The sequence below is a fragment of the Hevea brasiliensis genome, chromosome 15 (genome assembly GCF_030052815.1).
Source record: "Hevea brasiliensis isolate MT/VB/25A 57/8 chromosome 15, ASM3005281v1, whole genome shotgun sequence".
Taxonomy (NCBI): domain Eukaryota; kingdom Viridiplantae; phylum Streptophyta; class Magnoliopsida; order Malpighiales; family Euphorbiaceae; genus Hevea; species Hevea brasiliensis.
This window is the reverse complement of record NC_079507.1, coordinates 72,200,075-72,272,163: the sequence shown is the minus strand read 5'-3', so window position 1 is coordinate 72,272,163 and position 72,089 is coordinate 72,200,075. Positions and strand designations below refer to the sequence as shown.

The following is a 72,089-nucleotide window of genomic DNA, read 5'->3' as shown; positions in this document are numbered from 1 at the left end:
TTATATTGCAGGTCCATACCACAAGAAATTTTCGTGGACTACAACAATATATAAGCAATTTTTTATCAATTTTTCGCGAGACTATAATGAATGACATAATTAAATATTGTGCATTTTATCCAAAGATAAAGTTTAATAAATTAAAATTTTAATATAATTATATTTTATTAAAAGTATATTTATTTATTTACTAATAGTCAATATTTTATATATAAAAGAAAAAATATATATTTTTTAAATAGTTTATAAATATAATAAAGATAAAATTTTTGCCCCCACTTGCTAGAAATTCTAGCTCCGCCATTGCTTATTAATGTGTCATTATAATTTAAATAGGCTATACTATATACTCATAAGTACTATAGAAACATTATTTATCTTATCAATGTATTATTTTTTTTTAAATCATATAAATTATAAATGTTGAAATACTATTTAAGACTTAATTACATATTCATAAGTACTATTTAAGCCTTAATTATTTATCAATGTGCCATTAAGTTTCATACTTAATATATTATATACTTATAAAATATTATATATATAAACCTTATCTAGAATATACTATATACTCATAAGTGTCAGTGTATCTATATATATATATATATATATATAGAGAGAGAGAGAGAGAGAGAGAGAGAGAGAGAGAGAGAGAGAGAGAGAGAGAGAGAGCCTTAATTTTAAGTTTAAGAGCCTTAATTTTAAGTTTAATGTTAAAATTAAGTATAATTATATTATTTTAATGTATAAATTAGTCAATATTATACTTAAAATTTCATATATAACCGAACTATGAAAATTTGTTATTCCCTCGGCTACTTTAGCAGATTCAAGCTTCCATTGATGAAGGAGGGAGAAAATAGTCTTTAATGGAGGGAAAGTATAAAAGAAGGGAAGATAGTGCAATGGAGAGAAAAATCTCTCACTTTGCCTCCAAAACTAATTATGGGTATTTCATGTTGTTAGGAATCTTTTGATGCACATTATTATAGATTAACTTGATCTAAGATCCATTTCTATTTATTAATTATTATTACAGTATCCACTAAGTGATATCAATGCTCTGTTCCCAAAAAATAGCCATTAGATAATCATATATTACAATTAATTTACTTACTAATTGAATTAATTCTAAAAATTAATAATGAGAATTTTTATATAAATTAAAAAGAATACCCAACCGATATAAATTTCACCTCCTATATTTTAGAGTTCAAAATATATATATATAATTTTTTAATTTTTACATAATTTCAATTTGAGTTTTACAGTGTGAAATCCACTTGTACGAGAATAAAGCTTTCTTCAACCCATCTAATAAATAATTTTTCGAGTAAAAATAAAAATTAAATATGAATAACCAGCATAGCAATGAAGACGGAACCGCTTAAAATTTAATGCACATGGTTAGAAATTATTATTCATCATGTTCTTCGAAAACTATAATGAAGTACTGACAGAGTCTGTAGACTCATGCGAATCGGCTTACGATAAAATTGAAAATTCTCGTAATTAATATTGAAAAACTACGTAACATGCACATTGCCACAACTACAGTGATATTTCAGATTTCTTCCTTTTTTATAATCTTTATATATAACAATTAATTAATGTTACCAAAATTTTAATTAGAATCACCCATTGTCGCTCACATACAATATTCCCCAATATACTGATAGGATCAAATGTAGAGTATTTCTGTCAATCTGGTCAAAACTCAAAATTTACCAATGCTATCCAGTTGGTTGGTATTTAATTTCATGTATATGTATATTTATATGTTTAATTAATACATTTATATCTTGAATTTATAGTAAATTGAGTTTGAACAAAAAATTTTTAAATGAGTATTTTTTTTTATTTATATTTGATTTATTATAAACTCAAAATTATAAATTTAAAATACAAAATGAATGGTATATAAGACCTATATAATGAATCGAGTCTAAGTAAATTTTTCTAATAATGAAGTTATTTGTTTAAAAAAAAGAGAGAGATCATTATTATTAATATTGTTACTATTACGACACGCAATACAGCAATTTCTAAAATTAAAAGAAAAGAAAAGAAAAAAAAAAAAAAAGGGTAGTCTTTGATTATTTAGGCCTCATTAAACACAGGAAACACATAAAAGAAAAGACGAGTCTAACAGATTATGGGGTGACTTTAGGTACGTGAGCCGGAAAATCATTAATTTCATCGATCCAAGGATTCTTCTCTTTGGCCGGATTGATAGTCCTTAAAGCATGCCACACAGCACTGTTGCACTTAAATCCTGAACCAAACCCTATTTGCCACACCCTATCACCCTTCTTGATCCTTCCCTTAGCCTCTGAATAAGCCAATTCGTACCACAATGAACTGCTAGATGTGTTGCCAAACCTATAGAGAGTCATTCTTGAAGGCTCCATGTGCCATTCAGTGAGACCAAGATTTTTTTCTAGCTCATCTAAAACAGCTCTTCCTCCTGCATGGATGCAGAAGTGTTCAAATGCCAACTTGAAATCTGGAACATATGGTTTTATTTTTATTTTGAGAATCCTTTTCATTACTAAAGTTGCAAGAAATAGCAGTTGTTCGGAGTATGGAAGAACTAGTGGCCCGAGTGTGGTGATATTTGCCTTAAGGGCTTCTCCAGCAACCACTATGAGTTCTTTCGCCAGTGAGACACCAACCACTTGGTTCTCATCTTCTTGTTGCATTACACAGTTGTAGCACTTATTATCAGCACCCTTGTGGGTCCGTACGATATGGATGAGCTGATACTTAGAACGCCGGCGATCAGATGATCGGTTGGATAGGAGAATGGCTGCTGCTCCTATACGGAATAGGCAGTTTGTGACAAGCATTGGCCGTTCGTTGCCCCTATACCAATTGCGAGTGATATTTTCTGTGCTTACCACCAGGGCATAAGAGTTTGGGTGTCCCTACACAATCAATAATATGGGTCATCTCTGCACTCAACTCAGTAATAATTACGTAATATATAATTAATGATACTATCAATTAATATTATAATTAATTTACAAAAAATCTGATTTATTATAAATTTAAAATATATAAAAATAAATTTATATATTTATATTCATAATGAATCGGTTTAGATAAAAAAATTTAATTTTATGAATAAATATTTATATCCGGTTAATAAAGAATTACACTTTTATAAAAATAAGAGAATAAAATTACTGCTGGGCTTTTGCACCGTGAAAAGTGCTTAATATAGTAAAATAATCTTTAATTTGAATTTTAGTAAGAGAACAATTACGAAAAAAAACGTAAATATAACAAACCTGTAAAAGGTCTTTGGCGAGGTTTATCGAAATAAGTCCAGCACTGCAACCCATACCACCAAGACTATAGCTCAAAATATTCCCTCTTAACTTGTAACGATTGACAATCATGGCTGAGAGAGAAGGCTGGGGATTGAACAAACTGCTATTCACTATTAGTATTCCTATATCTGTTGGGTTCACACCAGTTTTGGCCAAGAGATCATCAACGGCTCCAAACATTACCATTTCTGTCTCCCTTCTTGACTCAGCCAAGGACTGGTCCTGAGGGATTTGCAACAAGCCGTTGGGTGCATATGCCCTCTCACCAATCCCAGATCTCTCCTGGATTTTCCTTAGAAACGCTAAACTTTCCTCTGTGAACACTCCTAGCCTTGCAGATATCTGCATGTAATGCTCTCTGGTGCACTTATGCGATGGTTCTGGCTTGTAGCAAGCATAATCAACCAGGTAAACTTTTCTTGGCTTGCTCATGAAATATAGAGTTATGATAAAAAGTATAGAAGCTGAGCATACAACAACTGTTGCAAAATTGAACCACAGTTGGTTCCATAGCTCAGTGAGATCTTCAACGGCAAGCGTTGAAAGATGAGCCAAAATCATGCAGAGAAATGGTAAGACCAAGAGGTACATGGCATTGGAAACCAAGTAGTGGTAACCAAGTTTCACATATTTGAGTTTGACTGACAAGAGGAAGTTGGGCTGCTTGTTCTTTTTCTCAGATAAAGCTTCAACTGATATTGGTTTGTTTTCTATGTTTTCTTTCTTACTTTCATCCATATTTGTGGATAAAGGTTAAGAGAACCTTACTTCACAACAATATTCAGTGTTTTAGCTATGAAAAGTCGAAAGATGTTGGTGCCTTATATATTTGTTGATGCATGTCCTTTTTTTTCCCCTTAAATATAATGACTCTAAAAATTTAAAATTTCTTGTTTGTGCTTTTTTTTTTTATGTCAAAAAACAATATTTGTGTTAATTTCAAGGTTTGATATTAATTATAGCAAACTAATTAAGTTTTTATGATACAAGATATTATTAAATACTCTCAATATATTTCTTTTACAATCATATGGGGTCTATTTTTTATATTAAAAAATTTTTCTATTTGCATTGATTAATGTAACACCCTCCCTGTAGCAACTCCGTACATTCTACTATTCCGGTGACCAGTGTCAGTTCAGATAGCTAGAACGTCCGGAAAAATATTTAAACTAAAGTAAGTAACTATAATTAACTCAAATATTAATAAAAAAAATTTAGAAAAAATTTTAGAAATAAAATACAACCAAGTTAAATGAGCCGGTGCCCAAGCGATAGGTAACCTAGTAGGAAGTTGCGGTTCTCGCAACTAGGAGCCCTAGACTTGGAGGAAAATTCATAAAATAATTTTTGGAACTCCAGAGAAGGGTCATTGAGATTTCTATGACATTAGAATTCCAAGAAAATATTTAGAAAAATTTTTCAATCGGTACAGACAATTTTAGTCTGTTAAGCCAAACGGAGGGCATTTTGGTCATTTCGTCTTCAGAGATGATTTTTGGCCGACTTGTCCAGTTAAGTAAATAATTATTATAACATAAAATATGAATAAATATTGCTAAAAATTGAATTGAAAATGAGTAGAAAAAAAAAAGAAAAGAAAATGGAATAAATGAGAATTTTTGACATCATTATGATGTCATTAAAACCCCAATGACCAATCATATTGTGACACATGTCCTTAACCCATTTAAAATCAATAAAATGAGCAGAAAATGAAAGAAAAATCCAGCTTTGTTCTTCTTCCCATTTCCAGCCGTGAACCTTTTCTTCTTCCATTAAAATTCCTTTCATTTTCTCTCTTCCAAACCTTGAATTCTCACCACTAAACCTTAAGTTCTCTTCATTAAAAATTATCCTTACCTCTTGGGAAGGTGTTTGGTAGCCAAGAAAACTAAAGAAAGTGAGGGAAAAATCTAAGTTAGGTCAAGAGAAAATTCTGCCACTAAGGTTAGTGCTATATCTCTCCATTTTTTTCCTTTAAATTTGAAGTTAGGTATATGGATTTAGTTAGAAATTCATGAAATTAAAAGAACATATCCATGTATGGACCACTTAAAATTTGTTGGCAGCCTTAGTGATGGAAGTGTTGATGAGTTTTGAATGAATTTAAGTTGTATATGGGTGGTCTTGACCATGAGTATGAGACATAAATATCATTAAATATGTTGAATTGATGTATGTGCATTAATGGATATTTGAAAATTAGGGTTTTGGGCTATATTAGGGTTTGGCCATATTGATGGTAAATGGAAGTTTTAATGGTCAATTAGTGACCATTTAGTTATGGGTAAACAAGAAATAAAGTGTGTTTAGTGATGAGATTTGGGTTTAGTGTGGCTGCCCTAGGTGACCTGCAGAATTGGACATGAGTCCAGCAGGTTTGGGCAACCATAACTTGAATTGTAGAGGTTCAATTGGTGTTTGGCCAATTGGACATGAAACTAGACACATAATGGCACAACTTTGGTAAAGAAACCATGCCCATAAGACCAAACCAAGTGGACTAAAAGTTTGCCCCAATCCAGGTGACCTGCAGTCTGTTTCTGCAGAATGACCAAATGAGCAGTATTTGGTCATTTAGCCATAACTCAGTGTAGAATGGTCCAATTGACCTGAAATTTTACCCACAACAAGCTGAGATATAGAACAACAACTTTCATGAAGAAACCTAACCCAAATTATGACCAGAACCTATCCAACAAGTGAGTTGAAGTCACTGTTTACTGCACTGTAGATATGGTCAGTCCAGAAAAATTTCAATCCGGCCAGTTGTGGTTTTTGGACCATAACTTGAGCTACAAAACTCCAAATGGAGTGATTTAAAAAAGGAAATTCAACTAGACAAAATAAGGAACAACTTTCATTTTGATCATTTTGCCAAATTCCCACTGCAAAATTGACCAATGGAATAGTAAATACAAGGAGTAAAAACTAAAAATTCTGCCCAATTAACATTAAGCTTAAAAATGGTATTGGCAACTAATACCAACAAATTTTGAATGCAAAATGTGGTATGTTGATGATATTAAAACCAATGTACCTATTGCCTATGCAAAAGTCAACATTTTTGTTGATCAATGAATGGAATAGTAACACTAAAACTTAAATTCCAAAAATTGTGAAATTTAAAAGTGTGAAATGCCCTAATATACCTAACAAGATTGGTTTGGATAGCTTGGCATGCCAATAGGGTTCAGTTAGCAGTACTGCACATGGCATTATGCCATTCTGTGATTTCATGGCTTTTAGCCATTCTGACATTGTGTTGAGACTTGGCTTTGTGCCTAATGTTATTACAGCTTATTAGCTGTTCTGTTGCACACAGGGAGATACATATGTGACCGATGGTGTGACGGCCCGAGGTACTTGATACTCAGTGCCAGTTTACCCGTTTATCCAGGCCAGTCGTCCAGTATAGGTTACTTGGGCAACCAAAAATGAAAGTTGATAAAGTTAATGAAATAATGAATATAACCAGTACAAAATAAGTACGACTACAAATACTCATCGAAAATTTATTTGTAATGAGACATCAATACATTCACTGCATGTTTATTTTCTGTTATTTCTTTTTATTTTATTATTGGCACTACTAAGCATTATTGCTTAGCGCGTTGCTTTTGCCACGCGTAGGTTCTGGAGATACTGACCGAGAGCCCAGTAGACCACAGACTGGGTGAGACCTCCTGCAGCTCTGCATAGTGTCCGTGTCACCTCACCATCTTCAGTGCATTGATAGGACACTAGGTTTCATTTTGGTATTTTGTAACTAATTTTTATTTTCTCTTGTGTAATTGAGACTTATGTAATGTATTTTGATGTTAATGTAAATAGTGGAAATTGTGTTTATGAATGGAAAATTGAATATTTATTTATTGCTTATATATGAATACCATGAGAAATGAATGATTGAAAAATGGAAATGTTGCTGAAAAATATTGAGATTTTGATGATTATTGGAGTTTGAGAATGATTGGAAATGATTATTGGAAGTGTTTTTCACAGGTTCCGAAGAACTATTTTCTCTATTTTTAGCCGGTACTCTGCCGGATTTTCTATAAAATTTTCGGAACCTCAAATAAATTATAATTTCAATAAATGACTTAAATGAATTATATTTCACAAATTATATTCAAAACTATGATAAAAATAAATTAAGGAAGAATAAAAATGATTGTGATAAAATAGAATATTCCGGTACACTGTGTGATATATCTTACTCGGATATACTGTAGACGGGTAAGGGGTGTCACAATTAAAGTGTACAAACACTCGATCAATAAAAAACTACATACATATTTTCTTATATCAGATCCACTATGATTTTAATTAAAATTATAATTAATTATTAGCTAGTTATATACACCCATATATAGGAAAAAATTACTCTTATATTAAAAGGAGGGCCTGCATTTTTATAAGAGAAGATGCATTATTTTCATGTGCAATAGGAATATACTATAATTTTCCGAATGATACTTCCATCCTTTAGTATTCTTTTGTGTATATAATTTTTTTTCTTTACATCACTTTCATACAAATTATTACATAAAAAATAGCAGAGAGAACCATTTTATTTTTACAAGTAACATAAAATGTGATAGATATATGTATCACTTTTGGTTTTTTTTTTTTTAAACAGTGAAATTTTATTTATTATTTAAAAACTAGAAAAAAAAAATTTAACATGTTCTGCCTAACTAATTTCTGCCAACAAATCAACTCAAATGCACTCAACCTAAGCTAAGTGACGTAACGTACCTTAGCATGATAAGGAGAATTAGCCAATTATTAACATTTATATTGTGGTGATTATCGTGCATGGCCCAGGAAAAGGCTCGAGTTCATGGTAGGTTTGAGAATGAGAACTCGCGTTGCAGTAGCCAAAGTAATTAAAAATGGCTTTATTTAGTTATTTATACTTAATTTGGATGAGCAAGAAGTAATAAGGTTTTGTTTATTCTGTAAAAAATAATTTATATATGAAATATATTTTTATATGAAAATTATTTTTAAAAAAATATAAAAATATTTTTTTTATTGCAACTTTAAATTAATTGTAAGTTTCATATAATTTTAAAGTAATTTTGGTTTTGCAAATTAAGTAGTTATAGTTGGTATGAGAGTAGTTTCAATATAAACAAAACTATTTAATGTTTTCTCAATTCTAATAGAATAAGTTACGTGATATAAAAGAAGAACCCCTCACTCTACATATAAATCACACCGAATGAATCCGCCAATGAACTAAACATGGAGAAGTGATAGCAAATGTACTGGCGATATTATGAAATAAATGTAGTTGGTTTGGAGATAAAGAAAGCAAATAGCAAAATATTCAAAGGCAAAAAAAAAATATGATGATCAGATTGAGCGTAAAGGGACATGCAACCACCCCACCCAATTTTTATAGTGTTAAAAGTCCCCCACCATCAATCTCTTGTCTTCAAAATAATTGCCAGAAAGCTATGAAACGATAACTCTTAATCTTGGCCTAGTTGAATCTCAAATTAATTAAAATTCATTATATATTAATATTTAAAATTTATAGATTCTTTAAATAATTACGGTCTTATTTTCCTTCCTTGCGAATGCTAAATGCCAATGGCTATGTTTATGATTCTTCCATTTCTCATACGCATCAACTACATTTATGTACAACTTTAGCAAGTTAAACGGTGGCCCTGGTCTTGTGTCCGTTCTGGTTTATTAGGGTATGAAATTGAATTGGCCTTTTTCAAAGTCCTCCCACGATTTTGATTCTAATTTTAATTTAACTAACTGTATTACTGTACTGGCTTATTTTTTGCACGATTTCTTGACCATAGAAGTGAACTAGTGATTTGATACTAAATTAAAATATCAAGTACTTATATATTATAATTAATATAAAAAAATTAAAGGGTTCCAATTTGTACAGTCTTTTAATTATTTAAAATTTCTATGTGTTGTATTGAAATTTTGAATCAGTATAAAGTTAGCAGGTGGATTTGCACATCGATCGTCTTTTTTGTAGCAATATGTTCAATTAATAATATTTCTTTTTTGTTTTTTGATGGGATTAATGGTAAGCTTTCAGATATTATTATTAAGTAATATTTAATCCCATTTACAAGACTATGGCATCGTCGTTTCGGACCAACTGAGGAAGGTCCTTTGACAAGACTGCATAACTAAACGAATTCAGCTGTTTGGTGGATGATTAGCTTAAGTCCATCTTATGAGAAATAAAATTAAATAGAAACGAAGTGATCTAAAATTAAAGAATGCCAATGAGATTAGTTTTAATTTAATAATATATTTTTAATTTAAAAAAAAATCGAATTTTAATGCAGATGCAGGACCAAAGCTATCAAGGCCCATCCCAAGCTATAAAAGAAGAGAGAGGCCATCGGGCCATATATCCTCTTTCGGCCACAACCTACAAAAAGTGCCCCTCTTCTTGACGCTTTCAATTTCAGGTAGGTGTTAAGTAGCACGACTCAAGGACAGTGTTTATGAGGAATGGCCAGTCCAGGATCTGATGGACGAAAGGAATGGGCTGGGGCTCTCCTAGCTAGCTCAGGCAATAGGGCATGAAAGAAAAATTATTTTCAATTGAATTTTTGAAAAAAAAAAAGAAAGTACAGCTGCAAAAAGCTCAAATTCATATAATAAATTAACTAATCATTAAATTAAATATTTATACATAAATTTATATATTATATATATATTTTTTAATTAATTTTATATATATTTTGATACAAATATTTAATTTAATAATTATTAAACTCCTATTCATAAGAGTTTAATATATATATATATATAATTAGTGAGCCTCTCTTCTTGGTTCAGTTTCCAAAGATAGTCACAAAGTCTGGTCCGGTGCATGTTCAATGTAATTCATCAATCTAAAAGCAAACCTGAAAACTCGGTTACTACCTTAGCTATTTTAGTTGCTCCCTTGATAGATTGGAGGGAAGCTGTGGAAGCTTAGATAGATAGTAGTGGGAAGCAGAGGCCGAGCCAGGGAATTTTTTTTTTGGGGCCGAACATAATACATTGATTATATGTGTATAGTTTATGTTATCTCAAAAAAGGTAAATATAAATCACATATAACTAACTATATGATATAATAGTATAAGATTAAAAAAATATAATAATCAATAAAATTAAAGAGAGATAGAAAATTAGATATTAATAAAACAATAAAATAAACATATTTCTTATAAAAAATAAAATAAATATATTAGTTAAAAATAAATGTACATTTTAATTTAATCCATCTAAAATATTCATAAAATATTCATAAATAAATGATAGAAAGTTAAATGAGAGAGAAGATATGGAAAAAAAAAATTTGTACGCATAGAATGAGAGAGAAAAATAATAAAAAAAATGAAAAATTCAATTTGATTTTAGATTATGTGTAGGAAATTATTAAATTAGCTTAAATTTATTTTTTTTAATTTGTAAATATAAAATTTTGAATAATTATTGAATTTTATATTTATTTAATGACAATCAAATAATTTTAATATTTTAATTTAAATCATAATAGAAAATCTAAGGGGGCAATTGATGAAAAATAAAATTTATTATACATATTTAATTTTTTTTTTAATAAATATATAGAGAGACTAATAGAAAATTTGAGAAATCAATTAATTAAAAAAATTAAAATTTAATATATCTATTAAGAATTTTTTAAAATAATTGAAGGGTCAAAACTATCCCTAATATCCCTCATCTACCTCCTTAATTAAATATTACATATATATACGAAAAAAAAATCAGGAAGTTTGGAGGCCAAGGCCACCCTTAGCTCTCCCTCCCTTTGCCACTCGTGATATAATGTCTCGAATTATTAAATAATTATTTTATGTATAAATTTTGATATTTTAATATGTTAAATATTGTGATATTTTAATTTGAATTTTCTTAGTTTTTAAAATTGAGTTTTTATTTTTCAAGCTAATTAATTTCAATGATTTTTAAAAATTAATTTAAAGACCATGTGGCAAGTTTGAAAATATTTTTGGACTTCATAAAATTTTATGAGTTTTTTGTAAAATTTTTGAAATTTTTGGACTTCTTTTTGGGTCTCAGGACAGAGCAAAAATTAAATTTTGGGTATTTTGAATTGAACCAGTCCGAATTATACCTATCGAATCGGACCAATCCTCTTTTTCCTTTCTTTCCCTTCTCTTCACGCGCCCCAACTCCCTCTCTTCTCTCCCTCTTTTCTCTCTCCTCCCTCCCACCACCGCCGGACACCACCTCCCCTGCCTTCCTCCCTTGCCGGCGCAACCCTGGCACCCTTCCCCCACCGCCGGTAGTCCCTTTTCTAGCGAGAAAATGCACTCCAAAAGCTCCCCTGCACGCACGCGGCTCTTCACCTTCTCTCGTCATTTTCGGCAATTTCGGCCACCAATTGAACTGGGTCTTATTCCCTTTTTGTTCTACACCTCACTAGCTTTCCATAGGCACCAATTTCATGAATTTTCATCAAGCGGTTTGTGTGTATCGAGCTCTAGAAATTTTAGCCCTTTTTTATTTTTGGGCTAGATTTCTCCTAAACCATAAATCCTACCAAAAATCTGAGACCACCAACATAACCTATATGTCGAGAGCTTTGCAACGATACCAATTTAGAATTTTTTTGACACTGAAAATTTACGGCCTGTTTGGCATTGCTGTTGAAACTGCCATTGAGAAAATCACTTTTTTAAATATACTAGTTAGATAGTATTAAAAAATAATTAAAAATTAAATTTAATTAGTTTTAGTCATAAGAATACTAAAATAATAAAATAACTTTTTCTAAATAGCTTTTTTTAATAGCATCTAAAATGGTATTTTTATTCAGAAAAGCAATTTTAAACTTCCAAACTCAATGCCAAATAGGCTGTTAGTGGGTCCTAGGAGCCTACCAGTGATTTTTCAAATCTTTAATGAGTCTTTTTAATTAAATAAAAATTATATTCTAACTCTTGATATTGTGAGCTTCGCGCAGGTATTTTTGTTTTAAAGAAATTTCACTGGTGATCGGGACTGTAATTTCGGGTTGGAAGCGTGGGTTGCCAGACCCACTTTGGAAGTGGGTCAATATTACAATGCTTTCCACTATTTCAGATGCCCCGAACGCATTTCATGTGTCAGAATTGGTGTAGGTAAACCGAAATTTAGAATTCTCCTTTTTACCAAATATTGAGTTTAGAATAAAAATCCATAAAATATTCAAGCATAGCTAGAAAATTATAATTCCAATTGCAATAGAAGAATGGCATTGTTAAGGACTGCAGTGAATAATTATAGAATTTTTGGGGTTAAATTGGATAGTTTTTGTAAAATATTAGTTTTAAAATACATAGCTCAATTGTGTATTTTTGTGAGAATTGACTGGTTTGGTAGGCCTACGAGAGGCACTATGTTGTTGTTGTGTTGTAGGCCTGAGGCCTTTTGGATTAAAAAGTGTTAGTTGAGTTATTTTGCAGGTTGGGTAGGTCCTAGGTATAGGAGAAATTCTGCCAAATTTTCAACATAAACTTAAGGTGTCTTTAACTCTTTAGGTCTTTGTTTTGATTTATTATTAAAAAATTTCTTGAATATAATTATTTAGGTGACACAAGTCAACCTACCTCTTCTTCTCAACTGCCCCAAAACACTTGGATAATCTGTAAGTTCGATATTGATTTTATCTGTAATTTCAATATTATAAATTTATATTCAAGGCATGCTTATGCATTCACTTATATATATGTATATAATTAGTTAAATGCTAGGTACACTCCTTTGCTGCATATGTTATTGAATTTATTTATGGATATCGCCTTAAGATAACTTGGAGCTATGTGTGTGCGTGTTGGCGTGAATATGATATAGATATGGAAATGGGTAGGACGGGTAGTCATAGTTGGAGCTTAACTCGCTAGGATCCGATCCTTATTTATGGATAAGTTGAGGTGAACACGGCTTTGAGTTGATCTCGCTGGCCCTCGCTCTTGGATTATTAAGCGAAAGTCTGACTTGAGTTGACTTCGCTGGCAAGTATTGGATTAAGAGATTGTATGGGGGATTAGCTCCCATATGTATATTAATGTGATACATTAGTGCGTGCATGCTCCAAATTATCTTTTATGTGAATATTAGTTGAATTATTTGAACTATGTGAATGTGTTGCATATCATACATAAGAACGCATAAGATTTAGATAGTTATAGAAATTATATTTAAAATTAATATCTTACTCTCTGAGTCGAACACTCACACCTGTTCAACTATTTTTCCTTAGGTGACAGATGGCTTTATTTGTTATTAATCTACTTTCTTTTCCTGCAGGTTTAAATAGAAAATATTTTGATTTGCGTTTATTGTCTTATATTTAAATCCAGAGCTCTGCATGGACTAATAGTTGTATTTTTATTTGAGTTGTAATAACTTAGTTCTAGAGTTATAAAATTAATTATGTGAGATTGCATAGATGTATGAGATGTTTATTATTGATGATGGAGGTAGAGGAGCTCCCAATGTTGAAATATATGATTTAAGGATTGTGAGGGTAAGCTGAGCACCCCATATTATTGATTTTATTTGTTTACAGGTTGGGCTAGTTAATGCTTCCCTTTAGATAGTCCAATCTATGGCCAAACTCTGTCTGTTTGTTTCTTAAAATTGGGCTACCTTATTGGGCTTTATGAATGAATTAGAAATAGTTAGGCTTACTACGGTCTTTGGGGACCTTATACTGACTCAAGTCCTAATGCTGGCCTGGTCCAAAAATTGGATTGTGACAAAGTTGGTATCAGAGCATAAGATCCTAAAATCTTAAAAAGAGTCTTCTTAGGAGGTCACATGCAGAGTACAAGGTCCATATTTGTCCTTGTTTTGTCATCCTTGCATCTAGCTTTTGCCTTGCGTGCTTGTATGTGTTTATGTTTGTATAGTTATGCATAACATATTATTTTGGTATTCGTGGGCTAATATAGATGAATTTTAGGAAGTATGAGTAGAGGAAAGAGAACTACGTGGCACAGGAGCCAGAAGTGTTAAATGAAGTATTGACACAAAATGAGGTGCCGGGTCCTAAAAGGAATGGCAGGAGACCTAGAGCTGCTCAAGTGGAAAAGCAGCCACAACCAGAGTAGCAGCCATACATGGCCTAAGGTCCTGTAGAACCTATGGCAACTAACCTTGCAGGACTATAGAGGACCATTGAAATGATGGCATAAAACATGACAAACCCTCCACAGCAGCCTTTAGTACAGAAGGTAGAGCCTTACAAGCAGATAATTAATTTTAAAAAGCTGGTGCTCAATGAATATGATAGTACAGGTGATGTATATAGATTTATGGATTATTGCAGACAAGATAAGGTAGAGTTGCAATTGACAGATAGAAGATTAATTAAATGTGTGCAACATGTATTGGGGCCTGTACCTAGGCAGTGGATGACAGATTATGTGCTTCCTCAGATTGAGAGGTTAACTTAGGCACAGTTTTTGGAGTTGTTCATAAATAGATTTGTGCCATAAAATTTTAGGGATCAGAAATAGTGGGCCTTCGAAGCTTTAAAGCAGAATGGAAGAATAGTTAATGAGTATGCATCTGAGTTCTTAGAGCTGAACAGATATGCCCCGACTACTATTGTAACAACCTACTTTTAAAAAATATATATATAAACTTGTAGTGTTATTTTATTATATTAATGTTACTATTAATTTGGGAATATATATATATATATATATATATATATATATATATATATATATATAATTTTAATATCATTTTATTTTCCAGATATATATTAGTAGATTTAATTTTTTTTTTTAAATTTAAATCTTCCTTGATTATTGAATTTGAATGCATTTATTTTTGGAATATTATTGGTAGTATTATTATATCTTGATATTTATTAATATAGATTTTTTTTTAAATTATTATAATATCATAATGTTATTATTAGTTTATTTTGACTTAAAAATTTAAAACAATGTAAATTAAAGTATTATATTAATTATGTTTTATTAGTATTTTTGTAGATAAAAAATGAAATAAAATAATAATTGTTGCTGCATTACAATAAGCAAATTAAAGTGAATTTGGACTAATTTGAAAAAGTTTTGAGCCTATATGAAAGGTTCCTAAAAGTTTAGAATTAAAACAAAATTTTACATATATATGCATGTGTAGAATGAATCTAGATACCCCTATGTTCAGATTCATCCCTTCCAAACACAACTCTTTTTTTTTCTTTTTCCTTCCCTCCCAACACCTCTCTCTTCCTCCTCCCTTTCTTCATCCTTCTTCTCCATTCAAAGGCCATGTCGCCGGTGAACCTTCACTCCCCCTCCGTTAAGCAATAATGGAAGGTGCTCCAAACAGCAAGGATGTCGTTAGTAGGTGAAGCAGCCATGTTTTCCAGCAATGGCAGTAGCTCCAATGGGGAGCAAAAGAGAGTGAAAATGTTGAAACTTCTCTAGCCCATTCCGATCGATTCTGACATCAGTTTGATGCGAGACTGGTGGTTATGGACTCCTAGTGAAACAGGCTTCCTTTCTTGACCAATGGTGTCACAAACCATCACTGGAATTAAGAGAACTGAGGAGAGAGAAATTAGACTTTTTAAACTTTTTAGCGTAGATCTCGGATGATCAGTGAACTATTTGGACAATTGGACCAGAGGATCATGATCTACATTCTTCAAGCTTCGATTTGACACTAATTATGCCTTGATCGGAGATCGAATGGAGTAGATGCTCATCGGACAACCTAAATTAAATCAGTTGATACTGGATGATCAGAGCAGAGTTTTGATGAACCATCAGTGGCTCTGTCACCAGCAGCTCATGGGCATTCCATATATGCACTTAGATCAATGATAGCTCATCAACGCTCGGGATCGAGTTTCTGGCCTGATCTGGCTGCCTGATGGCCCATCCCGGAATATAGTCAGTATTACAGTCAATCCCAGAATTTTCAGATGTTTTGAATGTATTCCAAGTAGTGGAATTTGCAAATGTAGTCCCTAACTCAAGTTGCATAGTTTGTGCCTTGATTTAGTTAGCTGGTTACATCTGTAAAATATTTCTAACTTAATAAAATTAAGTAAAATGATTTTAATTAATACAAGAACGATGTGGAGGACCTCCAAGAATATTTTTATAATTTTTGAAGTGCTAAAAATAATTATTTGAACTGTAAATGAGTTAGAGACCCGAGCTAGAGCTTGAAAGATTGGACCTAGATTAGGTTTCATATAGGCCCTAGATGGGCATTATAATTATTATCGTGAGCTTGAGGCCCTATGTCTTATTATTGTTGCATTTTTTTGTAGGGGCTAAGTCTAATTATAGGGGAGATTCTACTGAAATTTCAGCAAGATCTTAGGAATTATTCTTGCTTTTTAATTAAATTAATTAGTTAATTTTATTAGTAAATTGACAGAGGTCATTGTGTCTGTATAGGTGATCGGTGCTGGCTAACCTTTATTCTCTCCATATAGACCAACTACAATCGGGTCCACCAGTCTATGAGCTTGATATTGATTTTATTTGTAATTTTAATATTATTAATTTATATTCAAGGCATGCTCGTGCACTCACTTATATGTATGTATATAATTAGTTAAATGCTAGGCATGCTCCTTTGCTGCATATGTTATGGAATTTATTGTGGATGTCGCCTAAAGATAACTTGGAGCTGTGTGTGTGTTAGCGTGATTATAGTGTAGATATGGATATGGGTAGGACGGGTAGTCATAGTTAGAGCTTGACTCGCTGGAACTCGATCCTTATATATGGATAAGTCGGTGTGAGCATAGCTTTGAGTTGATCTCGCTAGCTCCCACACTTGAATTATTAAGCGAAAGTCTGGCTTGAGTTGACCTCGCTTGCAGGTATTGGATTAAGAGAGTTGTATTGGGGATCTGCTCCCATATAGGTATTGATGTGACATATTGGTGTGTGTGTGCTCTAAATTATCTTTTGTGTGAATATTGGTTGAATTGTTTAAACTGTGTGAACGTATTGCATTTCATATATAGGAATACATTAGAATTTGATAGTTATAGAAATTATATTTAAAACCAATATTTTTACTCTTTGAGTCTAATGTTCATTCATGTTCAAATATTTTTTTCAGGTTGTAGGAGAAATGAGTTTATTTTCGAGTTTAACTTGCATTTTCCACCGCAGGTTGTAGTGCTTCTAGTTTAATAGTTTTTATTGTACCATTTATTTATTTATTTATTTGTCTGATTACTAAAACTCTGCTATGACACTAGTTTATGAATATGTTATATTAATTAATCATATTAAATAGTTTGTACATACTGTGTATCAGGGTTAAGGTAAACTCCCCTAGTAGTAGATTTCTGATAGTTATCGAGTTGGGTTGGCCCAAGTAAATTTACAATAGTTTATTTTATTTTGTTTGTATGTTGAGCCTTAATTTTGGTCCTAGTTATGGATTTGGGAATAGTGAGGCTTATTATGGGCCTTAGAGGCTTTATGTCAGCCTAGGTCCAAGTGCTGGTCTAGCCTGTGAAATCGAGTCATGACAAAATTGGTATCAGAGCTTAAGCTTTAGATTCATGCAAAAGTTGTACCCAAAATTGTCACAAGCGGAGTATAGGATCATGTTTCTTCTTCTTCTGTAATTTCTTATTTTTAGATTCTGCGTTTTTCCTCGGGTAGTGTAAGAGTACTCCAGTTTAGTATTTCAATTTTCATGGAATACATAATGATGTAAATTTAAGGTCGCAAACGTGTTGAGGTCTATCATGGGGATACTTACTCCAAGAAATGATATGTTTCTATCAGAATGGTGCTAAGTGGCATGTCACAAGTACATAAAGGTGAGTTATGGTAGTATAGTTGCCCTAGATGGGAGTGAGGGTACCACTGCTGGCAGTCATCAGTAGATAGCCCAGTCAGAGTAAAATTATATTATTAATGATTCAATAGGTTAAACAGAGATGAGAATTTGGGAAACTTGGTCTGTTGGGACGTACTGTAGTGACTTGTGTTGTAACACCCCCGTTTGTATAGCCTGGTAGATTTCACTGTTCCGGTGATCGGTGTCGGTCTGGACAATTAAGGGGATTAGAACCACACTTAAGACAACTAGAGAAGCTATAAACACAAATAATTAGTAATGTCCAATTAGTTAAGTATAAACAAGAAAAATAAAACATAAGAAGTTAAACGAGCCGAGAGTCACAGCGATGGGTGACCTTCTCGGAAATGACTGCGAAGTCGTTTTAAACTCAAATTTCAAACCGTAAAAAGTGACGCTACGGTCCTTAGGACCCTTATGGACACAGTGGAAAAGAGAAAATCATGAAAAAGAACTGTTAAGTCAGTCAAATAATTAGGTCAGGGAGCCGGAAGAAATATGGAATTAATTGCAAACCGGGATGAACCTGCGAGGGGCAATTTGGTCAATTGACCCCGAGAGCTGACTCCTCACCTAACTGTCAAATAAAATTGGAGAAAAGAAAATTTCGGAATCGAGAATTAAATTAAAGAACTAATAGAAAAATAGGAAAAAAAAAGGAAAAATCAAAAAGTAAAAAGGTGATGACATCATGCATGACCTCATGCATGATGCCATAACTAAACTAATTTATTTAATTAATTAATTGGAAATTTTGTGGTCTTCCATAACTAAAATAAATAAAGAAAATAAAAGGAAAAAAAAGTAAAAATCACCTCTTCTTCCTTCCATCTTGCCACCCCATCTTCCCCATATTCCCTCCATGAAAATTTTCCATTAAAGCTTGCACTCAAGCTTTAATTTCTCCACTTGATCCTAATAACCCCCTTAAAATACTCCCTAGAGCTTGTTATTATAATTTGAGAAGAAGACTACAAGAGGAAAGAAGGGCTAAGAGAGAGATTTGAAGCTTTAAGTTGAGGTTAGTATATTAAACTCCTTATTTTTCCATTTAAATGCAAAATTAATGGTTGAAATGAGCTTTAGAATTTATGAAATGAAATAAAAATATGGGGGAAGGACCATTGCTAAAATTCGGCTAGCTTGAAGAGGGGATATCAATTGTATGGCTTAAGGGTTTTGAATGAGTTAAGAAACCTTACTTAGTTGAATGATTAGCATTAAAACCAGTAAATGTAGTTAAATGCATAAGATGAAATAGTTAGGGTTTGAATGTTAGGGTTTGTGAAACAAATTTTGGAGAAATGCTTAAATGATGACTTTGGTCTATTGTGAGATGAAAAATGGTCAATAATGACCAAAAGAGATGTGTGGAAATTGTGAGAATGAAAGTTAAATTCGTAGGGCAAATGGTCATGCTGCTGGCAGCATGACCAAGCCAACTTTGAAGGATCAGAACGGAAATTTTACAAGTCCAATTGATATGGTACCAATTGAAGATGAAAATAGACATAAAATAGCACAATTTTCATTAAGGAACCATGGCCAAAAACTAACCAAAACTTAGTGAACCAATTGACCAAAGTGAAATGAGAAGCGGTACATCGTACAAACTGACCAAATGAACAGTAATTGTTCATTTTGTCATAACTCGAGCTAGGAAGGTCAAAATGACTTGAAATTTTACCAGTAATTAGATAAGATATAGATCTAAAACTTTCATGAAAAACACCAACCCAAATTATGCCATTAACCTAATCAAATGATTGAGCAAAGTTGAGTTACTGAACCTGTAAAACTGCAGATTTCCATTTGAACAGTAAAGTTCCAATGGCTATAACTCTCTCTAGAAAACTCCGATTTAGGCGATTCTTGAACCGATGGAAACCTAAGACATAGTAGAACATTTCGTATGAAGGAAATTAGACCAAATTATGGACTTAACTTGATCAAATTATTGAATGAAGTTGGATCAAAAATCTGCCAGAACCTAAATTGCAGCATGAATAGTGCACGTGAACAGTAATTGTATTTTGGCTATAACTTGAGCTACAAAACTCCAATTGGGGTGATCCAAAAATGAGAATACACTTAAGATAATAAGGAACATTTTCTATAAAGGAAGTTTTGTCAAATTCCAACAGTAAAAGAGCCAATGGAACAGTGCAACTTGGAGCACTAAAACTAAAAATTTGACAATTTGGCCAAAAGGATTTAAGCTTTGAGAAAATGACCAAAACTAACAAATTTAATGACCAAAATGTGGTATGTGGGTGAAGTTGGAGTTCCCATACCTATTAAGCCTTAGAAAGTCAACTATTTGACTTGAATAGTGCAGTGAATAGTAACCCAAAACACAAAAATTTCGAGAACGTCGAATTTAACACGTTAGAACTAGGTAAATGTGAAGCTAAATTTATTTGGACTTGTGTTAAGTTCTAGTACTGAAACATTGTAAAATTGTGTGTTTCAGTTAAAAAGAATATCGGAAAGGAACCCGAGGAACCGAGTCGAGGCTAAGGGACGACTCGCTTGAGGTTTGTGCACAACATCTCCTTGCTTTAAAATTCATTGATAAAGTGAACGAAATATGTATTTTACTTGTGCTTTGGAACTGTTGAAAGTTTATTTGTGACGTTATTTATGATGTTTTGATTTAAACTGTGAAAGTTATTGTGTATATTTTAAATAGCAATGTTTAGCAAATTGTTAAGATAAGTTTTGAAACCACAGTGTCATGACCATATATTTGAACACCTCACTAGCACGACTAGTGGGGGTAATTAGTTTCGAATTTTGATTCCTTCTCTGGAGAAGTGTTGAGGTGTGCCAGTAGAAGAGAATGTGAATGGATATCCATATATTTGAGCTAGCTAGCCTTGTGATGTGATTTCTCTTTAGCCTCTGGCTATTGAGATTCTATTTGTTTCGAATGGCATGATTTAACTGTGGGTTTTATGAAATGTGTTTTGATATTTCGAAATGAACGTGGTTTGCATTAAAATCTCATAATTCATGTTTTGTGTTTAATGCTCATGTTTAGTCAAATTTTTGAATAAATGTGATTTTATTTTTGCATAAAGATTATTTTAGTATGTTGTGCACCACTGAGTCCTAGTACTCAATGATAGCTTTTATTCTTTATCGCAGATCTGAGAGACTAGAGGAGCAACAGACTGAGCTGCTAAAGATTGAGGATCATTCAGCCTAAAGTCTTCGGGTATAATTTATACCCTAATTGTAAATATTTCTTTTGATGTATATATTGCACATAAATATATGGACATGTAAAAATGGGTCTTGAGCAGTTGTATAAAATTTGTATAAAGTTGTAATATATATTGTAGTTTGAAATTCTCTTAATGTAAATTTTGTAATGATCTATTTAAATTGTTTTGTTTCTAATGAAATATGAATGGAACTATTTTATTTAATTTGAATGAAATGGATTGTTAGGATTTTGATGATTATTGGATACTGGATTTGAAATTGAAAGTTGATAAATGTGTTGAGAAATTGTTTGAGATTGAGTTTGAAATTGAAGCAGTTGTTGAGAAAATTTTTAGAAGTGCTTTTTACAGGTATTTGAAGAACTGTTTTCTCAAAATACAGAGGGAACTCTGTCAAAATTTTTATAAAATTTGCTGAAAAATAAAATGGGCTAAAATTTCCAACTAGCTTTCAACTTAATTACATATTTAAAATACTTATTAGAAATGCTCACCACTTATCAAAAATAAGAAAATTTTTTTAAAATCCCTTGTAGGGTACTTAATGAGTTATCGGTAAGTGAAGTTCGGTAGTTCATTAGGTATTCTACGGGATCATGTTATGCCTTACAGAGGGGTAAGGTGTGACATGTGTAATATTCTCAATGTCTGTTCTATAAGCTACAAATTACAGTACTTATATGGGTTTATTATGTAGAGTTGCATGCATTCCTGTGGTGTTCCATGACGAAGGTGTTTGCAGACAACCTCTGGTTTGGTATAAATAAATCAGAATAGAGTTTTATATTTGCAAAGGAGTTGGGAACTCCTAGTTAGGTGTTTAAAACCCTTGAGTTAGAATATCGAAGGTCACAGTTGGGCGGTAACTAGAGTCAGAGACTCGGTCACTCTCACATGAGCTAGAGTTATATCAAGAGTTACCATAAGATTAGAGGTTTCAATAGAGTCTCAGTGTAAAGACAGCACCTATAGAGTGGGATCATTTGGTCTCCGATATGGGGGTCTTAAGTAGTTTTGGCATTACAATGGATGTTATGCCTAAAGTATGATAAAAATAGTTTCTTTTTCTTGTGGTAGCAAGGCACAGAGTATAATTTTGCTCCCCTTAAAGGAGGTTGAATGCTATGAATGATGTACATAGCTTGTGAAATGATGCTTTAAGGAGTTTGCAGTATAATAAGAGAGCAGATAGTCTTCAATGTTATGGCAATATGACAAATGCAGTACCTCTCTTATAGTCAGTTGTATTGCAGAGTATGGTTTTATCCTTTCAAGAGAGACAGAAGGTTACTACTAGTGTTGGTGACCTATGGAATGACATCTCATATAGGACTATAAGCTGTGATAAAGAGGGCACAAGTCCTACTATGGGAATCATAAGTGACAAGATCATGATGTACATAAAGCTTTTGAGTTAATGATGGGTTTGGGTACCAAGTACCTTAACTTTAGCTACTTAAGCTAAAGTGGGAAAATAGGATCCCTATAAATAGTAGAGGGTAATCAGTAGTCTAATGGGTAGGAATAGAGTTTGCACAGTGAATGTATGACTATTATTCCTTAAGTTCCTCCTCAAGTTCTTATTGCTAAAGATAAGAATGTATCCTAAACAGAATAATGTTAATGGCAGTAAGTTAGCAAAGACAAATTACAGAATGCCAGTAAATAGAGGAAGTGTAGAAATGAAAATTTGGACAGTTAGTTGTAGGTGCAGCATAACTCGAATGCTAGTGGAAGTGCTAGCTAGAGTGGTCAAAGGACCAATTCTAAGTAACATTGAGGTGTCAATAACTTGGTAGAGATAGCAAAAAGGTACAAGTTTCTATCATAGCAGTTAGGTTTAAAAAGAGAATAAAGCGAAAGAATAAAATAGTCAAAGTTTAGTTTTGGGTAAGATAAAAGGAGTTGGTTAAAGAACAAATTGAAAAGCTCAAATTAGGATAAGATTAGGAAGAGTAGAGTCAAGAAAGAGGAAGCAAAATCCTATTCTAGGATAGGTTAATGAGATAAACTGAAAAATAATTATAGAGAGCTTAGAAAAGGACGATATTAGGGAGAATGTTCATCAAGGAATAGAACCAAGAAGTCCAGAACTCAAAGTAGGTCATAGTTGGTACACTATTAGAAGCCAGAACATAGAGCTCAGTTGTAGGGTCTGGAATATATTTTATCTGTTTTCTGTTCCTAAGGTAGAATAAGGGGCATTGGGATAAGGACCTTTTAAATTATTGATAGTATGAGGAAAGTTAGGTGAGGTATTCAACCAAAGTAGGTAATAGCCAGAGGGTGTACAATGGTAACTTGAACTATCTTATCTGTAACACCCCTACATTCATAGTCCTGTGCATTTCACTGTTCCGGTGACCGGTATCGATCTAGACAATTAGGAGGATTAGGACCATATTTAAGTCATTTAGAAAAGCCTGAATGCAAATTTATAGTGATTACCAAAAGGTAAATTACAAATAAGAAAAATAGAGCATAAAAGGTTAAATGAGCTGGGGGTCATAGCGATGGGCGACCGTATTGGGAAGTGACTGCGCGGTCAGTTATAACCCTAATTTCGTATGGGATATTGTGACACCATAGTCCTAGGAATTCTAATGAAGCTAGTGGAAATGAGAAAATCACATAAAAGAGTTGAGAACAAGGTCAAATAATTAGATCAGGATTCAAGAAGAAATACAGTGTTAATGGTAAACCGGATCAGACCGACGAGGGACAATTTGGTCAATTCACCCTTAGAGGTGACTCATGGCCTAAATGTCTATTAAAATGGAGGAAATTAAATTTATGAAAATTAGATTCCAAGTAAACAGGTTGGTGAAGGAAAAGAAAATTTAATTTAAAAGTTTATGACATCATCATGCTTACTTAAGCATGATATAATTATAATTGTTAATTTCTAAAGTTTTAATTATGGGATAAATCGAACATAAAAAGACAATTAAGAAAAAAAAATTATTTCCTTTTTTCCCATCTTCAAACCGTCACTCTCTCCTCTCCCATTTCTCTCTCTAATTTCCTCCATGAAAGCTTAATTCAAGCTTTCTAAACCCTAATAATTTGCCATAAATTCCCCAATTCTCTTAATTAAACCTTGATTTTGAGTCTTGAAAAGAAGATTTGAGAAAGGAAAATTGAAGGAAATTGAAGAAAATTGGAGATAGAAAAGCTTCACCCAAGGTTAGTTCAATTTTAGTTTCTTTCTTTATTAATCTTTGAAGTTAGGTTGAGAGATGCATGAATTAAGTTAAAAATTAAAGAAATTAGGTGTGAACTTTCAAGAAGCGAATTTCAGCCAACATGAGATTTACTAGGGTTTGATGGATTTTGATGAAATTAAAAGTGTATTTAAGTTTAATTTAGTGTGTAGATTTATTGTACATACTTTAATTTCATCAATTGAATCATTTGAGAAATTAGGATTCTTGACCTTAGGGAAATTGAAAAAAAATTTGGGGGTTTTTGAAATTGAAGCAAATTGACCTAATTGAGGCTCAATTTGGTCAATTGGAGTGAATTAGAGTGTGTTTGAATGGTGAGAATTGAAAGTGAATGCTGGTTGGTAAGGGTCCAATTCTGAACAGCCTGACCATGGTCCACTTAAAGGACCAAAATTGAAATTCTGCTACTCTAATTGGTATGAAGCTAATTGGAGATGAAATTTAAGACATAATGTCACAACTTTGATGAAGAAACCCTGCCCAGAAAACTAACCTAGAATGACCTAAAATTAACCAAATCCGGGTAACCAATTCTGGACCTGGAAAAATTGAACATTTGAATAATGTTTGTTCATTTGGCCATAACTTGGTATAGAAAGGTTCAAATGACTTGAGTTTTGAACCATTAGAAAGCTAATGACATAGAACTATAACTTTTATGGAGAACACAAACCCAAATTCTACCCATAACCAAGTCGAATTGTCAACCAAAGTTGATTGCTCAAAACTGCTAGAACCAATAATTGCCCAGAATTTTTGGGTTGTAATCAATCCGGCTAGCCTTAGAAAAATAGGCATAACTTGAGCTACAAAACTTCAAATAGAGTGATTCAAAAAGGGAATTAAAGCTAAGATATTAAGGAACAACTTTGATGAAGGAAAGTTGGCCAAATTCCCACTGTAGAAAGACTAATGGAACAGTAAAAGCAAGTGATCCAAAACTTAATTTTTGAAGTTTCACTTAGAGAAATTAGAAATTTAATTAGCAATCAATGCCAACAAATTTAACATTCAAAATGTGGTATGTGAGTACATGTAGGACTAAAAAACCTATTTAGTATGAAAAAATCAATATTTTGACCAAATGGTCAAATGAATAGTAACCCTAAAATGCCAAATACAAAGAATTCTATTTTAAACATGTAACACCCCCGTTTACATAGCCTGGTAGATTTCACTGTTTCGGTGACCGGTGTCGGTCCGGACAGTTAAGGGGATTAGAACCACACTTAAGACAACTAGATAAGCCACAAACACAAATAATTAGTAATGTTCAATTAGTTAAGTATAAATAAGAAAAACAGAACAAAAGAAGTTAAACGAGCCGAGAGTCACAGCGATGGGTGACCTTCTCGGGAATGACTACGAAGTCATTTTAAACTCAAATTTCAAACCGTAAAAAGTGACGCTGCGGTCCTTAGGACCCTTATGGACACAGTGAAAAAGAGAAAATCACGAAAAAGAACTGTTAAGTCAGTCAAATAATTAGGTCAGGGAACCAAAAGAAATATGGAATTATTTGCAAACTGGGATGAACCGGCGAGGGGCAATTTGGTCAATTGATCCCGAGAGCTGACTCCTGACCTAACTGTCAAATAAAATTGGAGAAAAAAAAATTTCAGAATCAAGAATTAAATTAAAGAACTAATAGAAAAATAGAAAAAAAAAAAGGAAAAAATCAAAAAGTAAAAAGGTGATGACATCATGCATGACCTCATGCATGATGCCATAACTAGACTAATTAATTTAATAAATTAATTGAAAAATTTGTGGTCTTCCATAACTAAAATAAATAAAGAAAAGAAAAGAAAAAAAAAAACAAAAAAATCACTTCTTCTTCTTCCCTTTTGCCGCCTCCCTTCCCTCTCCCAAATCTCTCTCACTTAAACCAACATTAAAGCTCATTTTGAGCTTGAAGAACCCTAAATCCCAACCTAGAAAATTTATTTACCAACCTTAAACCTTGTTGATTTCACTTGAAAGGAAGTTTGAGCAAGATTAGGAAAGGAAAAAAAAGAAGAAAATTGAGGAAGAGGAATTTCAAGTGAGGTAAGCAATCTAAAATGCAAATTTTAGTTTATTGGTTATCTTTATGGTTTGAGTAATCTAGAAATTTAATTAAAATCAAAAGAAAACAATTGTAGAGGACCAAAGGAAATTTCAGCCAGCCCTGGATGTGGGAGAGTTTGATGTATTTTGAATGAATTAAATGTGTTAGTAAGCTTGCATGAGAATGGTAGTAAGTTGGAAATGCATAAATGGGAATAAATGCAACATTTTAGTGTAATTAGGGTTTGGAGACCTAGGGTTTTGAGGCAAATTTTTGGAGAAATGCTTAAATGATGACTTTGGTCTATTGTGAGATGAAAAATGGTCAATAATGACCAAAAGAGATGTGTGGAAATTGTGAGAATGAAAGTTAAATTCGTAGGGCAAATGGTCATGCTGCTGGCAGCATGACCAAGCCAACTTTGAAGGACCAAAACGGAAATTTTACAAGTCCAATTGATATGCCACCAATTGGGGATGAAAATAGACATAAAATAGCACAATTTTCATTAAGGAACCATGGCCAAAAACTGAAGAAAACTTAGTGAACCAATTGACCAAAGTGAAATGAGAGCAGGCTGCCACTGCACAAACTGACCAAATGAACAGTAATTGTTCATTTGGTCATAACTTGAGCTAGGAAGGTCAAAATGACCTGAAATTTTACCAGTAATTAGATAAGATATAGATCTAAAACTTTCATGAAGAACACCAACCCAAATTATGCCATTAACCTAATCAAATGATTGAGCAAAGTTGAGTTACTGAACCTGCAAAACTACAGATTTCCATTTGAGCAGTAAAGTTCCAATAGCTATAACTCTCTCTAGAAAACTCCGATTTAAGGGATTCTTGAACTGATGGAAACCTAAGACATAGTAGAACATTTCGTATGCAGGAAATTAGACCAAATTATGGACTTAACTTAGTCAAATTATTGAATGAAGTTGGATCAAAAATCTGCCAGAACCTAAATTGCAGCATGAACAGTGCACGTGAACAGTAATTGTATTTTGGCTATAACTTTAGCTACAAAACTCCAATTGGGGTGATCCAAAAATGAGAATACACTTAAGACAATAAGGAACATTTTCTATGAAGGAAGTTTTGCCAAATTCCAACAGTAAAAGGGCTAATGAAACAGTGCAACTTAGGACTCCAAAACCGAAAATTGGCAATTTTGCCTAAAAGACCTAAGTTTTGAGAAAATGACCAAAACCAACAAATTTAATGACCAAAATGTGGTATGTGGGTGAAGTTGGAGTTCCCATACCTATTAAGCCTTAGAAAGTCAACTATTTGACTTGAATAGTATAGTGAATAGTAACTCAAAACACAAAAAATTTCGAGAATGTCGAATTTAATACGTTAGAACTAGGTGAATGTGAAGCTAAATTTATTTTAGATTTGTGTTAAGTTCTAGTACTGAAACATTGTAAAATTGTGTGTTTCAGTTGAAAAGAATATCGGGAAGGAACCCGAGGAACCGAGTCAAGGCTAAGGGACGACTCGCTTGAGGTTTGTGCACAACACTACTATGCCTTAAAAGTTATTGATAAAGTGAATGAAATATACATTTTTACTCTTGCTTTGAATTGTTGAAAGTTTATTGTGATCTTATTCAGGATGTTTGATTTAAATTGTGAAAGTTATTGTGTATATTTAAAATGGCAATGTTTAGCAAATTGTTAAGATAAGTTTTGAAACCACAGTGTTATGACCATATATTTGAACACCTCACTAGCACGACTAGTGGGGGTAATTAGTTTCGAATTTTGATTCCTTCTCTGGAGAAGTGTTGAGGTGTGCCAGTAGAAGAGGATGTGAATGGATATCCATATATTTGAGCTAGCTAGCCTTGTGATGTGATTTCTCTTTAGCCTCTGGCTATTGAGATTCTATTTGTTTCGAATGGCATGATCTAACTGTGGGTTTTATGAAATGTGTTTTGATACTTCGAAATGAACGTGGTTTGCATTAAAATCTCATAATTCATGTTTTGTGTTTAATGCTCATGTTTAGTCAAATTTTTGAATAAATGTGATTTTATTTTTGCATAAAGATTATTTTAGTATGTTGTGCACCACTGAGTCCTAGTACTCAGCGATAGCTTTTATTGCTGTCGCAGATACAGAGACTAGAGGAGCAGCAGACTGAGCTGCTAAAGATTGAGGATCATTCAGCCTAAAGTCTTCGGGTATAATTTATACCCTAATTGTAAATATTTCTTTTGATGTATATATTGCACATAAATGTATGGACATGTAAAAATGGGTCTTGAGCAGTTGTATAAAATTTGTATAAAGTTGTAATATATATATTGTAGTTTGAAATTCTCTTAATGTAAATTTTGTAATGATTTATTTAAATTATTTTGTTTCTAATAAAATATGAATGAAATGGGTTGCTAGTATTTTGATGATCATTGGACAGTGAATTTGAAATTTGAAAGTTGATAAATGTGTTGAGAATTGATTGAGATTGAGTATGAAACTGAAGCAGTTGTTGAGGAAAATTTTTAGAAGTGTTTTTCTACAGGTATTTGAAGAATTGTTTTCTCAAAATACAGAGGGAACTCTGTCAAAATTTTTATAAAATTTGCGAAAAAATAAAATGGGCTAAAATTTCTAACTAGCTTTCAACTTAATTACATGTTTAAAAGACTTATTAGAAATGCTCACCACTTATCAAAAATAAGAAAATTATTTTAAAATCCCTTGTAGGATACTTAATGAGTTATCGGTAGGTGAAGTTCGGTAGTTCATTAGGTATTCTACGGGATCATGTTATGCCTTACAGAGGGGTAAGGTGTGACAAAACAAATTTAAAGATACAATCGAGTATGTATAAAATTAATTGTTGGATTAATTATGAGACATGATATTGAAATACTGTAAATTGTGTGTTTCAATCGAAAAAGAGATTGAGAAAGAAGATAGGAGAAGCGTGAGTCAAGGCCTAGAGGCGACTCAGACGAGGTTTGTGCACAATACCTTTTCAATTTTGATTTGTTATGTGAAAATTTATTTGACTATATTTTGACATAATTTATGTTGAATAATGACTTAAGAAATGCTGTGTTGCCCACTTTGTGAATTGAAATTTGAAATGGGAATTTACTTAATGTTTGAATGAAAGGTTTGAATAACTTGATTTTAAATTAGTTTTGGATTCACACTTAGCATGATAGAATCACTATAGTCCTCCTCCGTTTATGGGGTTGAGATCGACTATATTCCTCCCTCTCTGGCTTACCAGTTGAGGTTGAGATCGGATGAGTACTCATATAGCTAGCTAGCCACCTCCCTCATTGATTTCGATTAGTGGGGTTGAGATTGCTTTGTCGTGGTGTACAACACGGCATTGATCGAAAATTTTATATCATGACCTAAGTTGTGTATGGATTGGCAATAATGTGATTTACAAATTATTTTGACAAAATGAAATTACAAAAGTTGACTTGAACTTTATGAATTATCTTGTTCAATGGTTTAAATTTGTGTTTATGGATGTATGTTTTGATATTCAATATCTTTAAATTTTTATTGTGCACCATTGAGTAATCATTACTCAGCGATAGCTTTTATTTGCTATCGCAGATAAGGGAAAAGATAAGGCAGCAAAGTGAGCTGCTAAGTTGTCAGGGGAGCTACTTTAAGGATTTTTGTGCGGGTATTGCTTTATACCCTTGTAAATTAGTTGATATAAATATTATTTTGTTCATATGTATCTATATAGTTAATTGAGCAGTTGTACCTTAAAGTCTGTAATAATATTATTTTTGATTTTCTTTTTGTAAATGGAGACTTGTTTATGCAAAGTAAGTTAAATAAAATGATGATGAGTTTTACTATACTATCTTGAGATTGTGTTGAATTATGTTGAAATGAGACTATATTGGAGTTTGGGGTTGAAATAAATTTATTGGAAGTGTTTTTACAGGTATTAGAGGAACTGTTTTTCCCAATTATAGACAACACTCTGCCGAAATTTTATAAAATTTGCGGAAAACAAAATTTACCAAATTTCTCAATTAGTATTTAAACTCCAATTAAAGGCTTTTAAGTAATTCTTTAACATTATTTTATCAATTAAAATGAATTAAAATGATTTAAAATTCCTTATAGTATATTTAATGAATTATCGATAGACGAAGTTCGGTGATTCATTGAGTATACTACGAAATCATGTTATGGCCTTATGGAGGAGTAAGGTGTGACATTATCAGACAAAAAAGTGAAGTCAACAAGTAGTAAATTGAATAAAACACAGCCTAATAGGTTCAAATATGCATGATAAGAGAAAAGAATGAGGAATAATGGCACAAAGATTTGATGTTAGAATTCAAAATAGTAAGACCTAGAGTCTATAATCGGGGGTTAAGTAGGCATTTTCAGTGTGACCAACAGGATAATTTTGTAAGAAAACTGAGTGATAGTATGATAATATGTAACAAAACACTAGTAGAGGATAAGATAGGATAAGATAGGTGTGGATTGTCGCATCTTACCCCTCTGTAAGGCATAACACGATCCCGTAGAATACCTAATGAACTACCGAACTTCAACGACCGATAACTCACTAAGTACCCTACAAGGGATTTTAAAACAATTTTCTTACTTTTTATAAGTGGTGAGCATTTTCAAATAGATATTAAAACATTTAATTAGTGTTTGAAAACTAGTTAAGATTTTTGTTCCATTCTATTTTTTCGCAAATTCTATAAAAATTTTGGTAGAGTGCCGTCTGTATTTTGAGAAAACAGTTCTTCAAATACCTGAAAAAAAAAAACACTTCCAAAGATTTATCTCAATAACTTCATCAATTCCACAATCATCCCAACCAATTTCAACATCATTTCTCAATTTCCAAAATTCAATAATCATCAAAATACCATTAATCAATTTCATTCAATTTAAAACAAAATACTTCCATTCATATTTCATTAAAGATGAAACAATTTATATACATCATTACAAAAATTTATATTAAGAGAAATCCAAACTAAAATTTATCACAAGCTTTATACAACTTTATACAACTTTATACAACTGCTCATAACCAATTTTACATGTCCATACAGTCACATACATCAAAATAGTTTTTACAATTAGGGTATAAAATATACCCAATAGAACTTCAGGGTAGGTCGCTCCACAATCCTCAGCAGCTCACTCTGCTGCTCCTCTAGTCTCTATATCTGCAATAGCAATAACAGCTATCGCTAAGTACTAGGACTCAGTGGTGCACAACATACTAAAAATAATTTTTATGCGGAATTTAAATCATATTTATTCAAAAATTAAACTGAACATGCGATATCAATACAAAACACGATTTACAAAATTTTAGTTCAAACAATTTTATTTCAAAAGTCTCAAAATCATTTACATAAAAACACACATTATATCATGCCATTCGAAATAAATATAATCTCAATAGCCAGAGGCTAAGGAGAAGTCACAACATAAGGCTAGCTTGCTCAAATATATGGGAACCCATTCTTTTTCTTCTTCTACTGGCACACACCTCAACACTTTAGTCAGAGAAGGAATCAAAATTCAAAACTGATTTCCCCCACTAGTCATGCTAGTGAGGTGTTCAAATATATGGTCATGACACTAGGGTTTCAAAACTTATCTTAACAATTTACTAAACATTTATTGTCATTTCAAATATACACAAATAAACTTTCAATAATTCAAAGCAAAAGCATAATACACATTTCATGTACTTTGTAAATGAATTTTAAAGCATATTGATGTTATGCACAAACCTTAAGCGAGTTGCCTCTTGGCCTTGACTCGATCCCTCAGGTTCTTTCTCGGTATTCTTTTCCACTAAAACATACAGTTTCACAGTGTTTCAGTATTATAACTCATTATATATCCAAAAATAAATTCAAACTCACTTATACCTAGATTTAATATGCTAAACTTGGCGTTCTTTAAATTTTGTATTTTGGGGTTACTACTCACAATACTATTCAAGTCAATTTGTTGACTTTCTAAGGCTTAATAGGTATGGGAATTCCAACTATACTCACATACCACATTTTGGTCACCAATTTTGCTGATTTTGGTTGTTTTCTCAAAACTTAAGTCTTTTAGGTAAATTTGCAAATTTTTAGTTTTTGTGTCTTATGTTACATTGTTCTATTGGTTATTTTACTGTTATAATTTGGCAAAATTTTCTTCATAAAAAATGTTTCCTATTGTCTTAAATTTATTCTCCTTTTTGAATCACTCCAATTGGAGTTTTGTAGCTCAAGTTATAGCCATTTGAATCATGGCTGCCGGATTAGACTTAACCCAGATTTCTGGGCAAATTCTGATTCTGGCAGTTTTAGGTCACCAAATTTGGGTGGCTAATGACTTGGTTAAGGGCATAATTTGGGTTTGTATTCTTCATGAAAGTTTTAGGTCTATATCTCAGCTTTCTACTGGTAAAATTTCATATCATTTAAACCTGCCTAGCACAAGTTATGGCTAAATGAACAAACACTGTTGATTTGGTCATTTTTGGTACATGTCAGATTGCCTAATCCAGATTTGGTCAATTTGTTCACTAGGTTTTAGTCACTTTTTGGGCATGATTCCTAAATGAAAAATGTGTCATTTTGTGTCTAGCTTCATTCCCAATTAGCCTCACACCAATTGGGCTTGTAAATTTTCAGTTTTGGTCCCTGAAAGGAACCTAGGTCATGCTACTTGCATACTGCCTACATCCACTCCGAATCTCCACTCAATTCCAACACTTCCAACATACCCCAATTGGTCACAAATGACCATTTTTCACCTCAAACAAGGTCAAACACACCATTTGACCACTTCTCCAAATTTTTTCCTTCCAAACCCTAGGTGCCAAAACCCTAAATTCCATGTTTAGTTCATTTGTTGAATTATAAATGCATATTTAGTTCTCATACACTCAATCACACTTAACTAATTCATAATTTGCATCAAAATCATCCATTCTCAAACCTAAACCCTATCTGGCTGAATTTCTATTTGGTCCTCCAAAGATGTTTTCTTTTGATTTTTAAGTTGAGTTCTAGGTTAGTTAAGCTACAAACACAACTAATAAACTAAATTTTTCAAATTAGATTGCTTACCTCCACTTTGAAGTTCACTCCTCCAATTTCTTCTCTTTTTCCTTCTCTCTTTCTTGCTCAATAGTTGAACTAAAGTGCTAGAACAAGGTTTAGTTTAATGGATTGGGAAAATTATGGCCAAAGTGAGGGTTTTGAAAAGCTTTAATCCAACTTCCATGGAGGTTTAGTGAGTGAAGGGAGAGAAGGTGAAGGTGGAAGTCCAAAGGAAGAAGAAAGGAAATAATTTTATTTCTTTTGAGTTTTCAACTTTATTAATTCATAATTATCCCAAAATTTTAATTTTTAAATATTAGAATTTATTGCATCATGCTTATGTCATGCATGATGTCATAAACTTTATGATTTTTTTTTTTGGATTTTTCATTTATTTTTCATTTCTTTTCCATTTACTTCTTTTATTTAATTCTTGATCCTGAAATTTTCTTTTCTCCAATTTTATTGGACAGTCAGGTCAGGAGTCAGCTCCAGGGGTCAATTGACCAAATTGCCCCTCGCAGGTCCGATCCGATTTCCAAATAATTCAATATTTCTTTCGGATCCTTGACCTAATTATTTGACCGACTTAACAAATCTTTTTTGTGATTTTCTCTTTTCCACTGTGTTCGCAATAGTCCTAAGGACCGCAGCGTCACATTTGACAGTTCGAAATTTGAGTTTAAATTGACTTCGCAATCCTTTCCGAGAATATCACCCATCGCTATGACTCTCGGCTCATTTAACCTCTTATATTCTATTTTTCTTATTTATACTTAACTAATTGATAATTACTAATTATTTTTGTTTAGGGCTTATCTAGTTGTCTTAAGTGTGGTTCTAATCCCCTAAATTATCCAGATTGACACCGGTCACCGAAATAGTGAAATACACCAGGCTATGCAAATAGGGGTGTTACATGGATGTTACTCAAAAGTTATTAGGAAATACAAGGATTTGAGAAGTGATTATTGGTAAAATTGGAGTTAGTGTTAGAAGAATCTATCAGTGTCCATTTATTTGTTTATTTATTTGTCTAATTACTAAAACTTCATTGTGATACAAGTTTATAAATATACTATATTAATTAATAATATTAAATGGTTTGTATATGCTGTGTATCGGGGTTGAACTAGACTCCCCTAGTAGTGGATTTCTAATAGTTATCGGGTTAGGTTGGCTCAAATAAATTTATAATATTTTATTTTCTTTTGTCTACATGCTGGGCCTTGATTTTCATTCTGGTTATGGGTTTGAGAATAGTGAGGCTTACCATAGGCCTCGGGAACTTTATGCCTGTCCAGGCCCCAGTGCAAGTCCCATGGAATCAAGTTGTGACAGTTGTAGCCACTGAGGCTATGAAGGTGAAGAGGTCTCTAAAGGGATTGGATAGAAGGTATGCTAATTTGGCGATGCTGGCAAACCAGTCTTTTAATGCAGTTGTGGACTAAGCTCGATAGATAGAGATGAGCTACATGGGTGATGATGGAAGTAGACCTAAGAAGAGTAGAGCTGAAAGGTCATCTGTGTGTGCCCCATATGAGCATGATGGGTGGAGGCAGCCAAAGTAATTACAGTGATAGAATTAGAGATAATAAGAAAAGGGGCCTTAGACACAAACCTATGGGGTTGAGATTAGGATACAGCTCTAGTAGTGGGCAAAGCTCTGGTTATAGCAGTTTAGAGTTTGGTTCGTGATCCTCTTTTGCACCATATACTCAATGTGGAAGAGTACACTTAGGATCCTGCTTGGTGAGTACAGGAGGATGTTTCAGGTGTGGCCAGCTAGGTCACTTTGCTAGGGAATGCCCCATGTTCTGTAGCTAATGTACCTTGTCAGGTACTCCCTGGTACTTCTAACATGTCAGGTAGCCAGTATATTGGCCAACAGAGCCGTGGACAAAGGGGACACAGTTATGAAGGCAGATCTGGTGGGAAAAGCCAGTTTTAGAGTTCTGCACCACATGGTAAGGGACAGGCTTGGGTTTTCACCTTAACATATTAGGATGCTCAAACTTCAAATACAGTAGTAGTAGGTATTCTCACAGTCTATGCTTTTAAGGCACTTATTTTAGTAGATCCAGGTGCTGTACACTCATTTATTTCCCTATGTTTGCCTTGAGATTGGGTAGGAATCCTATGGCTTTAGAGTGTCCTCTGTTAGTAGCCACTCCTTTTAGTGATACTCTAGATGTGGCTATGATTTTTCTTGGCAGTCCAGTGATAGTAGATGAAAAGATCCTCCCTGTAGATTTGGTTCCCTTATCGATGATGGACTTTGATGTGATTTTGGGCATGGATTGGTTGTCAACCCATTATGCCACATTGGACTACAGAAACAAAAAGGTGTACTTTCATATTCCTGGAGTGGAAGAGTTCAGCTTTGCTGATGATAGGAGTATAGCCCCATATAATCTAATGTCAGTCATAAGTGCTAGAAAGATATTAAGGTGTGGTTATCAAGGTTATTTGCCACTAGTAAGGGACACATCTATTGAAAATACTAGTGTGGAAAATATACCTGTTGTTAGAGAATTTATGGATGTATTTCCTGAGAAACTTCTTGGGTTGCCACCTGATAGGGAGATCGAATTCTGCATAAATACTATACTGGGTACAAACTCCATTTCTATGCCACCATATAAGATGGTGCTAGTGGAGTTAAAAGAATTAAAAGAATAGCTATAGGAGCTTCTAGACAAGAGTTTTATCAGGCCAAGCACATCACTTTAGGGTGCTCTTGTTTTGTTTGTAAGGAAGAAGGATGGGTCTTTGAGGTTGTGCATTGAACAAGGTGACAGTTAAGAATAAGTATTCATTCCCTCGGATTGATGACTTGTTTGATCAGCTGCAAGGAGCAAGATACTTCTTTAACATAGACATACAATTGGGCTATCATCAATTGAGAACAAGGAGTGAGGATGTGCCAAAAATAACATTCAGGGCTAGGTATGGTTATTATGAGTTCTTAGTGATGTCATTTGGCCTCACTAATGCATCAACAGTGTTTATGGATCTAATGAATAGGGCATTTAGACCATTCCTGGATCACTTTGTCATTGTTTTCATAGATGATATTTTGGTATATTCCTGAACTAAGGAAGAATATGCTTGGCATTTAAGGATGGTATTACAGACCTTGAGGGAGCATCAACTGAATGCTAAGTTTTTTAAGTGTGAGTTCTGGCTGAAAAGTATTTTATTCTTATGACATGTGGTCTCTACTAAGGGCATTCAAGTAAATCCCAAGAAAATTAGAGCAGTAACTGATTAGCTTAGGCTTACTATAGTCACTAAGGTGCGAAGTTTTCTCGGCCTAGTATGTTATTACAGGCGCTTTGTACAGCTCTTCTCCAGGATAGCAGTTCCTCTGACACGATTGACTTGAAAGAATGTCCCATTTTTCTAATTAGATGAGTGTGAGGAAAGCTCCCAGAAACTTAAAAACTGTTTAACTATAGCTTCTGTGTTGACTTTGCCTATGAGTGGAGAAGGGTATACAATATACTGTGATGCTTCTAAAGTTAAGTTGGAGTATGTTTCAATGTAGGATGGTAAAGTGGTTGCTTATGCTTTTAGACAGTTAAAGAAGCATGAGCAGAATTACCCCACTCATGATTTGAAAATGGCAGATGTTGTCTTTGCACTAAAAATTTAGAAGCACTACCTATATGGTAAAATGTGTGAGATATACACCAACCATAAAAGCTTGAAGTATATCTTTCAGCAAAGGGATTTAAATTTGAGGTAAAGGAGATGGATGGAGCTTCTAAAGGACTATGATTGCACTATCCAATATCACTTTGGTAGAGCAAATGTGATGGCAGATGCTTTAAGCAAGCAGTCTTCTAGTAGCCTAGCTCATATAACAACAGAGAGGATATTGTTGATACAGGAGTTGTATGAGCTGATGGATCAGGGTTTGATTTTGGAGATAACTGCTTTGGGTGCACTTTTGGGAAATTTTAGAGTACGACCAGATTTGATGGACAAAATTAGAGTTTTCCAGCATAAGGAGCCACAGTTAATACGAATCGTGGAAAAGGTGCAATAGAAAGAAGATTGTGAATTTGGCTTTGATAGAAATGGTACTCTTATGCAAGGCTCCAGGGTATGTGTGCCTAATGTGGACAACCTAAGGAATGAGATTATGCAGGAGGCACACTACACACTTTACAATGTTCACCCAGGATCTATAAAGAGGTATCATGATGTGAAGGATAGGTTTTAGTGGAATGGTATGAAGAAAGACCTAATAAACTTTATGTCCAAATGCCTAACTTGTTAGAAAGTAAAGTTTGAGCATCAAAGGCCATCAGGAAAGTTACAGGAGATTCCCATTCCGAGTGAAAATGGGAAATAATCACTATGGACTTCATGACTAAGTTGCCTCGTACAACCCGAGGATTTGATTCCATTTGGGTGATTGTGGACCGTTTGACTAGTTGGCTCACTTTTTGCATGTACAAACCAACTTCTCTATTGTTCAGTAAGTAAGGTTGTACATCTATGAGATAGTCAAATTGCATGGGGTTTCTGCTTCCATAATATCTGACAAAGTGCCCCAATTCACTTTTCGATTCTGGAGGAAGCTACAGGAAGCACTTGGCACACAGTTGAGTTTTAGTGCAGCTTTCCACCCGCAGATGGATGGGTAGTTTGAGAGGATAATACAGACATTGAAAGATATGCTTCATATGTTTGTCATAGATTTTGGAGGTCAGTGGGATGATTAGCTACCATTGGTAAAATTTGCTTATAATAACAGTTATCATTTTAGTACTGAAATGGCACACTATGAGGTATTATATGGCAGGAAGTGTAGATCCCCTCTGTGTTAGACAAAAGTTGAAAAGGTGAGAGTACATGATGTAGATTTAGTACAGTACACTTCAGAGATAGTTTCTTTGATCAGGGAACGTTTAAAAATAGCTTTTAACAGACATAAGACTTATGCAGACTCGAGGCAGAAAGATGTAGAATTTGCAGTGGATGATTATGAGTTTTTAAAGGTTTCTCTTATAAATGGGTTTATGAGATTTGGAAAGAAAGGTAAGTTGGCACCCCGTTACATAGGACCGTCTGAGATCACAGACAGAGTGAGAGCAGTTGCCTACCGATTAGAGTTGCCATCAAACCTTTCTCTTGTCCACCCAATGTTTCATATTTCCATGCTTAGAAAATATATTCTGGATCCTTCTCATGTGTTACAACCAGACACAGTAGAGTTAAACAAGAACTTGACCTTTGAGAAACAACCAATGGCCATAGTGGATTATCAGATGAGACAACTTTGGTCAAAACATATTCCTATGGTTAAAGTCCCGTGGAGAAGTCAATCTGTAAAGGAGTGCACCAGAAAGTCAAAGCGGGATATACGCAACAAGCTACCATACTTATTTAGTGCGTAAAGCACATCGCTTAAAGCTATGTAACTCAGTGAATTTGTTCTGCCTTGTATAAAAATTAGAAGATAAATTTTTTGTAAGGAGGGAAGAATGTAATGTTCTGAATTTTTAAATAATTATTTTATATATAAATTTTGATATTTTAATGTATTAAATATTGTGGTATTTTAATTTGAATTTTTTGGGTTTTAAAATTAGATTTTTATTTTTCAAGGTAATTAATTTCAATGATTTTTAAAAATTTATTTAAAGATTACGTGATAAGTTTGAAAATATTTTTGCACTCCATAAATTTTTTTGAGTTTTCTATAACTTTTTTGAAAATTTTGAGTCTCGTTTTGGGTTTCAAGGCAAAGTAAAAATCAAATTTTGAGTATTCTGAATCGAACCGATTGGATCGAATAGGTTTGAATCGGATCGATCCTCTTTTTCCTTTCTTTTCCTTCACTTCGTGTGCCTTGACTCCCTCTCTTCTCTCCCTTTTTTCTCTCTCCTCCCTCCCCACCACCTCCCCTTCCTTCCTCCCTCACCAGCGTACCCTTGGCACCCTTCCCTCACCACTGGTAATCCCCTTTCCAGTGAGAAAATGTGCTCGAAAAGCTCCCCTATATAGGCGTGACTCTTTAACTTCCCTCATTATTTTTGGCAATTTCAGCCACTAATTGCATCGGGTCTTATTCCCTTTCTGTTCTACACCTTACAAGCTTTCTATAGACACTAATTTTATGAATTTTCATCAAGCACTTTATACAAATTGAGCTCTGCAAGTTTTAGCCCTTTTTAACTTCCGAGCTAGATTTATCCTAAACCGTAAATCCTACTAAAAATCCAAGACCACCAACTCGACCTACACGTTAAGAGCTTTATAACGATACCAATTTAGAATTTTTTCAACACTGTGAATCCCACAAGCTTGCCAGTGATTTTTTTTGTCTTTAATGAATCTTTTTAATTAAATAAAAATTATATTTTAACTCCTAGTATTGTGGATTTTGTGTAGATATTTTCATTTAGAAGAAATTCCATCGACGATTGAGACTGTAATTTCGGGCCAAACGTGCGGGCTGCCGGACCCACTTCAGAAATGGGTCAATATTACAATACTTTCCACCATTTCCAAAAGCCCTAAACGCGTTCCAGGTATCAAAATTAGTGTAGGTAAACCCGAACTCTGAATTCTCATTTTTACCTAATGTTGAGTTTAGAATAAAAATTCATAAAATATTTGTAGGTAGCTAGAAAGTTATAATTTCAATTGCAATAGCAGAATGACATTGTTAATAGGGGTGAGCAGATTTTGGTTCAAACCGAAAAATGGAATCAAACTGAATCAATTAGGTTCAATCGGTTTGATTTTAAAATTCAATCGGCTCGGTTCGATTTTATATTATAAAAATTTTTGTTATTTCGATTCGATTTTGAAGGAAAAAAATGGATTAAACCAAACCAAACCGAATAGTAATTTTATATATTCAAATAGAACCAAATCGAACCCAATTGATGGTTGAATTGATTTATTTTTATAGGAAATTTATGAATTATATTTAATTTTTTATATATAAATTGTTTAAATTTATTGAATAATGGTTATTAGGTTGAAACCAAAATCAAAATAATCAAAAATCAAAACTGATTTGTTTAAACCGAACCAAACTGAAATAGAGCGGTTCGATTTGATTTAATTTTTCATCCATTTCAGTTCGGTTCAGTTTCTAAAATATGTAATTCGATTTTTATAATTTATTTCGGTTCGGTTCAGTTCGGTTTGAACAGAATGCTCACCCCTAATTGTTAAGGACTACAATAAATAATTATAGAATTTTTAGGTTAAATTCGATAGTTTTTGCAAAATATTAGTTTTAAGCTAGCTTAATTGTGTATTTATATTAAAATTGACTAGTTTGGCAGGCCTAGGAGGAGCATTGTGTTGTTATTATGTTGTAGGCCTGAGGCCTTTTGGATTGAGAAGTGTTAGTTGAGTTGTTTTGCAGGTTGTGTAGGTCCTAGATACAGGAAAAACTCTGCTGAATTTTCAACATAAACTTAGGGTGTCTTTGACTCTTTAGTTCTTTGTTTTGAGTTATTATTGATAAATTTCTTGAATATAATTGTTTAAGTGACCAAAGTCAACCTTTCTCTTCTTCTCAGCTGCCCCAGTAACACTTGGATAATCTATGAGTTTGATATTGATTTTATCTGTAATTTCAATATTATAAATTTATATTCAAGGCATGCTCATGCATCCACTTATATGTATGTATATAATTAGTTAAATGCTAGGCACGCTTCTTTGTTGTATATGTTATTGAATTTGTTTATGAATGTCTCCTTAAGATAACTTGTAGCTATGTGTGTACGTGTTGGCGTGAGTATGATGTGGATATAGATATGAGTAGGACGGGTAGTCACGGCTAGAGCTTAATTCACTGGGACCCGATCCTTATATATGGATAAATCGAGGTGAGAATGACTTTGAGTTGATCTAGTTGACCCCTGCATTTAGATTATTAAGCGAAAGTTCGGCTTGAGTTGACCTCGTTGACAGGTATTAGATTAAGAGAGCTGTGTAAGGGATCAGCTCCCATATGTGTATTAATGTAACACATGGGTGTGTGCATGTTCTACATTATCTTTTGTACGAATATTGGTTGAATTGTTTAAACTATGTGAATATGTTGCATACCATACATAGAAATGCATTAGATTTAGATAATTATAGAAATTATATTTAAAATCAATTGAAATGCATCAGATTTAGATATTTATAGAAATTATATTTAAAATCAATATCTTACTCGCTGAGTCGAACGCTTACCCTTATTCAACTATTTTTCCTCTGGTAACAGTTGGCTTTATTTGTGATTAATCTGCTTTTTTTTCCCTGTAGGTTTAAACAGAAAATATTTTTATTTGCTTTTATTGTCTTATATTTAAATCTAAAACTCTGCATAAACTAATAGTTGTATTTTTATTTGGGTTATAATAACTTAGTTCTCAACTCAACTAAGCCTTTATCCCAAAAATTTAGGGTCGGCTATATGGACTCACTTTCTACACTCTAAACGATTTTGGGTTAAATCCCCAGAAATGTGTAATGCTTCTAGGTTAAGTAGTATTACTCTCCTCCAAGTAAATTTAGGTCTACCCCTTTTTTTCTTTCTATCCTCTAACCTAATGTGCTCTACTTGTCTAACTGGAGCCTCCGTATGCCTACACTTCACATGACCAAACCACTTCAATCTCCCTTTTCTCAACTTATCCTCAATTGGCACCACTCCTACCTTTTCTCTAATGCTCTCATTACGGACTTTATCTAGTCTAGTATGGCCACTCACCCACCTTAACATTCTCATCTCTGCAACTTTTATCTTAGACGCATACGACTCCTTCAGTGCCCAACATTCACTACCATTTAATATAGCCGGTCGTATGGCTGTACGGTAAAATTTTCCTTTCAATTTATTGGGAATCTTGCGATCACATAAAACTCCCATGGCACATCTCCACTTCAACCATCCGCCTTTAATCCTATGACTAACATCCTCCTCACATGCCCTATCTACTTGAAGGACTGAGCCTAGATATTTAAAGTGATTACTTTGGGATAGTACCACTCCATCCAAACTAACTCCTTCCCTATCACCAGTTTGGCCTTCACTGAACTTGTAATGCATGTATTCTGTCTTTGTTCTACCTAACTTAAAGTCCTTTGACTCTAGAGTACTTCTCCAAAGCTCTAGCTTTCTATTGACTCCTTCTCGCATCTCATCTATCAGAACAATATCATCCGCAAACATCATGCACTAAGGAATACTCTCTTGTATATGTTTCGTCATTTCATCTAAAATTAAAGTAAAAAAGTAAGGGCTTATAGCTGATCCTTGGTGTAATCCAATTGAGATAGAAAAATCTCTTGTATCCCCTCCCACTGTGCTCATAATAGTAGTTGCTCCTTCATACATATCTTTCAACACTTGTATGTACCTGATAGATACCCTCTTTTGTTCTAACACACTCCATAAGACATCTCTTGGAACACTATCATAAGCCTTCTCCAAATCAATAAAAACCATTTGTAGATCTTTCTTCACATCTCTATATTTCTCCATCAAGCTTCTAATGAGAAAGATCGCTTCCATAGTTGAGCGACAGGGCATGAAGCCAAATTGATTGAGAGAGATAGAAGTATCATGACGTAATCGATGCTCCTCCCACGACTTCATAGTATGGCTCATGAGTTTAATTTCCCTATAGTTTGAGCAGTTCTGTATGTCTCCCTTATTTTTAAAAATAGGTACTAAAATACTCCTCCTCCATTCATTAGGCATTTTCTTTGAGTTTAGAATCTTATTAAATAATTTAGTTAACCATGCCACTCCCATATCTCCCAAACACTTCCACACTTCAATTGGTATTCCATTAGGTCCACAGGCTTTACCCACTTTCATTCTCTTAAGTGCTTCCTTTACTTCTAAAGATCCAATCCTTCTAGTATAATTCACATTCTTTTCTATTGTTCTATAGTCTATATTCAGGCTATTACCATTTTGACTATTATTAAAGAGATCATTAAAATAATTTATCCATCTTTCTTTAATGTCCTCATCTTTCACCAATACTTTTCCTTCTTTATTCTTAATGCACCTAACTTGATTGAGATCTTGACATTTCCTTTCTCTCCTCCTTGCTAATCTATAAATATCTTTCTCCCCTTCTTTAGTTTCAAGTTTCTCATATAACTTTTCTAAGGCCTGTGCTCTTGCTTGACTAACTACCTTTTTTATCTCTTTTTTTGCTATCTTATACTATTCATATGCCTCATTATTATCACATTTAGGTATTTTCTTATACCATTCTCTTTTTCTCTTCACTGTCTTTTATACTTCCTCATTCCACCACCATTTCTCTTTTGAGAGTGGTCCATGTCTTTTAGACTCTCCAAGCACTTTTCTAGCTACTTCTCTAATCTTTGATGCCATCTGTATCCACATATTATTGGCCTCCGTATCCAGCTTCCATGCTTCGGACTCGATAAGCTCATTTTTGAACTTCACTTGCTTTACTCCTTTGAATTCCCACCACTTTGTACGAGCTACACTATTTCTTCTAACCTTACTTGAATTGTTCCTAAAATTGACATCCAAGACCACTAACCGATGTTGACTTATTAAAGCCTCTCCTAGAATGACCTTGCAATCCTTGTATTGAGCTCTATTTATCTTCCTGGTTAAGAAGAAGTCGATTTGGCTTTTATGTTGCCCATTTTTGAAAGTCACAAAATGTGACTCTCTTTTTATAAAGTAAGTATTTGCTAGTATTAGGTCGTATGCCATAGCAAAATTCAGGATACTTTTTCCCTCCTTATTTCGACTGCCAAAATGAAAACCTCCATGAACATTCTCATAACATTGCTTATCACTTCCTATATGTCTATTCAAATCTCAACCAATGAAAACATTCTCTTCATTTGGTATGCTTTGCATTAAATCATTCATATCTTCCCAAAACCTTTGTTTACTCTCACTATCTAGTCCTATGTGGAGCATAAGCACTAACTACATTTATTATTTCTCCTTCTAGTACTAGCTTTACTAGTATAATTCTATCTCCTACTCTTTTCACAGTTATTACAGCGTCTTTCAATGTCTTGTCTATGATTATGCCCACTCCATTCTTGTTTCTCTCCTTTCCGGTAAACCACAGTTTGTACCATGAATTACCCACTTTTTTACTTTTCTCTCCTACCCATTTAGTACTAGCTTTATAATAACTTAGTTCTGGAGTTATAAAATTAATTATGTGAGATTGCATGGATGTATGAGATATTTGTTATTGATGATGAAGGGAGTTGAGCTCCCAATATTGATATATGCGATTTGAGGATTGTAAGGGTGAGCTGAACTCCCCATATTATTAATTTTATTTGTTTACAGGTCATATGAGTTAATGCTCTCCGTTGGATAATCTAATTTACAACTGAACTCTGTCTATTTATTTTCTTGAAATTAGACTACTTTATTGGATTTTATGAACGGATTAGAAATAGTTAAACTTAATAGGAGCTTCAGTGCTTATATTGATCCAAATTCTAATGCCGGTCCGTCCTAAAAATTGGGTTATAACACGTGAGAAGTTTGATTTTACAAAATATAAGGATATTTTAATTGGCCTTAAAAAAAATAAGGATTAAATAATTAATTTTAATAAAATGATAATAATTTACCTTTTTTAATTTCAACCTGAATTAGTTTATTATTTTTAATAAGAAATGAAAATGAATAAAGTTCTCATTAAATATTGCAGCAGAAACAAACCTGTAGAAGAAAGTCAATTTTCAGGACTTGGATTGAAAACCCAAGGGCCAAGCCCAACTAGTTCTATCTGAGAGCTGGACCTTTAGCCCAACAACTACTAATTGTGGACTAATGTCCTTTCATTATCTCTCTCCCACTCCCACTAAAGTTTTCATTCTTTTTGCAGGATCAAGTATTGAGGAGCCGATGTAATGGTAATTTTATCAAATAATAAAATTATTATAATTAATGAAAATTATAAAATTATATTTTTATTAATCAATGGTTCATATTTATTTTTTTAAATAACTTATATATTTTATTAATTTTAAATAATCAGAAAAAAAAACTTAATAAAAAGGTCAATAAATTATAACCAATATTCATTTTAGTTTTTTTTAATAGTTGGTTAGGAGATTAATTTTAGAGTATTTAATCTAAGGTTTGATAGTTAAAGAGTACTTAAAGTGTCATAGAAAAATTAAATTTAAGTTTTAAGAGTTTAAGTGTGTGTAGAAATATTTTAAATTAATTAAATTTTTAAAATTATTATAATAAATTGTAACTAAAAATATATAGGAATAAAATAAATAGTAACAAATTTTTATAGCACAAACAAATTAGATTTTTTCTTCAATATTTCATCTATTTTTACAACTAGTTATTAATTTAATGTGCATTACACATTTGTATTTACTCGTTTTATAATCTCATGCTTGATTTTTATATATGTTTGTGAATTTTTTTTATATAATTTACATAATATTTTAATTTTAATAGTCAATTAAATTTAATTATTTAATATCATAATATGGAATTATCATGACACAATAATTTTAATATTTAAATTTTTCTAAATTTATTTTTATTATGCCTTAATATTTTTAGAGTATACTATAATCAATTTTCTAATCTTGAGACATTTAACTTGATTTTAAATATTTATTATTTTTGGTGAGTAATGAAAATCGAAATAAATTAACAGTTAAAATTATGATTAAAAGAAAAACTAACAATCAAAATTACATCACGTTAATTAATTTAAATTAATTTTGAAAAAAAACTTTTAAAATCATGCTAAAATTGTTAAAAAAAATTTAGCTATAATTATAAAAATTTGAAAAAAAATATTGTTTAGTATTAAACCTTTAAATTACATATTATCATTTTGAGTTAGGATTTTTATCTATATAATTATTTTTTAAAATAAGATTTAAAATAAGACTAAAATTTTAATACGTTAATTATTATTTATTATAAATTAAAAAATTAAAAAATAATTTGATCATTTCATAAATTCTTCTATTTATATTTTTATATTATTAATTAATTATTAAAAAAGAATAAGCGCTATAAGTAAAAAAGTTAGGTTAATAATTGAATGAATATTTATTATTTACTAATATATATATAATTCTATGTAATGTAAATTAAAAATTAAAAAATTAAAGTATTTAAAACAAAAATTATATATGATAAATATATTAATGAAAAGCTAAATTATATAATTTAAAAATACATTGTTATAATTATATATCATATATTAATTTTTTTTCTTTAATATAATTTTAAATACTCATATATTTACATAAATAAATAAGGTTAAAAGACAATAAAAAATTAAAACTTTTATATCAATTATCAATTTTAGTAAGAAATTTTAATTTTATCAATTTAATCACACTACAAGAAATTAAAAAAATAGCTACGAAAATTACCGACCAAATATACTGAAATTTCGTAGATAATCAGTGATTACCGATGAATTAACGACGAAATTTTTTCGTCCACAAATACTAGCGTAGGTAATTTTTATTGACGAAAAAAATATTGTCACTAAATTTACCGACGAAAAAAATGTTATCGCTAAATTTACCGACGAATTATTTCGTAAGTAAATTTAAATTTTTTTATAGGTAATTTCGTAGGAGATTTTATTCTCATAAATTACCGATTATTTACCGACAAAATTTTTCGTTGGTAATTACCGACGAAAATAAATTTTCATAGCTAATTTTTATTTAATATTTTTTAATTTAGTCATTACTTTTTAATTTAATTTAATTTTTTATTTTTTAATTTAAATTAACTTTTAAATTTAATTTAATTTAAAATTTAATTTAAAACTTAATTTAATTTAATTTAAATTTTCAAATTAATTTTTTAATTTTTTAATTTTTAATTTTTAAATTAATTATTAATTATTTTAATTTATAATTTTTTAAGATTTAATTGACTTAAAAAAATTACTAATGAGCCCAACGTAGGCCCCACATATGTGACTATGCCACAATTGCTCTATGTTGAAGAGTAGTTCTCCTTTTATAGACAAACTCACTACCCTCCAATATATTCTCAAACGATGTGGGAATTTCATATTTTTTGTGATTTACCGACGAATTACCGACTAAATATATTTCGTAGGTATTTTTTTAAAATTTTATTTTCAATTTATTCTTAATATTACCTACGAAAATCGTTTCGTTAGTAATTACCAATGAAAATAATTCATAGCTAAAATTTTTTAAGTTTTTAAAAAATTTTTTCCTATTTTCTTTTTAATATTACCTACGAAAAGTATTTCGTTGGTAATTACCGATGAAATACTTTTTGTAGGTAAAATTTTTTAATTTTTTAGAATTTTTTTCTATTTTCTCCAAAATATTACTACAAAAAGCTTTTCGTTGGTAATTACCGATGACAAATTTTTTGTAGGTATTTTTTTTTATTTTATTTTCTATTTTCTCCTTAATATTACCTACGAAAACTGTTTTGTTGGTAATTACCGACGAAAATAATTCGTAGCTAAAATTTTTTGAGCTTTTTAAAATTTTTTTCCTATTTTCTCCTTAATATTACCTACGAAAAGTATTTCCTTGGTAATTACTGATGAAATACTTTTCGTAGGTCAAATTTTTTTAGTTTTTTAGAATTATTTTTCTCTATTTTCTCCTAAATATTACCTACGAAAAGCTTTTCGTTGGTAATTACAAATGAAAATTTTTTCGTAGGTAAAATTTTTTTAGTTTTTTAGAATTTTTTTCCCTATTTTCTCCTTAATATTACCAACGAAAAACTACGAAAAGTTTTTCGTTGGTAATTACCGATGAAAAATTTTTTGTAGGTATTTTTTTAAGTTTTTAAGAAATTTTCTTCTCTATTTTGTCTTAATATTACCTATTAAAAATTTCTCATCGGTAACTAAAAACTTTTCGTTGGTAATTACCGACGATAAATTTTTCATAGGTATTTTTTAAAACATTTATTGTTTATTTTCTCCTTAATATTACCTACGAAAAACGTTTCGTTGGTAATTACCTATGAAAAAAATTCATAGCTAAAATTTTTTCATGCTTTTTAGATTTTTTCTTCTCTATTTTCTCCTTAATGTTACCTACGAAAAGCATTTTGTTGATAATTACCGACGAAAAAAATTCTTAAGTAAAATTTTTTAGCTTTTTAGAAATTTTCTTCTTTATTTTTTCTTAATATTACCTACGAAAAACTTTTCGTGGGTAATTACTGATGAAAATTTTTCGTAGGTATTTTTTTTAAAATTTTATTTTCTATTTTTTTCTTACTATTACCTACGAAAAGCGTTTCGTTAGTAATTACCAACGAAACATTTGGTCATTATTTTTATTATTTGGTCGCTAATTTTGCCGTTAATGTTAAGCACCACTTTTACCTACGAAATTACATCGTCGGTAAAGTTTTGATCGATAATTTCGTCGGTAAAAATTAGTTTAAATTTTATTTCTCTTTCTCGTCAGTAAAGCATCGGTAATTCGTCGGTAAATTACCAACGAAATTTTGTAGTCAATAATTTTCGTAGTTATTTTTAACATTTCTTGTAGTGTCATAAATCTTTTCAAATATTTTCAATTTTAATAATAAATTTAACTAAAAACAATTAACTCAGGCAAAATTAATTCAATTTTTTTCATTTATTATCAAATTTAACTACTCCTTTTAACTTTATAAGTATATTTAATAATTTTAGTATTTTTTTAATTTTAACATACTTCCTGATAAAAAATGGTAAATGAATAATATATCTAATATTATTATATAAATTTTTAATTTTCTTTCTCTCTTTCTTTCTACTTATACTTTTAATTTACATATTGCACATCGTTTTATTCAAATTTAAAGCTAAAAAATAAGTAAAAAAATAAATATTTAAAAATAAAATATGAACAAATAATAAAATAAAAATAAATATAATTATATTTTTCAAAATAATAGATAAATTAATTAAAATAATATTTTTTAATTTGAAAATAACTGCTAAAATTGATATAAAATAAAAAGATTAACTAATATTAATAACGTATATTAATATTAATAACGTATGTTAATATTTAAATTGCTGATGTTAATTAAGTAATCCAATATTAGGTTACTCGCTAAACTTGAAACTAATGTCAAAATTTGATATTAAATTGATAAAATTAAAAGGTTTGAGTAAAATTAAATAAATTTTTGAAGGTTTTGATTTTTTTCCTCATTTAACCATTAAATAATAATATAAAATTTATATAAATCGGTAAAAATTTGAAATGGATAAACATTTATATTTGATATCATGATTCTTTTTATTATATTTTAATATAAAATTAAATTTTATTTTTATTCTAAACAATTAATTATCCTAATAAAGTCTAAATAATTTTTATGAATAGTATTTTTTTAAAATTTTAATATATTTATAAATTATAATATTTTATTGATGTAAAGAATAAACTAATTTGAAAATAGGACTAATTAATAAAAAAAATTCTAAGAACTTTTTCAATTTTTTTAAAAATTTTAGTTGGTTTTATTAAATTGTAAAATTAGTGTTAGTTTTATTCTATTTATCTAAATTAGTCACAATTAAATGTAATTATAATAATTTCATTAAAGTTTTCAATAAAATTATTTAAATTTATTATATTTAAACAATAATTTGAGAATATAAAATTATTTATTTTATTTTAAATAAAAATGAAATAAATAAAATTTGTTTATATATAAAAATAAATTTAAGTTTGATTAAAGCTATATTTTTATCAATATAAATAATTAAAATATATAAATTTATGATACTATTGTGATTCATCTACTTGAATTTAATTAAAAATTTAAATTCTTGATTTTAATATATAGTTAATGCTAAATTTTCAGTTAATTATATATATATATATATTAAATTTATTAAAATAAATTAAATAATTTTAATGAATTAATAATACTTATAGGAATATAATTATAGAATTATTATATTAAGAATTATAATATGTTTTTAGTATAAATAGAATTATTATTAAAATAATATTAAAATTTTAATTTTTATTAGTTATTGTAATATTAAAAAATAAAATTATTAGGTATTTAGTGACAAATATTAGGTTGCTAAAAGTTATTAGTGACAATATAAAACATTATGGAATTGGCTTCATAAATGATTTAGCGACAATTTTTCTGTTGCTAAAAGATTAGGAGCAACAATTTTTGGGAGACACTAACTGTTATAATTAATAGTGATGTATATTTTTGTTACTAAATAGTATTAGCGATGAATTTATGTGATTATGTTATTATCTTTAATATACATTATTGGCGAATTATTTATCTGTCGCTAAAAATATGTATTTTTTTTAATATTTTTGTAAATGAAATATAGATTAATAATATTTTTATTTTAATTAATTACTTTTTATAAAATTTTATATTTAATTGAAGTTAAATATAAGTAGGATTAAAAATTTTAAATTTATATAAATTCTAAAATTAAGAATTTTAAATTTATATAAATTTTAAATTTAAATAATAAAAATATAATTGTAATTAATTGTAACACCCCTGATTTTTTTATATATTATTATTGGGCTTCGTGTAGGTATCCTCAATTCGCGGAAATTCGACAGTTGTCCTGGACTGAATTTCCTACAGATGCATCTACTGAAAAGTCTCCGAATTGGATCTAGGTTTTGGCTACCCCACCATTGTCAGGCATCCCGAGCGCGTTCCCGAAGTCGGAATCGGCAAAGGTAAACCCGAACCTTGCTTTTTCGTAATTTTCTAGTGCTTAAATATGATTAAAAATTCATAAAATATTCGTGGTAGCTTAGAAAATTACGATTCTTTTTGCAATAGCTTAGTAATATTGCTAAGGACCGCGGGGCAAAGTTTTATAATTTTTAGAGCTTGTTTGGGCAATTTTTGCAAAAATGATCAATTATAAGGACTAAATTGAAATTTTTCCATATTGTGATGAATGATTGATTTGATGGGCCCAGGATGGGCTGTGTGATGTGATTGAGTTGTGGATATATGGATTGTGGATATAGAAGTGTGTTTTGAGCCCTTTTGCAGGTTGGGTAGGTCCTAGGTATAGGGGAGACTCTGCCGGATTTTCGGCATGACTTAGGACGTATTTGGTCTTTTCTTTATTTGTATTGAGTCATTTGTGTTAAATAAATGTAATGTAATTGTCAGGTGAGCCGGGACAGCCTTCTTCCTCCGCCCAGCCGCCACAGTAATTTGTCGTCAAGTTTGTGAGTAAAATATTAATTTTAATTGTAATTTCGATATTATTATATGTTCAGCATGCCCATACATCACTTATATGCATATATTTATGTAGTTAAACTCTAGGCACGATTTATGTTGCATTCATAACTGTTAATGTGCCATGAGTGTTGTTGTGGTAATTTGGAGCAGTGTGCGTGCGTGCGTTGGCGTGCGTGTGATGTGGTGTGGACTATGGATAGGACGGGGTAGTCACGGCTTGAGTTCTTCGCTGGGACCCGTTCCTTCGAGGGGTAGTCACGGCTTGAGTTCTTCGCTGGGACCCTCGATTTGGTTTATTAAGCGAAAGTCCGGCTTGAGTTCTTCGCTGGCACCAGGTTGGATTTAAGAGAGCTGTATAGGGGATCAGCTCCCAATATATTATGATTGATGCTACAGGGTGCGTGAGTGCTCCAAATTACCTTTTTGATGCTATGATGTGAATATGATGTTGATGTTGCATTTCACTCTACAGGGTGCATTAGTTACAGATAGTTATAGAGATTATGGTTAAAATTGATATTTTACTCTCTGAGTCGAACGCTCACTCCTGTTCAAAAATTTTTACAGGCCGCAGGAGGATATTTTATTCTAGGTTAACCTGCTTTTATACTTCGCAGGTTGTTTATCGATATTTGTGTAATTTTATGTACTCCTAGAATTTCCGCATGTGTTAGCAGTAATTATTTGAATTTGGTCTGTAATATTATTATCATGTTGGACCTGTAAACTTAATATTCTATGTCTGTTTGATGGATTGGATGAGGGAGCTGAGCTCCCAATTATTATTATGTTGATGAGTATGTGGAGGGTGAGCTGAGCTCCCCAAATGACTATATATTGTGTTTACAGTCGGGTGAGTCGAAAACTCCCGTTGGTAAGTCCATTTTATGGCGGACTCATCCGCTTGTTTTCTTGATATTGGGCCCAAATGGGTCTTAGAGTTGGGTTAATGAACAGTTAGGCTTACTACGGGCCTCGGGGCTTTAAGTCGCCTGTGTCCTAGTCTTGGTCCGCCCATAGGTTGGGTCGTGACAAATGTGGTATCAGAGCTTAGGCTCCAGATTCTTAGGGAATGTTTGTCTAAAATGTTGGGAAGAGTCTACTAGGAGTCACATGCGGAGTATAGGATTCTGTTTCGTCTTTTCCTGTAATTCTTTGTTTCTAGATTCTACGTTATACCTCTGAAATATAAGATTACCTCGCTTAGTGTCTTGATTTTCGTGAGTACAGAAATGTGAAATAGAGTTAGTAGACATGTGAGATCTATCATGAGGATACGTACTCCAAGAAATGTTATATTTTTGTCAAGATGGGTTTAAATGGTGTGCCCATTTCGTAAGACACGAGTACATAAAAGTGAGTCTTAAAAGTACAGTTGCCTAGATAAGGATGAGGATACCACTCTGCGGTCATCGGTAGATGACCCAATGTAATAAGTTTGTGATAATAGAAGATTCAGGAGAGATAAGAAATTAGGAGACCTAGTGCACAGACGTATCGTAGTAACTATACAATGTTCTCGATGTCCGCTCTGTAGCTGCAGATTCTGATCGACATGAGATTATTGTGTAGAGCTGCGTGCATCCCCGTGGTGCTCCATAATGAGGGTGTTTGAGATGGCTTCGTTTGGTACGTTATGCGTAGCAGAGTTCTATATTTGCAGAGGAGTTGGGAACTCGGCTAAGAGTCTAGAGTTAGAATATTGAAAGGTCACGGTTGGGTGATAACTAGAGTCGGTGACTCGATTACCCAAAGATGAGCTAGAGTTACATCAAGAGTTGCCATCGGACTGCAGGTTTGGACTAGTTGCAAAGTAAAGGTGACACTTATAGAGTGAGAATAGTATACCTTGTGTGTATCAAGATGGAATAAAGTACAACTCTACTACCTAGAGAAGGTCGAAACTATGAATTGATGATTTATAGAGCTATGATATGATAAAAGAGTCATTAACTTGACATGGTTACGGCAAGGTGGTAGATGTAGTACCTTTGTTGCAAAAGTTAGGATATAGTCCTATCTTTCGTAATGGATCAAGGTTATTACGATAATGATGACTTATGGAATAGTGTCCCGGATGGACCGTAGAGTGTGGTAGAGAGTAGTTGGCTCGGGTATCCTGGAGAGGATACAAGTTCCATTATAGGAATCATATATAATCAGATCACGATGGATGTAAATCCTTTGAATTGGATGACGGGTTTGGGTGCCCGAAATCTTAAGTTTTGGAATTGAGTAAACATGGAAAATAATAATAATAATAATAGTGTTAAGAGTAATAAATTAGCGAAGATAAATCACAGAAGGCCAATGGATAAAGAAAGTGCAGAATGAAAGTTTGGGCAATTGATTGCAGATGCAATATAATCTAAATGCTAGTGGAAGTACTAGCTAGAGTGGTCAAAGGACCAAATCTGAGTAGCACAGACATATGATAACGCGATAGAGTCTCGTTATGAATGTCAGGCAAACATTTTTAGTGTGATCAACAGAATCACTTTGTAGTGAAGCAATAACGACAGGACAATAGTAGGGGTAGAACGAAAAGTGACAAGTCTGGATGGTTATAAATCAGTAGAAAGTTCAAGGATCAAATTAATGACCCTAGATAAGGGTGGAATTAGTGTTGGAATAATTTATTAGTGAGAGAAATCTTTCAGGAATCAACAAAAGTTAATGGCACAATAAAAACGATGATAGATATGAATCATAGGTCGAGTATAAGTAAAGTTAATAAATTATAAAATATTATGTCAAGAAGGAAAATGGTACGGTAAAGGGTTCATGCAGATGATACCTTATAGGTAGAGCATAATTGTGCTAGGAGATGATGAAATTTGGAGAGAAAGACCAAGAAACTTAGGTGAAACGTTATAATATGACAATCGGGTGTAGTTGAATATAAGAGGATATTTTCTTTCTTTTCAAGTTTAGCTTGTGCTTTTGGTTCTAGAAGGTTATATAAGGAAAAGCGAGTCAAGGAGACCTAGTTATTGAGAGTTTAGTAGGCACAAATTCATACATAATTTCCTGATATGAGAATGACAGTAAGTGCATACCTAGTATTAAGTATGAAAGGACGAACAGAGTAATGACAGGAGTTAAATTGAGTTAGCTACTAAGGCTTGCAACTGTTTTAAACTATGAGCTGGAGGAAGTACTATTTATGGTTGAGATTCAATAGATGAAATTGTTGCTGATGGGTAATTTGAGGTTGAAGTTTAGAAAGCTATGGGCGATATATGATTATATTAAGGAGAATGAACACGTGAAGTATCTTGTTTGGAATTAAGGCATGACACATATTTTCTACAGCCGTGTTAGTTCAGATGGAACTTATAGTTTATGGGGCTCATATTCATCCAGGATAAGCAATTTCCTACTAAGGCTGATAGGGAATGATAATGTTCTGATAGTTAAGTTGGAAAAAAAAAAAAGGGGATACAAGAAAAAAAAATTTCTATGGGTAATTATAAGTGTTACATAAGGTGAAGAATGTGCTGGTAGGAGTAAATCATAGGGTTAGAATTCTTGAAGTAATGAAACTAGTATTCAAGATAAGACTAAGAAATAAAAAGAAAGTTAAAGTTGATGATGGGATAGACATCTTTGAAGGAAAAGGTGTAAGGATGAGATAGGACTAAAATTAAGGAATAAGTACAGCAGGTTGAAATGATACCAACAATACCAAAAATAGGAAAAGGGAAGTGGATAAGATGCAAAGGACAGGAAGAGAGCTCGATAGAGTCAGTTATAATGAGGAGGATCAGGCGTGTCTAGCCATTGCCCCGTGTTAACACTACCTATGAGCGGTGAAGGATACACGTGTCGTGACGCCTCAAGAGTTGGCCTAGGGTATGTTTTGATGCGGAATAGAAAAGTAGTGGCTTATGCTTCAAGGCAGCTGAAGAGGCATGAGCAGAACTATCCCACCCATGATTTGGAAATGGCGGCTGTATTCTTTGCACTAAAAATCTGGAGACACTACCTGTATGGTGAAGTGTGCGAGATATACACCGACCATAAGAGTTTGAAGTACATCTTCTAACAGAGGGATTTAAACTTGAGACAGAGGAGATGGATGAAGCTTCGAAGACTATGATTGCCCCATCGGTACCACCACAGGAAGGCCAATGTAGTAGCAGATGCTTTAGCGTAAAATCTTCGCGGTTTGGCGCACATTTCAGCAGAGAAGAGACTGTTGATTCAGGAGGTACATGAGTTGATGGATCAAGGTTTAATCCTAGATCTTTCAGATGATGGGGTATTGTTGGCTCACTTTTGGTGAGGCGGACTTGAGGGACAGAGTTAGAGTTTCCCAGCATAGAGACCAACAATTGATGAAGATCATAGAAAGAGTACAGCAAGGTGAAGGTGGTGAGTTTGGGTTTGCCAATGATGGCGCCCTAGTGCAAGGTTCTAGGATATGTGTGCCCGATGTGGACAACCTCAGAATGAAATCATGCGAGAGGCACACTATACATCAGACAAGATCCACCTGTGTTCCACCAAGATGTACCATGATGTGAAAGATAGCTATTGGTGGAATGGCATGAAGAGAGACATAGCCGACTTTGTGTCCAAGTGCTTGACTTGTCGAAGGTGAAGTTTGAACACGAGAGACCGTCAAGGAAGCTGCAAGAGCTCCCTATCCCGAGAATGGAAGTGGGAAATGAGTACTATGGATTTTGTGGAGGTTGCCTCGTACCACGCGAGGATATGATTCGATATGGGTAATTGTAGACCGCTTGACCAAATCAGCTCACTTCTTACCTCAGAAGACTACATACTCGTGGCACGATGCCCGGCTCTACATTCGAGAAATAGTCGATTGCATGGAGTTCCGGCTTCCATAATATCCGATGAGGGTCCCGTTCACTTCTGGTTTTGGAGAAAGTTGCAGAGGCACTTGGCACACGCTGAACTTAAGTACGGCTTTCCACCCTCGCATTTGACAAATTGAAAGGACGATCCAAACACTGGAAGACATGCTTCGCATGAGTGTTTTGGATTTTGGAGGTCAATGGGATGAGCAGCTAGCTTTAGTGGAGTTTGCCTACAACAACAGTTATCACTCCAGCATAGGGTTGGCACCCTATGAGGCACTATATGGAAGAAAGTGTAGGTCTCCTCTGTGTTGGACAGAAATGGGGGAAGCAAGGGTGCCTGATGTAGACCTAGTGCAAGACACTTGCAGGTAGTTCCTTTAATCGAGAACGATCGAGGACTTTTCGATGAGAGAGAAAAGTTATGCGGACCCTTGACGGAGGGATGTGGAGTTTGCGATGGCGACTATGTATTCCTGAAGGTATCTCCAATGAAGGGAGTCATGAGATTCGGAAAGAAGGGCAAGTTGGCACCTCAGTATATCGGACATTTTGAGGTTACGGATAGAGTTGGAGCAGTTGCCTACCGGTTGGAGCTACCACCCAACCTCTCTCACGTTCATCCCGTGTTTCACATCTCCATGCTCAGGAAGTACATCCCAGATCCTCCCCATATACTACGGCAGGATGTAATAGAGCTAAAAGAGAACTTGACCTTTGAGGAGCAACTCAGAGCCATAGTGGACTACCAAGTGAGACAGTGAGATCAAAACAGATCCCTATGGTTAAGGTTTTGTGGAGGAGTCGACGGTGGAAGAGTGCACTGAAGTCGAACGGACATGCGTAGCAAGTACCCTTATTTGTTCAATGTATAATCATGTGCTTTATTCGCTTGTGTAAAATTCGAGGACGAATTTTACGTAAGGGGGAAGAATGTAACACCCGATTTTTATATATTATTATTGGGCTTCGTGTAGGTATCCTCAATTCGGAAATTCGGCGGTTGTCCGGATGCGTGAATTTCCGAACATGCACTACGGAAAAGTCTCGAATTGGATCTAGGTTTTGGCTACCCCACCATTGTCAGCATCCCAGCGCGTTCGAAGTCGGAATCGGCAAAGGTAAACCCAACCTTGCTTTTTCGTAATTTTCTAGTGCTTAAATATGATTAAAAATTCATAAAATATTCGTGGTAGCTTAGAAAATTACGATTCTTTTTGCAATAGCTTAGTAATATTGCTAAGGACCGCGGGGCAAAGTTTTATAATTTTTAGAGCTTGTTTGGGCAATTTTTGCAAAAATGATCAATTATAAGGACTAAATTGAAATTTTTCCATATTGTGATGAATGATTGATTTGATGGGCCCAGGATGGGCTGTGTGATGTGATTGAGTTGTGGATATATGGATTGTGGATATAGAAGTGTGTTTTGAGCCCATTTGCAGGTTGGGTAGGTCCTAGGTATAGGGGAGACTCTGCCGGATTTTCGGCACGACTTAGGACGATTTGGTCTTTTCTTTATTTGTATTGAGTCATTTGTGTTAAATAAATGTAATGTAATTGTCAGGTGAGCCGGGACAGCCTTCTTCCTCCGCCCAGCCGCCACAGTAATTTGTCGTCAAGTTTGTGAGTAAAATATTAATTTTAACTGTAATTTCGATATTATTATATGTTCAGCATGTCCATGCATCACTTATATGCATATATTTATGTAGTTAAACTCTAGGCACGAATTATGTTGCATTGATAATCATTAATGTGCCATGAGTGTTGTTGTGGTAATTTGGAGCGGTGTGCGTGCGTGCGTTGGCGCGCGGTGATGTGGTGTGGACTATGGATAGGACGGGTAGTCACGGCTTGAGTTCTTCAGGACCCGTTCCTTCGAGGGGTAGTCACGCTTGAGTTCTTCTGGGACCCTCGATTTGGTTTATTGCGAAAGTCCGCTTGAGTTCTTCGCACCGAGTTGGATTTAAGAGAGTCAGATAGGATCACTCCCAATATATTATGATTGATGCTACAGGTGCGTGAGTGCTCCAAATTACCTTTTGATGCTATGATGTGAATATGATGTTGATGTTGCATTTCACTCTACAGGTGCATTAGTTACGATAGTTATAGAGATTATGGTTAAAATTGATATTTTACTCTGAGTCGAACGCTCACTCTGCTCAAAAATTTTTACAGGCCGCAGGAGGATATGTTATTCTAGGTTAACCAGATTTTATACTTCGCTGGTTGTTTATCGATATTTGTGTAATTTTATGTACTCCTAGAATTTCCGCATGTGTTAGAATTATTTGAATTTGGTCGTAATATTATTATCATGTTGGACTGTAAACTTAATATTCTATGTCCGCTTGATGGATTGGATGAGGAGCCGAGCTCCCATTTATTATTATGTTGATGAGTATGTGGAGGGTGAGCTCCCCAATTGACTATATATTGTGTTTACAGGGTGAGTCGAAAACTCCCGTTGGTAAGTCCATTTATGGCGGACTCTGTCCGTTTGTTTTCTTGATATTGGGCCCAAATGGGTCTTAGAGTTGGGTTAATGAACAGTTAGGCTTACTACGGGCCTCGGGGGCTTTAAGCTGGCCCAGGTCCTAGTGCCGGTCCGGCCCATAGGTTGGGTCGTGACATTAATTTTAGAAGTAAGGGCAATTTAGACAAAACGAATAATCCCCTCCATTGGTAGTAAAATAAATTTAAGTATTAAATTTGATTATCCCTAAATTTAAGAAAAAATTTTAGAAATAAATCAATAAAATTAGTCATTAAAATAAAAATTTTTAGCAATTTAAAAATGTATAAAAATATTAAAACTTTATATCTAATTATTTAAAATAAAAAAAGGTAATTTAAAAAAACAATTGGGGAAGGAGCAGGGCCCCACAAGCCCCTACTACCAAACCTAAATATAAATAACTAATTAATATAGGGCGTTAAAATAATCCAAAATTGCATGTATTCATCGAGGAAGATAAATGCTCTTGTGGGTACACAATCTCTTTCGAATCCATTAATCAAGGATTCTTGCACTCCACCTCTTAACTTATTTCACAATTCACTACTTGCCCTAGCTCTATGTGTCTAGATTTGGTGAAGGTTACACCAACATGCAGAGACATCAAATTAAACTTGCATTGGACTCTGATGATCCTTCTTTGTTGAAAACAACTTAGGAAAGAAATGAAATTTCTTATGATTTAATTTCTTTTTATTTTTTTGTTATTCTTTTCTTTTTATTTTTGATTCACTGAGGCTCCTAAAGCTTATTGACATCTTTTTGTTTTTTCTTTTGAAAGAAACATATTTTTTTTAACTGACAATTTCATTGATCCGCAACCACATGTACATCACTTAATAGCAAAAGCTAGCTGAAATTGGGAGAAGGATTATTAGAAACCAAACTTAAATAACAGTTTCCTCTTGTAACAGCTTTTCTATTGATGCATGACACAGAATATAAAGATTGCACTGAAAGAATATCAACTATGTCTGACAAAACTTCAATGTCCGATAGAGCCTTGTGAGGGTGGGATGAATCTGTCTCAAAAACTGCTGACGTAACACCTTTGGATCTGGCATAAAATAACGCTGCTCTCAAAGCATATGCATCTGCTGCTAACGGAGAATTACGAAATATTGTTGCTGCCTGCCCATCAACTAGCTGCCCCTTGTGGCTCCGGACTAAAAAAGTAATGCCGGCAGGGGATTTGACACCATAGAAGGAGGCGTCAGTTTTGAACTTGAGCTGTCTTCTGCTAGGGGCTGACCAAGAAAGGGACAGTGATGCTACGTGATCTTGAGGGTTAGGCAAAGGGTGCGCGGTTGGGGCCACACCCAATTGATGGACCTCTTTGTGAGCCTTTTTGATGGTGTTGTAGGGGTCAACTTTGACATTTTCAAACACCATAATAGTCTGTCAATTGTAGCTAGAGAGAAAAGTGTTTATCAAGGTCCACCATTGTCGAAATGAGCCAAAACCACTCTCCTCAGGGAGGTATCCTATTATCCTAAGCCACAACCGAACCATACGGCTTTTGCATGCGGGTAGAGAAAAATCATATATGTTCAATTATATTGTTTCTTCTTGTTAATTGCACAGGGGACAGATGGGAATGATGCACAATTTCTGTGAAAAAGGTTGAAAGTGGGTAGCCAAAGCATTCGAACCAGTTTTCCACCTTTTGAAAGAAACATAGTTGATTACTTTTGAAATGCATGCAATAATTAATTGGACATTGATATGATATTCCAACTAATGCCTTTCTGCCCTCCATCTTAGGCATATATATGTGCACATGAAGCATTAAAATTGAGAATATTATAATAATGAAGCAGCTCGGTGCATGAATCAAGATCAAGGTTCTTGCAAAACATAGGAAATTAACAATAATATACCATAGCTATATACTATAACATAATAATCAAGAATTTCATTTGACAAATTTTAATGTCGTCGAATTGTAATCCTCCTACGGACAAATGCTTCGATCAATTGACAATATCACAAAAAAAAAAAAAAAAAATCATCATGTTTTCATGCATACATCAACCAAGTACTGATTAAAGTAATTAAGAACACAATCTCCCTTGGAAGGATGATGAAATAGAGCTTCAAGACGAAATTGACACCACTTTAGGCACATGAACAGGAAATTCATCAATTTCATCCATCCAAGGGTTCTTTTCTTTGGCTGGATTGATTGTCTTCAATGCACGCCACACAGCACTGTTACACTTGAATCCTGACCCGAATGCAATCTGCCATGTCCTATCACCCTTCCTGATTCTCCCCTTGGCTTCAGAGTAAGCCAGTTCATACCACAAAGAACTGCTTGAAGTGTTGCCAAACCTATAAAGAGTCATTCTTGAAGGCTCCATGTGCCAGTCGGTAAGATCAAGATTTTTCTCTAGCTCATCTAAAACAGCTCTTCCTCCCGCATGGATGCAGAAGTGCTCAAATGCCAACTTGAAATCTGGAATGTATGGCTTTATCTTCATTTTGAAGATCTTTCTTCCTACTAAAGTTGCAAAAAATAGGAGTTGCTCGGACATTGGAAGAACTAATGGCCCTAGAGTAGTGATATTGGTTTTAAGGGCTTCTCCAGCAACAGCCATAAGGTCTTTAGAAAGTGAAACCCCAATTCTCTTGCGGTCACTTTCGTCCTCTTTCTGGAACACACAATTGTAACATTTATCATCAGCACCCTTGTGAGTACGGACGGTGTGGATAAGTTGATACTTAGAGCGACGGGCATCAGATGATCGGTTGGAGAGAAGGATGGCAGCGCCGCCCATTCGGAAGAGGCAGTTTGAGACAAGCATTGATCGGTCGTTGCCAAAGTACCAATTCAGAGTGATGTTCTCCATACTGACCACTAGAGCATAGGAGTTGGGTTGAACCTGTTAATTGCCATGATAAAAAGTGAAAGTCCTTTATATTAGTTTATCTCATATCATTTTCATAAAATCTAAATTAAAAAAAAAAAAACAATTAATCACTCTTTACTAGGACAAGAAAATAAATCAATCAAAAATATTTTTTTTAATTAAAAAAATTAACCTATTTTAAATAAAATGATTTATTCTTTTTTAAAAAAAATACATTTTTAGACTTTATAATTCTATTAAAATATAAAAATTATTATAATATAAGCTCATACCGTGGTTTTAATAATACAATTAAACAATAAATAATATTTTCATCTTAAGAAATAATTTTTATAAAAAATATTTTATATTTATATAATTTATTTTTCACAAAATAAACGGAACGTATTATCAAATCAGTTAAAAATACTGGAATACAAGTGTATATATATCATCTTTCTACCACAACTCAGGGCTGTTGTGGGACTAGCATTAATGGTTCAAATATACAGGCTTTACAGTTTAAATTGGGCTCCTTGCATATATTAAATAACCTTGCATGATAAAATCTGCTAAAAATCATTTAATAAGGGTACCCTAGCTAATACCAGCTCTGAACTTGTATTTGTACCCTCATATGCAAAAAACCAATGAAGAGCTTTATTATTATTATAATTTTCCATTCAAAAAATTAATGAAATCTGTCACGCAATGAATTACCTGTAAGAGCTGTTTGGCAAGGTCGATGGAAATAAGCCCAGCACTGCAGCCCATACCGCCAAGATTATAGCTCATTATGTTCCCTCTTAGCTTGTAGTGATTTACTATCATGGCAGAGAGAGACGGCGTCGGATTAAACAAACTACAGTTCACAACAAGGATCCCTATATCCTTGGCTTTAACCCCAGTTTTTGCCAAGAGCTCATCGATTGCGCTGAACATCACGGTCTCAGCTTCCTTCCTTGCCTCCGCCATACATGGGTTTGGTGGAACCCGCATCACCGCCTCAGGCAAGTACGTCTTTTGTCCCAACCCAGATCTCTCAAGGATTTTCTTCTGAAAGGCCAAGTTCTCTTCGGTAAAGCTCCCAGCCAGTGCTGATCTCTCCATGAAAGTTTCTCTCGTGCACATGCGAGCTGCTTCTGGTTTGTAACATGCAAAATTTAACAAGTATATTTTTCTTGGGCGGCTCATGAAGTAAAGAGTAGCCAAGAAAACAATAAGACCCGAACACAGAGTTACTGAGATAAAATTGAACTTTAGGTGGTTCCATAGCTCAACTAAATCTTGGATAGTAAGAGTCGAAAGATGAGCAGAAGCAATGCCCAGGAGTGGTATCAGCAACAGATACATGGCATTGGAGATTAAATAGTGGTAACCTAGTTTCACATATTTGAGCCTAACTGATAGGAGAAAGTTTGGCAGGTTATTATTTCTCCTCATTTCAGGCTGATTTTCCACCGAAACCGATTCAGGTTTGGGGTTTCGTCTACTTTCCTCTGCCATTATCGATTAAAAAGAAAACTAGCTGCTCAATATAAATGGAAGAATTGATATCCTTGATTCTGAGCTTTTGGACAAAAAAATAAAGAAAACCCAGAGCGAAGAAAAGCTGAAGAGAGGAAAGAAGTTATGCTCGAGACAGAAGAAGAAGAAGAAGAAGAAGAAGAAGAAGAAGGAGAAAAGAGCTGGTTCTTGAGCAGGTATGGATGGATGGGTCATAGGATTTAAAGAGTGAATTGAGAGAGAGAGAGAGAGAGAGAGAGAGAGAGAGAGAGAATGGGAGGATGCAACTACCCCAACGAACATTTAATTGTTAACCCGCCTGGCATTGAATTTGCCAACCGGGAAAAGAGCGGGATTTTGCGCCAATATGTTTTTTTTTTTTCATAAGTTTAACCTACTTTTTGCTGAGTATTTGCTACTTTGCCACTCCTCAGAATGCCAAGCGTTTGAATAGTAACCCATTTTGGTGAACTACACCATCAGAAATCTCATAAATTGATTTTTCTTTTTTAAAAAATTAAAAATAACAATATTAGAAATTCCTATGACCACAAATAATGGCCTCCTGGAATTTGACTGGTGATTTTGTTGTTCATGTACTTGCGGGATTTTAAATATTTGTTAGTTCTACTAATTAAATAGCAATTCAAGAGGTCAGGATTTATTCTAAAAACAAATTTTATAGAAATTATTATTATTCTCAATTACAACCAAATGTGTGTTAATTAAATATAAATATATCCATAGAATTTATAAAAGGGGCTGTATCCATTGGCCATTATCTAATTAAAAGCTATACTTGAATGGGTGTTAGCTCAACCCTGTACCAGTACAAAATTCGGTGCCTAACCAGTAAACACTAACAAGTAACCATTTTTTTTACCCGTGAAAATGATCATAGAAAGCAAAATGGAGCACTTAGCCTTAGCCAAGAAAATGTTTTAAGTGGCACTTAAAACGTTTAAAACCCATTCAATGTTACAATCAAGAAATGAAAACAAGAAAAATAAAAGAAGTTAGGATAATAATGTGTTTAAGCGGATAAGGAGAGGACAGTTGCGGTAAAGCAGAGGAAAGCAAAGACGCTATGAGCACTGGCGAACAATATGGGTTCACTACAGGTTTACAGGTTGCAGCCGCTGCCTTTGACCTTCCAATGAGTAAAATCATTTCTGCGTATGTTTTCATATTCCGTGTTGAAGAATTGAGGCATTTTGGACAAGTTCATTTAACAAACCTAACCATTCCTCACTTTAATGCTCAAACTTCTAACCAAATAATACCTACCAAATTGATGAGTAGCATTTACACCTTTTGTATTCAATTGTACTCATCACATCTCTTGTTTTGTAATTTGGTCCACTCGTGTTAGAAATTGTAGACAAGAAATCTCCCCCACACGAAACCTCTCCCTTGCACATTTTATTCTTTCATTGCAGCCAGTTATAGACAATTTTGTATTGGGGCAACTGGAAAGAGTAATTCTGATTAAAAATTGTTTCTCCAATATATTTTAATAGTATTTGGAATAAATTTAAATTACAAAGAAAATTCCTAATTACATTTGTCAAGAGTGCATATGATAAAATTATCAAAGAATTGGCAATTTATGTTTCAATTACTAACGTAAAATTTCAAATAGTTAATTAATGAAGGATTATCTAATAGTAATTACTAATTTGTTAGTAAACTTGAATGCCTGCTCCTGATACTTTATCTTTCAGTTGACAGCAAACAATTTCAACCACCAAAAAGTGATATTCCACCACTAAAATGGCAGTTTGAAACTTTGAATGAATGCTTTCATGCTAGCGAAGCAATCTGTCTGATTCAACCAAAAACCAACCCTTATTCCTACGACTTCTGGTGCTTTAAAAACCGCACATAGTGATTAGAGTATCGGGTGGAAGGACTCTGTAGATCTATTTGGGTTTAGGGTGATGGCTCGAATTGACAAGTGGAAATCCAGCAGCAGAGAATGTGCATCTCTCAAGCAAACAGAAGCCACAAAACCAGCTTGAACATTCTCCAAACAAGACCAATTAGGTAATCATTGGAACAAGATCTATAGAGTATACATCTGCACGTTGCTTAATATATGGTTTATTAGAACTTACAGTTAACACAACTAAAAGTCCAAACAAAGTTGCTCATAGGTGGTATCAACGATTGTTCCTCTGACGAGCTAATTCTCGTACCATCTCCCTCAATTCCTCTGGTGAGGGAGGCCTTGGTCCCTCCGGGGGATAAACTATGTATGAACGCTTCATGACAAAACAAAAACAAGAGCTTATTGGTTGCAAAAATGGATCAAATTAAGGAAATGTAAACTAAAGGGAAAAAAATTTAAACATAAACCTAAGGCAGATAACATGGTTTAAAAGACATTGCTAAAAGAAAAATAATAGTTACACTGCATGAGAAATCAATAATATAGCCAAGTTCAAGATATACTGCATGAGAAATCAGAGATATGAACATACTATCCATTGCTTACCACGCTAATACATGCTAATTGCAACCACATGATTATGTTGAAGCCCATTCTACTGACAAGGAAATTGTTATGAAATATGGAACATCAAGACCAATTTCCAAAAGGTAACAATTAGACCTCTAAATCAATTTCACTCAAAACATCCAGATAGTATCAAACAACAAATTGGAGAACTCAAAATTAGGAATTCAGCCTCCTTCCATACACCTCTCCATTCTACATATTAAAAATATTTCCTTCACAACGAACTTTAGTTCAGTAAGAAGGCCAGGTACTTGAGGCTAGTCAAGGTCTTGTCATCTTGAGTAAGCATAAAATCTCCAAGCACTTAACTACTTGGCAGAAAGCAGTCCGTTTTGATCCATTACAAAGAAGTCTCAAAAAATATTCAGGAATCAGCAAGATGTCTACCTGTTTTCCCAGCCATGAGGGAAACTGCCATCTCCAAACTAATGAACCATCACTTTCCAAGCAATATTTGCCTCATCAGTCGTTATAGCCACAAATAACAGAAACATCCACAAGGTAAAAATAATAAGAGCTTCATTACAGCCCCACGAAAAGAATTATCACTGAACTATTTTTTAACAACTTGTACCAAAAGAAATCACCTTCCAAAACAGCTCCAACCAATATGGCTTGGTTTAGCACCATAGTCTTTTCTGTGATCTCATCAAACCACACTGCCTTGAATAACTAGAAAAAAATTGTCCGTACTTTGTCCTACGATTGATGGAGTTAAAACCTTGACCAAGGGGGCAACTTTTGGATACTGTTTTTTTTACAACCTAAAGGCCCATTATATTTCGTGAGACCCTGAGAGAGTTACAAAATACCAACATCTAGTTGTGGGTTTCTAGTGCAGCATCCACTAGAGATAAATACTGCATCTTCCATCAAATCTTTCACAATTGAAAACATATTGAAATGTTATTTCAAAAAGGCAAAAAAAATGAAATGTTTGTTTGGTCATATAGCCATAAGTTAAATCATTAGAGAATATCATATTCATAGTAATAAAGATTTGTTGAAAGCAATAATGTACCTTCCAGAATACCAACTAAAAATAATAATAATAGAAGTTTAAAAATATATATAAATAAAAAAGAAGAAGAAGCTGGGATTGTCTGCCACAGAGAGAATTCATAGTTTTACTTTTCATGCACTAACATGTTAACTTTAGTTGAAATAACCCAATTTAATAAGATAACTATGTAAATCTGATGCGTGTCTAATATCGATTTGTATAAAAGGGAAATAATTTAGTGTAAATGATATGATTGAAATCTTAATTGTTCACTCTGTTCATCTCTTTCTTCCCTAAATTCTTATGTTCTTCTATGTCTCTCCCCTTTCCTAGTTCATTTCTCCTTTGGTTTGCATCAATAGTACCAGAGCCAACGATACTCGGCTATGGATTTCTAACAATAAGTCTTTTCTCCTCTTTCTCCTTTCTTAAATCTAGGTTTCCTTCTTTTATGTTCTTTCCATCAATTTCTCGTTTCTCATTCTTCCTTCCAGTCTTCTTTGTAATTTCTTGAGACTCTACTTATCAAATTCTTCATCCCTAGAGAAACCCATTTCACTTTTTCAATCTTCCTTTCTGTATTTTTTCTTTTCCTTTCCCCCAGAAATAGAACGCCATAAGATTCATTGTTTCTCGAACTTGCCCACCGTAATTCTCAACTTTCTTGCAAAATCATCACTATTCCCTTCATCAAGAACCCAACATTCTTGTTTTATGATTTCTTCTCGCATAAAATGGATTTTTTTCCCCGTTCAATTACAAAAACTTTATCGGAATTGAATGATAGAAGAGTTAGAGGTTTCCTTTCTGTATTTTTTCTTTTCCTTTCCCCCAGAAATAGAACTCCATAAGATTCATTGTTTCTTGAACTTGCCCACCGAAATTCTCAACTTTCTTGCAAAATCATCACTATTCCCTTCATCAAGAACCCAACATTCTTGTTTTATGATTTCTTCTCGCACAAAATGGATTTTTTTCACCGTTCAATTACAAAAACTTTATCGGAATTGAATGATAGAAGAGTTAGAGGCTTGTGTCTATGGTGTGATGAAAAATTTACTGCTAACCATGATTGTGACAAGGCACCATTCATGGTGAGCATCATTAATGATATCGAAAATGAGGAAGATGTAGAATTCAATAAAAAAGATGGAAAGAGTGTTGATGCTGAAGATTACTCTTGGTCCTGTGAAGAGAACCCGAAAATTCAAAGAAGTTTTGATGAGATGCAAGAAAGTGATGAAGAAAATAGCAAGGAATTACAACAAATCCAAGAAAATGTTCCTGCCATCGATGATAATTTTCAACAACATTGGTCATCAATAGCAAATGTTTCTGCTATCAATGAGAGTGTCCAACAAGACATGACCATTATTGATGACAAAGATAATGAACAGATTCAAGATGTAAATGAAGAAGATTTTGATGTTGAAGAAGATCAAAAGAAGCACAAGATCATGAAAGATGAAGTTTTTCAATAAAGCAAGGGCATTGTGGATGCGCCAGATGTTGTAATTGAAGCTCTTGCTGCACCACCGTCTTCTCCTTGGTTGCCAATGCTACCACCCAACCCTATAGAGTCAAGTGATTTCCAAGAGAAAAAAAAATGTGCATGATGATTGGGAAGAGACCTATGCAAGGAAAAGGCAGCTTGCTACGTTTGTCATTAGTGGTAACAGTGCAGACATACAACCTGTTAAAGGAATTGCAAAGTCTTTGAATGTTGGCCAAGTTGTACAGGCTCCATCAACTGAAGACTTGAATCAGTATTTAGTTTTTGTCGGTTGATCATCAGATCCAAGAAAGGTTCACATAAAATACTACAACATTGAGCTCTGTGCATCATATGCAGTACAAGCACCAATTTGTAAATTTGAGGCTGCTGTATTTGGATTCAAAGATAATCCTATTGAAGATTCAAGTGTGCTCAACCTAACTCAAAGCATAAGTAGTGCCTTCTACTACTACAAACAAGATCTTCCACTTTTGAAGCTATTCTTGGGAAGAATTCGATGTAAGATGAAACAAATACTAAGCTAAGATTCAATTGGGCATTTGGAATTGATCAAATGCAAGATGAAGCAATAAGTTGCAGCAAACCAAACTTCAATTTTATTTTTTCTCTTCAAACTGCCCTAATACTTGGATATACATTGATAGTTGTAGCAAAGATTTGTTTTTTTACAGTGTTCTTCAGTTTCCTTCCTTGAGGGCAAGGAAGCTTGAGGAGGAGATATTGATGTGTGTCTAATATTGATTGGTGGGTTGATTGGTATAAAAGGGAAACATGCTCTGCAATTCAGTGTGAATGATATGATTGAAATATTAATTCTTCTCCCTGTTCATCCCTTTCTTCCCTAAATTCTTATGTTCTTCCATGTCTCTCCCCTTTCCTGGTTCATTTCTCCTTTGGTTTGTATCAAAATCGCGCCCTTTTAATCAATCCTAAGCACCCACTTCTCAGTTGTCACCCAGACAGCAAAGCCACTCTAGGAGCTAACTTTGTCAATGTAATTCTTATTCTTTTTCATATATACAATTACAAATTCGAGAAATTTCAACCGCAAACTCAAGAACACATACCTGAACCACAATACAATACCATTAATTCATGCCTATAATTCCTCCAGAACGATTCATAAATCACTGAACCCTAATAAAAACTAAACGAACCAAGTAAAAATGAAGATGCGTTAAACTCAAAAACCTTCCCGAACCAAAATCTATATTGCACGCTCTACCAATAAAATAATGGAGTTTCGAAATAGATATAACCACGAAGAGGGAGGGAGGGAGAGAGAGAGAGAGAGAGAAAGATTACATCGCCCATGAATTTCTGGAGATTCTTGGTATTGTTGGCGAAAGTGTACATAAGAAAGATGGGAACGGTCACATACACACCGAACTTTGCGATCTCCAAAATGCCCTTTGATGTTCCGAGAGACGACATTTTCCCTAGAAGATCTTGCTTGCCCCAGAAACTCACCAGACAGGAAGAAGATCTCCCGAATATAGATAGAAGATATTTGGGCTAGCCCTGAACGCTTCTGGGTTTACAATCACCGACTGATCCAACCTAATATTGAAAAGGCCACCTTAAGCATAGCTCATGGCCCAAAAAAAAATTGGGTTTACAGGTTTAAGTATTGAATCACATAATTTTCTTGGATATATTAATTAGTTGTTTTAATTTAATAATACTGAATTATTTTTAAAATTATAAAATTATAAATTTAAACCCAATTATAACATAATTAATAAAAATAATCGATACAATATGCAGACAGTCAATACAGGCATGCCAGTGAATTAAAAAAAAAAAAAAAAAAAAAGTGGAACCTGAGTCTCTCATATTCAATATTTATACAAATTACACCTACTGCTAACATGCCAATGTTCGTTAATAACTAGGCTGGATGTTTCTCACCAGACGACTCCTCGACTCTGGTGTTCCATGCAATGTTCACCCACATCAAGAGGCAGGCTACCCTGTTGGACTATTCTTCTGGTCAAGTTACTGAATTTTGGTCACCAATTGCACAGGGTTAAGCCTTAAGGGTTTTAGCATATTTTCCATAAATATTATTGAAATAATCAAAGCTCAATCATGTATGTATATGTTACACATGCAAATCAATTACTTTTTCTACAATGGTCCAACAAGGCAGAAAATTTCTAAATGTGTGTTGTTATTGGTCCAATTAGATAACCCATCCAATCGGCTTACCTACTGTGACAAAATATCCTATGGTTAAAACCAGGATTAGAAAATGCCTAAAGCATCACATTTTTGCACATAAAATTCCCAATTTGCAGATTATTTTACCTTTAAGCTTAGATTTCATTACACTGTTGTTTGGAAAGGTAAACCAATACGTCCAATCTTCCATCTAAAAATAATTTAGGTATCTAATCAATTGAATTGCTATCTTTAGCCCACTAATTGAGCCCTGATGATTAATTTGTTTATTAGGCGATTTTAATATTTAAGTAATATTTCTTATTTTATTATTTTTTATAATTAATATTTTAATTATACCTAAAGTCAATAATTAAATTGTTTAATTCCTGCTGGTGCTTCGCATATTCTTGTATAGTGGCCTGCCTAATTCTCACATACAAAACTCCAACCAAACGTCTTCAATATATACATATATATTCACCAACTCGACTAGGAGATTCTTTTGCTATAACTAAAATTAAAAATAAAAAATTTAAAATATATAATAATAATAAAATATTTAAATAATTTAATAATCATAATTAATATGAGCCAAAGTCGAATTAATTAATTATGGAGAAATTGAAATGATTTAATTCGAATATCCTAGAGGCTGAAATGGCCCCCCCGCAAAAAAATGAGCGTCTCTTAATGAATCTTTCATAATCAATGACAATAACCATGTCAAACAAAGCCTGTAGTTTCCCAATATTTTAATATACATTTTCTTTTATTATTTGGATTTCAACATCATCATTAGTAAGTACTCAAGCAAGTGACTGATGGCCGAATTCATTCAAAATCATGACTCCATGCCAAAGAGTAAATTGGGTTTTTTCTTTTTTCTAAAAATAATAATAATTTATTTATTTTTGGGCCACATCTTTTATTTATGTTGGCTAAAAAGCAATGGTGCTTAATTATTTTGACTCCAAGAAGCGGGTCCCGCGAGACCTACACAGCGAGGACATTGGAGGAAGAACGGCTCACCAATTTTGACGTGGCACATCATCAGCGGTCCAACTCAGACGCAACTAACGCAACAACTACAAAAGCACGTGACAAAA

At 33.1% G+C, this 72,089-nt stretch overlaps 3 protein-coding genes across 3 annotated transcripts; all 3 read right to left on the bottom strand.

The window, feature by feature from the left end:
* Window positions 1-1,998: 1,998 nt before the first annotated feature.
* On the bottom strand, window positions 1,999-4,114 carry LOC110644622 (3-ketoacyl-CoA synthase 11-like). Its single transcript, XM_021797499.2, has 2 exons — window positions 3,294-4,114; window positions 1,999-2,927 (listed from the first exon to the last, which is right to left on the bottom strand). Exons 1-2 carry the CDS (start codon window positions 4,071-4,073, stop codon window positions 2,154-2,156), a joined length of 1,554 nt encoding a protein of 517 aa, XP_021653191.2. The 5' UTR covers window positions 4,074-4,114; the 3' UTR covers window positions 1,999-2,153.
* Window positions 4,115-61,284: 57,170 nt separating this feature from the next.
* On the bottom strand, window positions 61,285-63,985 carry LOC110644625 (3-ketoacyl-CoA synthase 11). The gene is made up of 2 exons (XM_021797502.2): window positions 62,992-63,985; window positions 61,285-62,304 (listed from the first exon to the last, which is right to left on the bottom strand). The coding sequence occupies exons 1-2, from the start codon at window positions 63,775-63,777 to the stop codon at window positions 61,516-61,518; spliced, it is 1,575 nt and encodes a 524-aa protein (XP_021653194.2). The 5' UTR covers window positions 63,778-63,985; the 3' UTR covers window positions 61,285-61,515.
* A 1,809-nt stretch (window positions 63,986-65,794) lies between these two features.
* On the bottom strand, window positions 65,795-70,333 carry LOC110644618 (uncharacterized). The gene is made up of 2 exons (XM_021797487.2): window positions 70,123-70,333; window positions 65,795-66,041 (listed from the first exon to the last, which is right to left on the bottom strand). Exons 1-2 carry the CDS (start codon window positions 70,249-70,251, stop codon window positions 65,940-65,942), a joined length of 231 nt encoding a protein of 76 aa, XP_021653179.2. The 5' UTR covers window positions 70,252-70,333; the 3' UTR covers window positions 65,795-65,939.
* Window positions 70,334-72,089: the final 1,756 nt, after the last annotated feature.

What these genes read in the sequence shown, in the direction of transcription:
- LOC110644622 (XM_021797499.2), bottom strand. Translation starts at nt 4,073, where the DNA reads ATGGATGAAAGTAAGAAAGAAAACATAGAAAACAAACCAATATCAGTT. An exon ending in TCGCCAAAGACCTTTTACAG is followed by an intron (nt 2,928 to 3,293) that starts GTTTGTTATATT and finishes TTGATTGTGTAG; the next exon opens with GGACACCCAAACTCTTATGC.
- LOC110644625 (XM_021797502.2), bottom strand. Translation starts at nt 63,777, where the DNA reads ATGGCAGAGGAAAGTAGACGAAACCCCAAACCTGAATCGGTTTCGGTG. An exon ending in TTGCCAAACAGCTCTTACAG is followed by an intron (nt 62,305 to 62,991) that starts GTAATTCATTGC and finishes GGCAATTAACAG; the next exon opens with GTTCAACCCAACTCCTATGC.
- LOC110644618 (XM_021797487.2), bottom strand. Translation starts at nt 70,251, where the DNA reads ATGTCGTCTCTCGGAACATCAAAGGGCATTTTGGAGATCGCAAAGTTC. An exon ending in TCCAGAAATTCATGGGCGAT is followed by an intron (nt 66,042 to 70,122) that starts GTAATCTTTCTC and finishes TTTGTCATGAAG; the next exon opens with CGTTCATACATAGTTTATCC.